A 62,143-nucleotide genomic window follows, 5' to 3' on the forward strand; every position below is an offset into this window, starting at 1 on the left:
CAGCAAAAGGTGCCATTGTGCTGTCTCTTCAGTTTTTTTTTTTTTTTTTGGGGACCTTGGACCCGAAGAGTGAGAATCCATCAGATTCTGAAAGAACATCTCGCAAACCCTCAAGCTGAGATCTTGAGTATTCGTTCTGAAGACTGAGTCCTGCAACCATCTGTACGAGCTGGTCATGAGTAGTATCAACATGCGGCTTGGCATCAAATATCTCATTCTCTTTGGCATGATTGTCATGTTCTGGGACCATGATTTTGCTTGAGCACCCTAAAATCACTAACATCATTAACTTTGCCTCTCATTTTCAGCTCTTATTAAGTTCTGGTGCGCCTTTGAGTAGGAATCAATAGCCTCGTATAAGCCATCATGAATTGATATTGCTGGCTCGGGAGTTGACTGTACACTATTGTTGGAAAGGCTATCTGAAGCATTTTGCGTGAGGAAGGCTCCATCCACTGAGTCGACAACTGACCCATTTTCATTTAGAAAAGTCAATGATTGTATCGACTGAAGGCATGTGTTCCGGTATTGGTTCCTAAGGATCTAATACAGTCAAAATAATGTCTATAAAGATTTCCAGGTCAGAAGGCTATATCTAAGGTAGTTCCCCATCCTTACCAAAATCCATATCTCGCATTACAGTTACAAGAACTTGGTAAGCCTTTTACGGATCAGGTTGTGTATTGGTAACGCCATTAAGAATGCTCACCACAGCAAAAGATAGTCAAGTATGAAGGCTGCCAATCCTGCAAATATACATGTATCTGGAATCATTCGCTACCTTTTCACGTGTATTAAATATCTAACTGCTCATGTTCCAACTAGAAGCAAAATATCTCATACAAGAGGACTTCATGAAACCATGTACAGTCAATAGTGATCGAAGATCCTGCTTTATTTCTGCTGAACCATACATAGGCATCACTTTGGACAAGTCTAATGCTTGTAACGGAGGGTATTCTCCTCTTTCTTGAGTGGTATATTGTTTGAAGAAATGGAGTAACAGAAACGATTAGAAGAAGAGAGAGAAAACAGAGTAAGAGAGAAACAGAGTAATGTTTCTTGCTCTTATTTCTCTATTATAAAATCATTACACTTCTGTAGTTTTTGATACCTATAACTAACTTGAGAGATTGGTTTTAACAGAAAAGATCAGTTGAAACTAACTGAATTTGGTAACAAACTCAACTGAGTTCACTAATAGCCCCCCTCAAACTCAAGGTGGACTTTGGTTGACACTGAGTTTGGCACGTATGGTGAGGAATCTGGAGCTGGGAATTGCCTTAGTGAAGACATCTGCTAGTTGATTAGAGGAAGGTAAATGATGGATTTGGATTCGTTTTTGAAGAACTTTTTCTCGAACAAAATAAAGATCAATTTCGATATGCTTAGTCCGAGCATGAAGAACGGGATTAGCCGAGAGGTACAGTGTGTTGAGGTTGTCACACTAGATGACCGGAGTTGTGGAGGAAGATATGTTTAATTCTTTGAGGAGATTGCAGCCAAGAAATTTCAGCAACTAAGGTAGCTACACTCCGATATTCTGCCTCGGTGGAAGACTTAGAGACTGTATGTCGAGAGTGCCAGGAAACCAAGTTTGGACCAAGAAAGAGGCAATATCCTGATGTGGAGTGGCGATCATCAACGTATGATGCCCAATCTACATCAAAGTACCCTATTAAGTTGAGGTGTGAGTTGGAGTTGTGCTGAAGATGGAGTCCATGGTGAAGAGTGCAATCCAGGTAGCATAGAATTCTCTTGACAGCCTTCCAATGAGCAGTAAGAGGAGCTTGCATGAATTGGCAAACTCTGTTGACACTATAGGTGATATCCAAACGTGTGATGGTGGCATATTGGAGGACACCAATAGTGCTTTTATAGAGTTGAGTGTTGCTGAATGGAGCACTTCCAGAGTTGGATAAGGACTGGTTAGATACCATAGGTGTGGGAACCGACTTGACATGAAACATCTTGGTTTTTTGAAGTAGATTGGAGATATACTTGGTCTGTGACAAGTGCATTCCAGCAGATGTATGCTTGACTTGGATACCTAGAAAGTAATCAATATCTCCAAGATCTTTGAGAGCAAATTGGTTGTTGAGCTAAGTGATCACATGTTGAACAAACTAATCATTGTTGCCTATGATAAGAATATTATCCACATATACTAGAATGTAAGTGGAGTGAGTAGGTGTGATGTTAATAAATAGGGAGTTATCTGATTTAGTGGATGAGAAACCAAGAGTGCTAAGTGCTTGATGTAGCTTTTTGAACCAAGCTCTAGGGGCTTATTTGAGGCTGTAGAGAGATTTATTTAGCTTGCAGACATAGTTCGGGTTGAGAGGGTCAATAAAGCCTTCAGGTTGATGCATGAATATTTTTTCATATAGGTCACCATTGAGAAAAGCGTTATTGACATCTAGTTGTCGAACTTTCTATTGTAGATTTAAGGTAATAGTGAGAACAATGAGAATGGTAGTCGATTTGACAACCAGGCTAAAGGTTTCATTAAAATCAAATCCAGCAATCTGGTGAAAACCCTTAGCAACTAAACTGGCCTTGTATTTGTTTATAGTTCCATCGGGATTCTCCTTGACTTTGAACACCCATTTGCAGCCAATCAATTTGCGATCAGTGGGATGAGGGACAAGATTCCAAGTGTTGTTTCGAAGGAGATCGAGATATTCATCAATCATGGCCTATTTCCAATGGCTAAGTTGGAGGGCTTTAAGGACTGAAGTGGGAATGGTGGAAATGAGATAGGCCTTTGGTTTAAAAATGCCATTTTTGGATCGAGTGATCATAGGATGGGTGGGAAGAAGAGAGACAGAGGATGATGGAGGATGTGATGCTACGTTGTGGTTAGAGGTGGTAGGAGATATTGGTGGCTTGGTTGGAGAAGAGGTTGAAGAAGGGAAAAACCATTAGTGGGAAAGAGGTTTGACAGGGAAGGAAAGTGGATGAAGAGCTGAAAGAAGAAGTTGCCTGTTTTTGGGACTACAGTTGGGCAAATGGGAAAGCATGTTTAGTAAAGATAATATCACGGGAAATCAATATGTTACCATTAGGGCTGAAACATTTATAGCCCTTGTGGTTGAGACTATATCCAAGGAATGTGCAGGGAATGGACCTGAATTGCAACTTGTGGTGGTTGAAGGGCCAGAGGTTGGGGTAACACATGCAGCCAAATACTTTGAGTTGAGAATAGGATGGCTTTTGGTGGAAGAGAACTTCTAAGGGAGATTTGTTTTTCAGGACTGGAGTAGGCAGTCGATTAATGAGATAAACACTGGTGCGAAATGCTTCATCCTAGTATTTAAAGGGAAGAGAGGCTTGAGCAAGAAGGGCAAGACCATGTTCGACAATGTGTTGGTGTTTACGTTTAGCAAGTCCATTTTGTTCGTGAGTATAAGGACATGAAATACAGTGGATAATTCCATTGGAAGTAAGGTATTGAGTGAATGAACAATATTCACTACCCTAATTAGATTGCACAACTTTGGTCTTGTGGCCTAGTTGAAGTTCAACTTGTGACTTGAAATGAAGAAAGACTTGAAATGCTTCAGATTTATGTTAAAGCATGTAAATCCAAGAAAATTGGGAGTAGGCATCAATGAAGTGAATATAGTATCGATGTCCATGTGAGGAGGGTGTTGAGGTTGGCCCCCATAGGTCAGTATGTATAAGTTCTAAGGGTTTGGTGTAGGAGGATGTTGAATGCAAGAATGGGGACTTATGAATTTTTCCCATGCAGTAAGCAAAACAGATAAGAGAGGGAATTTTATTAAGATGAGGAAGATTACATTTATTGAATACAAGAGAAACAATATGTGAGGAAGGGTGACCAGGTCTATTATGCCACAATACAAAGGGAGATGTAGATGAAACAGGTACTATTGGTTTCTTGGACGGGAGAGCTGTAAAAGCAAAACATGAGGAGTTGAAAGTTTCTACACTATGAAGGCAAGGAGTTGGATGTTGAAGTGGGAGTTTCAACTGTGTGTTGTCGAACACATATAATCCTCTCTTAAGCTAGCCATGCATGAGGACTGTCTAGGTGGAAAGATCCTTGACAAAACAAGAGGTAGGATGAAATTCAAAGAATGCATGATTATCAGCAGCAAACTTAGAAACACTAAGAAGACTTTTTGTAATTTTTGGTACATGGAGAAGTTGTTTTAAAGCAAGTGTTTTGGAGAGAATGAATGATGATGAAAACAAGGTGTGCCCAATGTGATGAATAGGAAGACCCTTACCATTTCCCACGAAGACTTCGTCTGATGAAAGAAACTGTTATTTGGTCAGGAGATTGTTGAGGTTTGGTGTAAGGTGATGAGTGGCTCCAGAAATGGGTACCAGTTTTTGTCTTGGATCATTTCTATTGTTATTGGTTTTACTGATGGAGATGAGGTTCCTGGGAAAAAAAATTTCAAATAGTTGTTGATGAAGATGAGCCATGTTTTGCTATGGACGATTTCCTTGAAGTTGTGAGGGCCTTGTAAAAGATTGATCAAATCGGTAGTAGCATTGCATGACAACATGACCAATTCTTCCACAAAGTTGACATTGAGGTTTGTTGTTGCCATTCCAGGAGCCTCGACCATGGTGTCATCTTCCTCGTTGAGTGAAGTTCCCACGGAAATGTTGCATTCCATTTCCAGAATGTGTAGGTAGATGGAAATTTGAGTTTTTGGTACCAGCTCTATAGTTGAAATGTGGAGAACCATTTTTAGTAAAGTGTGGAGAGCTATTGGTTGTGATGAGATGGGCCAAGCTAAGAGTGGAAATATCTGCAATCTTGATATTTTTCTCCATATGACTTTCTTAAGCAAGAAGAAGGGCTTCAATTTCCTCAACTGTGTATGGATCAAGTCTGGAATTCACAGAGATGATGAAGGTTTCATAATCTTGAGGAAGACCTTCAAAAATTGCATCTATGTGATCTTTGACAGAAACCTTGTGGCCAACCAGGGCAAGAAGATCAACTATATTTCCAATTTTAAAGAGGTAATCAGTTATAGACAAGTCTCCCTTCTTGGTGTTGTGAAATTGCGTCTTGAATTGAGTTACTTTGGCTCTCACTTGAGTAGCAAAGTATAGTGCAAGAGTTTTCCATACTTGGGCTGTAGTGTCACAATTTACCATACGAGTGAGAAGAGCATCATATATAGAGGCAAGAAGCCAATACATAATAAGCTGATCTTGTTGTTCCCAATCCTGGAACTTGGGATTTACATGATTTTGGGTTTCATCGTCAGAGGAGAGAAACTCGGAGGGTAGAACTAAAGTTTCAGAAAGGAAGTGTTGCAGCTTATGGCCTCTTAATGTGGTGAGTATCTGTTTTCACCAAAGCAGAAAGTTGTGATTGTCTAGTTTGGATGAGACTGGATGAGGAAAGGAAACGGGAAGAAAACTTATGGTTCTTAAGGTTTCTTCCATGGCGGATAACTAAGCTAAAACCTACTCTGATGCCATGTTTGAAGAAATGGAGTAACAGAAATGATTAGAAGAAGAGAGAGAAAATAGAGTAAGAGAAAAACGGAGTAATGTTTCTTGCTCTTATTTCTCTATTATAAAATCATTACACTTTTGTAGTTTTTATATACGTAATTGTTGATACCTATAACTAACTTGAGAGATTGGTTTTAACAGAAAATATCAGTTGAAACTAATTGAATTTGGTAACAAACTCAACTGAGTTCTCTAACACTTTGGACAACTCTACATGCTTGTAACGGAGGGCATTCTTCTCTTTCTTGAGTGGTATATTGACCATCTAGCTCTCATGGCCCAAATATACACATACGACAAGTTTCGGGAATTTTCTCTGTTCTATGAACCAAGACCATCACATGAAAGGCACAAAGTTGGATGAACTGCTCATTACCGATGCCTTCTAGAACTGAATCTATTGGACTAAGTGGGCAATTATGGCCATCAATTTCTTCGTCTTTAGGATCCATCACCATTGCAGTGGTCTTCTTCCTAGCATCACTGTGTGTAGACCTCGAAGAATCTAGAAATCAGCATGCTAGGTAAATACTGCACCACCCATTGTTTTATCTTTCTTCTTCCCACCAGTGGCCAGTGAGTTCTGAATGTGTTTTCTTAACAGCGAGTTTGAGTGATTGACTCTACTGGATGACAGTCACAAACATCCCACAAGCACAAGTGAGCTTCTACTTCCATAATTGTTGAAGACTCTTTCAATGGTTCTGGGTATCAGAAGTGGTGACGATCAAGGTTCAAAGTATCGACCGAGTCTAGTACGACTCGACCAAGTGGTATCCACTTTGACACTCGCGACGAGAACGATACCAAATACAGTATAATGTACGAACTCAGTTGGGAATCGGTAAGACTCGGCTGACTCATCTGAATTTTCGAGTTAACTCGGTTAGGTCACAGAGAATTTTGAAATTTTATTTCCAATCACAATAAAATATCATAACATTTTCATAAAATTAAAAAATAATAATAAAAAAATCAAAGATTGCCCTTTCAAAAGCAAACACCTATTTTGAAAATTTAAACCGTCAATGAGAAGATCAAAGAAGATGTAGAAGAAAAGACCCAACCCGTGACCTGTTCGGAAATAAGTGGAGAAACCACCAAAGGATGAGGGCATGATTTAAGATTTACTTACCTAATTTTCCTCAAAATCGAGCATTACCGAAGGATGAAGCTTTGGTGTCGATGGTGGTGACTAGTCAAGTGGACTGAATCTTTCATCGGCGACGTCGATAAGACAACTCCCTCATAGTCAAATTGTTCCCCCTTCCGTGTTGGGTTTTGCACGGTTGTAAATTTGCAATTGCAAGTGGTGTCGTCTGTTATGGGTTTTGACATAAATGCTGGTGTGCAAGGGTGGGAGATTGGGAGCTCAAATGAATAAAGTAAAAAACTACTTTTTATATGGATTTACATGGAGAATTGAGTCCCGTGTTACATGGAAAATATCTTTCATATAAACACTTTAATATGATTTAATAGTAGCATATTAGGAGAATTGAGTCCCTGATTTGCTAAAGTAAAATGATATGAAAGGTATGGATGAGGTTTAATGATAAATTAAAGTGTTTATATGGCAAAGTGAGAATTAAATCCTCAATTTTTAATATTATCACAAATGACTTTGAGCTAAATGTGAACAAAATTGTCTTATTAAAATTTTCAACTTATTTAATTATATCTATTTTTTTAATTTATATAATATTTTTATAATTTAAAAAAAAATTAATTATCTTATTTTACGTATCGCCCGATACCAAACTGAGACACCAAGACCAATATGCCTTGTGACCCTCCTAGTCAATGACCAATACCGCGACTTTGGACCATGGTAGTGATCTCTGAATGGATTCATCACAATTTTAAAAGGAAAAAGATGGTTTGCTTGGCAATGATAGTGTTTCCACTCATTTTTTTTATAAAACTATAAAGCCTCCCCACTGCAGCCATTTTGAGTGTGTGCTGAAATTGAATTCCAAATGTGCTTTGTTCCTTGTAGCATTGTTGATTGCATGAAAGACGATAGCATGTCTGCTCATATGCAGACCGTTGACCATTTTATGCATGGATTTTCACAAATAGCTCAGAGTAACAAGAGACATCAAACTACTAACGCTATAGGGTACAGTCCCATCAATTAAATTTCCTTAGAGGTATCTGAAAGTGTTAATGACCTGCATAAATGTACCATTTTTTTGTTCTTTTCACAACATACATGAACTCCACATCAATGAGTACACAATCTTTTGATCACCGATAGTCTACACAGATAACTTAGGCTTCTTATACTCCTCAGTGTGGGCATGCTATGCATGATGGAATCTCTGGTTTTAGATTGGAATTGGGGTGTTGTTCCTGTTCTCTTTCTAATAACAGTATCGCTTAGAGACCATGGCTGTGAAGTTGAGGTTAGTGATTGAGATGGGATAATGAAGAAAGCTGGCCATGCATGGCCATGAAAAAAGTGAGAGTCTAGCAATCACGTGTCACCCAATAAGAATTCTATGCTTGGAGGTCGGTACCATGTGGATGAACCTGAGGCTAGGACGCAATATACCTAGACCATTCTGACAAACATCATCGATATACCCCTCATTTGGATGTGATTAACCATCATCTCCAGGATTTCCTAAGCTCGGGTTATAGGTTCTCTTGGAAGATGCATGTAATGGGTATGAATGAAGAATGAGATCACCCCAAATGTTGACTAGTCCATTCACCAAGAAAAGCAGGTTCAACAAATAACTCAACTACCAACCAAGTGTTTGCAACAAAGGGTACAAGCAGTGAAGAATAGAGATCGAGAGATTTAAAGAAAAAACATCCACATGAGGATAGAATGCACTCAAGCATGATAAGGCTAATGAAACTGTAGCAGGATAACCACCCATAAACGAGGATGTGACCCATATCAAAACAGATTGCATTATCATAGAATTACAAAGTAAATTCCTAAAAAGCAGTCTCATGGCCAGCTTTCTCCTCCAAGCTTTCTCATGGTCAGCTTTCTCCTCAGCTTCCTAATGAATTTACATCTAAGCAACTTACAGCTATCCTTGGGTTCGGTTTAGCACTATCCGAAGAGCTTGGCACTTACCCACCAGGTTCCTCATCCAAGTTCCTGAAATCAAAAGATGGAAGTCAAAATTAAGGGACCCAAACCACGAGAGAGAGATAGGGTATCAAAATAGGGAGATGGTGATGATGTTGTTACCTTTTCGTGCTCTTTATCCATTATGTAAAGGTGGCCAATCTCTTCTAACAAACAAATGTGGTTCAGTAGGCTCTTTCCTTTGATACGTAGCAAAAACCTAGGTATGGAGAGTAAACAAAGTAAAAAAACCAAACAAAAGATCCAGAAAACAAAGAGAAGATCAAGGATATAATTAACAAAAAAAAAAAACCTTTCAGATCAAACGCCATTTCATGAGTAATCCATGTGCTTAAAGAGATGGTAGAGAGAAATAAAAAACAGATTTAAACAAAAGAACAAAAGTATGATCTCCAAGGCATAACGCAGTTAAAATGAAATCAGATCATCCTCATACTAAATCAGAGAATCAAGAGATGGATAATCAGCATTCAAACTCACCAATAACCCAACAAAGGACATCCAAACACAACAAAGAAGAGAAGGGAATAGTGTGAAAGGGAGAGAGCTCAAAGACCATGCCACAAGTAATCCACCTAAACCATAATAAGAGTAGAAAAAAATAATCTTTAGTATTAATACACAAATCTGGAAGGTTGAAAAGAGATGTACAGGTAGCCACGATGATCATACCTGAGAGTCATTTGCTTCTCCAAAGACCAATGAGCTCTCCTTCTATAAAATAAACTAAATTTACTATTTTACCCTCTTATTACATTTTTCAAGCCCAATGCTTATCTTCTTTGCAAAGCTAGAGACCACTAGAGACTATTCATCATCCACTTCTCTGCAACAAGTGATTCTCCCAAACTGAATCAATCAAACCTTCCACAACATTTAGAAAAAAAATTTCAATTTCTAATTTCTAGTGTTTTGGATGTTCAATTTCTAATTTCTAGGGTTTTGGATGTTCATTTAAATATTATAATAATTTTTTTTTTTTGGTAAAATATAATTTTATAACTACTTAAGCATGACAAATTATTCAAATTTTTAATTAAAAAAATAATTGAATATTTGTACATTAGGATTATATGATTTTTTATGGTTAATTTTTTATTTATTGAGTATATATATTTTTTTAGTCTTATTATTGAATAACAAAAAAACTCTAAAAATTTATTTATTTTAAAATAAAAATAAAAATAAAAAATTATTTTAAATTATATGTAAGGATATTATTGTAAATTTATTTTTTTTTCATTTCCATTCCTATTATTATCAAACATTGGAATGGAAACAAATAATCATTCCAATCTTGCATTCCTAAGTTCATCCAAATGCTAGAAATGGAATCATCAAATTCATTTCTATCCACTAAGAAATAAGAATGGAAACAAAATATTCATTTCCATTCCCTATTCTAATGTACCAAACACCCCTTAAAGGTGATCTCCAATAACGCTCAAAAGAGTTTCTTTCCTTCTCAAAGTCCTACAAATTTCAAACTCTTCCTCATCCATTGGTGGATTTCCCTATAAAAGCATCAAATAAGATAAATTAATAAATATTTTAGAGAATGATAAAAGAATAATAATAAATAAATGAGTAAATAGCAAATAAATAAACAATAGTAAATAAATGAGTAAATAAAAAATAGGTGATTGATAATAATATAAATAAATAAAAAATGAGCTATGCAAGCCATGCAACTATGTAAGTCATACAAGTCATGCTAAGAATGTCTAATGGGCCAAGTGTGTCTTAGTGGGCCTAAGTGACCTAGGTGGGCCTAAGGTGGTGCCTAATGGGTCAAGTGGACCTAAGTGGGCCTAAGTGACCTAGGTGAGCATAAGGTGGTGCCTAATGAGCCAAGTAAACCTAAATGGGCCTAACGTGAGTCTAGGTGGGCCCAATTGAGTCTAACCCAAAGTGCACCTAGGTGAAACCTAATCTAAACTCAAAGGGCAACCAAGGTCACAATGAGAAGTCGAATAAATCCCTCAACCAAAGTCTCTAAGGTGGCTCAAAAAAAGGTAAGTTGTATAAGTAGCAATGGGCCACCAATGAACTATTGTTGAGTACTGAAAGAGTACTTAAAGACATATGCTAAAAGGACAAAATGGAGGGTGTACAGGAAGTCCCTATGGTATGTTTTCTCCCTAATTTCTTTTTGTTCATGTTTTCTAGGGTGATGAATTCTCATCTCAATCATTGAGATATTTATATAAGTTTTTAAAGTGAAAAAACTTGAGAACTTAATTATTGTATCCTCATTTATTAAATTGGAAGAAATATTATTCATGATTTTTTAACTCCATTTGGAGGGTTTTTCCACGTTATATTTGGTGTCTCTTTTTTGGTTGAATGTACTTGATTGCCATTCTTGATTCTTGTTAGGTTATTATTCTTTAGAGAAGGCTATTATTGTTGAGTGGTTTGTTATTATTGTAGAGGAATCTTTTAACCTTGGTAGGTTAATACTTTAGATCTCTTCTTTTATCTTCACAATAAGTAGTATCGGAAACTGGTCATGGAAAATGGATGGAGATGGAAAGGAACTCAACCTCCATGATAAAACCTAACAATTCAAATTGAGCTATGTGGAAGTCCATGATGGAAGATTTTCTCACAATCAAAGATTTGTCAGATACTCTTAAAGGGGAAGAAGCTAGGCCAAAAGATATTTTTTATTTGGAATGGAATAAGATGAACAAAAAGACAATTGTCTATATTAGGCAATGGATTGACACATCCTCATGTCACCATATAGAAAATGAAACAAATGCCTATAATCTCTCAAAGAAATTGGAATCCATGTTTGAACAAAAAACTATTGGGAATAAAATTTTCTTGTTAAAGAAGTTGGTGAACATGAAGTTAAAGGAATGAACACTAATGATAGATCACTTGAATGTTTTTCCAAGTATTATTAATCAGTTGGCTGCTATAAAATGGTTATGGATGATGAGATGCAAGCATCTTTCTTGTTGTGTTCACTGCTAGACAGTTGGGAAACTTTTGTTGTGACTATTAGCAATTTTGTTCCAAATGGTGCAATATCTATAGAGCTTGTGAAGGGAAATTTGTTCAGTGAAGAGACAAGAAGGAAGGCTTATGAGATAGAAAATGCACAGGCCCTCATAATAGAAAGTAGAGAAAGAAATAGGAATAGAGAATGGATTGCAAGTTTGTAATGATGAGTTATATGTTGTATGATTCATGCCTAATTGGTGTCTCAACTGATTCGTGTCCAGCTGGTGCTCCTTGATTGAGGAAGTAATCAACAAAATTTATAACCTATTACACCATATACTAGGGTAGCAAAGACAAAGCTACTATAGCATAGTGGCTCTAGGATCGTTCACTGGGATGGGTTTTCACTTCACAAATGATATTAATTCAAAGCTGAATTGGTGCCTTTTCATTTCAAGGTTAGCTTTAAAAGAAAACATAAAGATGTTTGAATGAAAAAGGTTCGGTTTTAAACTAACCAAAAATAGTAACTGATTTTAATTACAAAGAAAAGTGTTTCTTGGAGTTTAGATCACTAGGCTCAGATTCCTCATACAAAAAGGGAGTTCCGGTCACTTGTTTCTTTTCCTCGCATTAGAGAATTAACATATAGTTCCTTCTCCAACCGGTGTTGTACAGATGCTTCCCATTAATGGGTTCAAACACTAAATCCCTCTCACTGATGCATTTTACAATGGCTCATACCTCTCACCTAGCACTTGCCATTCAAGGTGATCTTTAACCTTAGATTACCCGTCAAAAGCTCGCAAGAGATAACTAATGGATGTCTCCTTGGAGTCCAAAAGCTTACCAAGTGTTGGCTATTCAAGAAAATCCTACCTTCAAGTCACCTCCCAGAGGCTCGCAAGGGGTAAACTAGTGAATCTCCATGGACGGAGATCACTTGCCTTACCAAGTGTTGGCCCAGGTGATTTAAAGGTGTTTTAAGTTAACTAAAAAGATAAAAACCATTAACGGGTCACACTTTCTCTTCATTAAAAACTAAAACAACAAAACTTCCAATTTATGCATGTGGGAACTTACCCGGTTACCTTAGCTCCAAGAGACGAAGAGCCTAGCCTCTCATCCTCTAAGAAAAAATCCTCAGAGTTTGATTGGCTAGAAAGTAAAATAACAAGAAAACAAAAATATATAAATATGAAAAACAGAGCAAGTGCTCTGTATTTTACTTCCTTGCAAATTTGTACAAAGGCTGCGTCGGAACCACCTTCTTTTTCCGAGAATCCCCCTGAGAGTTTATATAGGAAGGTAATTTACCCTTCCTTGGATACTTCCTAGCTAAGGAATCACATGAGTGGCTGAATACAAGGAGAAAATGGAAATTTAGACACAAAAATATCAGAAGAAAAGATCTAAAAGAGTCGGTGCACAACTATCGGGAAGCTTCAGGACCGTTGCACTGTGCAAAATGAGGTCTGCGAGATTTCGCAGATGTACAAAAAGGACTGCGAAATTACTTCGCAGCAACCGGTTAATTTCGCACCGTTGTGAAGTGGTCTTTCATCTTGCGGAGTTTGGCTTCCATCGCATCGTGAAACTTCAGGAAGAATTCCATAGCACTGTGCAAAAAGGTTGCGAAATCATTCCGCAACAAAAGGGTGATTTCGAAACACTTTGCAAAATCCTTCCTTCAGGTTGGAGTGATCGGCTTCCAATGGATGTAACTCCTTTATTTCAACTCAGAATTGCACACCGTTTGAAGCATTGGATTATTAACTTCCTAAGCTTTGAAATGGTATATAGCATGTAGAAAATGGACTTCGGGAAGTTCTCCAAAAGTGTGAAGGAAGACTGCAGCTGTTGTCCTCTGTTTTCTTCACTCTGTTTTCCTCTTTGCTTCTCTCCTTGCATACTTTGAACGACTTTGGCAAAGGGCTATGGAGCTCCAAAGCTTGGTTCTTCATGAATTTGAGCTTTCCATTGCTTTGCCACGGATTCCAAAGAACTCTCCTCAATCTTGGATTGTTTTGGTGATCAAATTACTAACAAAAACACCAAAACTTACACAATTTGATTAGAAATGATTGCAAGGGTCCTTAACATGTTAATTGGGTTAAAAGGCAATAACTACTACTCAAAAGTGTTTAAAAGAGTTAATTACAAGCTATGAAATAACACTTTTTAAGTAGTAATCATTGTATAAGGTACTTCGTTGGAGTTGTGGCATATAAGTGAGAAAGGATTGCAAGTTTTGGCAAGGAAGTCTTTAATTCCCTTGGCCAAAAATGAATCCTTATTTTCTTGTGATCATTGTTTGATTGGAAAACAACATAGGGTTTCCTTTAGTAGCATATCTAAGGAGAAGTTAGAGAAGTTAGAGTTGGTATACTCTAACGTTTGTGGCCTCATGGATGTGAAAACTCCTAGAGGAAATAGGTACTTTGTCACTTTTATTGATGATGCTACAAAGAAGGTATGGATTTATTTACTCAGATCAAAGGATCAAGTCTTTTAGTATTTTCTAAAGTTTCATGTCATGGTTGAGAGAGAGATTGCAAGGAAATTGAAGTGTCCCGGGTCTGATAATAGAGGTGAGTACACCTCAAGGAAGTTTGAAACTTATTGCACTAAAAATGGTATAAGGCATGAGAAAACAGTTCCTGGCACTCCACAACATAATGGTGTGGTTGAAAGGATGAATCACACCATCATTGAGAGGGTTAGGTGTATGTTGAAGATTGCAAAGTTGTCTAAGGTGTTTTAAAGTGAAGTTGCTCAGACTACTTGCTATTTGATAAACAAATCTCCATTAGGTCCATTGAACTTTGAGGTTCTAGAGAAGGCATGTTCTCAAATAACAAAGATCCAAACTTGATGATAAAGCAGTTCCACATGTCTTTGTTAGGTATGTGATGAAAAGTTTAGATTCAGATTATGGGATCCAGCCAATAAGAAATTAGTAAGAAGTGGAGATGTGGTCTTCCAAGAATATCAAAACTTAGGAGATTTTGAGAAAGCCAACCAATCTAAAGGTACAAGTGAGGACTTTGTTGAGTTAGTACCTATTCCTCTATCATTAGAGCAACCTAGAAAAGAAAAAGAGGAAATTGATGAGCTACCAAGAGATGATAGTGCAAGTGATGTACCTGCACAAGAGCTAGTTAAGCATGAGAAGCATGAGGATTTGATACCTCAAGTTAGGAGGTCTACTAAAGAGCAACATCCTTCTGCTAGATATCTCTCTTCTGAGTACATGTTAGTAATTTATGAGGGGGAGCCATAGAGTTTTTAGGAAGTAATGTAAGATGAGATGGATTCCTTGCAGAAAAATGAAGACTATGAGTTGATACAACTTCTTAAAGGAAGAAAATCATTGAAAAACAAATGGGTGTTTAATTGGTTAAGGGATATAGTTGAAGAAAATGTAGTTAAGTTGAAAAAGATTCACATAAACAAGAATGCCTCAAACATGTTGACAAAGGTTGTTCCCAAGCAGAAGCTTCAATTATGCATTGAGACAACATGTTTGAACTCCATGTGATGGGGTTATAGATTGACATTCCTCCTTTATGTGCTAAAGGGGGAGATTGTTAGGCTATGTTTATCCAGCCCATGAGCCCATATATTAGGCTATTTTATATTTGGGTATTCCCTAAGCTCAAATATGGATACATAAATAGCATTAGGGCTTTGGTATTATAAGAAAAAAGGGCATTTGATTGAGAAAATGAAAGAAAACCAAGGTTGTTTTTTGGACATTGTTCTAGGGCTCAAGGTGAAGTTACAGGTTTTTTCATCAACATTTTTTGGGAAGTCCTTGTGTTATGTTTTCTCCCTAATTTCTTTTTGTTTATGTTTTCTAGGGTGATGGATTCACACCTTTGCATTGAGATATTTATATGTTTTCAAGATGAAGAAACCTGAGGACTTAATTATTGTGTCTCCATTTATTGAAGTGGAAGAAATATTCTCCATGGTTTTTTCGTCCATTTGGAGGGCTTTTCCATGTTATATTTGGTGTCTCTTTTTTGGTTGAATGTTCTTGATTACCATTCTTGATTCTTATTAGGTTGTTATTATTCTTGAGATGTGGTTATTATTGTTGAATGGTTTGTTATTATTGTAGAGAAATCTTTTAACCTTGACAAATTAATACTCTAGATCTCTTCCTTTATCTTCCCAACACCTTGTGCTATAAAAGGAGGCCTCCACCCCCCTATACTCTAAAAAAAGGCTTGCCTCATTTTGTAAGCTTTTATGTTCTTTCCTCTTAACTGAGAGAGAAGTTGTAATTTCATCTTCATATAGTGAATATTTTTTTGTCTTGCCCCATGAAGGTTTCCCTCATAATTAAGAAGGTTTTACCATGTAAGTACTTTTACCCATTATTTTATCTATTGTTTTATTTATTACTCTATTTTTCTTTTCATTCTTTTATTTTCAAATTATTGTTGCGGACAAGTAGAACACCGATAAAAAGATTGAGAACTATGTTGAAGACTACAATATTGGGAACCCTAGATTACTCCGTTCCCATGCCCTAGATCTTATAGGTGCATGTAAATCTATCCTATATTCTATATCTATTGCACTGGAAAAACATATATTCAAAAACTAATATTGGCACCATAGAAACCATAAATTTAGAGAATAATGTCATATATCTTTGATTAATAAATAGAAATGTTCAAATAGCTTCATTTATTTTTTTTCTATTTTATTTTTGCTATTTTTCATATTTTTCTTTTTCTACTTTATTATTGTTGTTGTTGTTATTGTTGTTGTTGTTGTTAATGTTATTACTTATAACAAAAAACTATCAGTATTAATTATAATTACTATTACTAATATTATTATTATTATTCAATGTTATATATTCAAAATTAATCTGAAAATTTTAATGCTTAATACTAAAGTTAATTTAATTTATGAACACTCATAGAAAGATATGATTTTATTGGGTGATAGTGTAAAGAAAACATATCCAAATTTCTAACCATTTATAGTACTAGCATATTTTAGATCTTTCTTTCATGAAGAATCGTGTCCTCACTTTAGGATCCCTATCTCTTGTCTCTATCATCTTTATCATATTTATTTTATGATGTGTTCTTCAAAAGTTTTGCAATTTTATAATAAATTTTTTTTACAATTTTATAATTTATGGAAAAAATCTAGTACAATGCTTATTATTTTACATTCTATTGCTAAAAATTTTGTTATCTTGAATTGCACCTGTCGAGTTTTGTGGAGCCTAGTTCTATTTGATCCGGTTTGGCCATCCAACTAGAATAATATTGCGTGATTTTTAATGGGAGATTTACTAAGGCTTGTCTATGGGCTTTGGGCCCGTTTAGCCCATTATGGAACCACCTTTTGTAATTAAGGTTTTTTAGTGTGGTGTGGTTGTCGTGTTATATATAAAGAGAAAATATTGTAGCCCAAAAATGTACTCTGTATTCTTCCCTGATAATAGTGATATCCCTGCAACTCCGTGGATGTAGGCAAATTGTCGAACCACGTAAATACTATCTTGTGCGTGTGATTGTTTTTCTTTGGCGTGTGTTTTCTCTCTATTTTTTTGTTTTTCACAAGTTGGGAATTCGGCTTAACTCCCTTCAATTGGTATCAAAGCCTAGGGTTAGGTTTGAGTGGGAGCAATGGCAGAGGAAGCAGGAAAGGTGTCTAGAATAGAAAAGTTTGATGGTACAGACTTTGCGTATTAGATGATGCAAATTGAAGATTATCTCTATGGGAGGAAATTGCATCTGCCTTTTTTTATGACAAAACCTGAGAGTATGAAAGCTGAGGAATGGGCGCTTCTTGACAGACAAGTTCTAGGAGTTATTAGGTTAACTCTGTCTAGATCTATTGCACACAATGTTGTAAAGGAGAATACCACAACAAATCTGATAAAGGCTTTATCCGGTATGTATGAAAAGTCGTTTGCAAACAATAAGGTGCATCTAATGAAGAAATTGTTCAATTTGAAGATGGCAGAGAATGCTCAGTAGCACAACATCTGAATGAATTTAATACAATCACAAATCAATTGTTGTCTGTAGAAATTGATTTTGATGATGAGATTCGTGCTTTGATCGTCCTGGCTTATTTGCCAAACAGTTGGGAGGCAATGAGGATGGCAGTAAGCAATTCTATGGGAAAGGAAAAGCTCAAGTACAATGATATACGAGATTTAATTCTGGCTGAGGAGATTCACTGAAGAGATGCAGGCGAAACCTTAGGATCTGGTTCTGCCCTAAACCTTGAGACAAAAGGCAGAGGTAATGACAGAAATTCAAATGGGGGTAGATCAAAATCTAGAAATTCTAATTGGAACAGAAGCAAATCTAGATTAGGCCAACAAGTACAATGCTGGAACTGTGGGAAAACAGGTCACTTTATAAGACAATGCAAAAGTCCTAAGAAGGAGAATGAAGATGATTCTGCTAATGCTGTAACAGAAGAGGTACATGATGCATTACTTCTTACAGTAGATAGTCCACTTGATGATTGGGTTTTGGATTCAGGAGTTTCGTATCATACCACTCCACACTAAGAAATCATACAGAATTATGTTGCAGGTGATTTTGGTAAGGTGTATTTGTCTAATAGTTCAGCCTTGGATGTTGTGGGTCTGGGAGACGTCCGGATATTGTTGCCTAATGGGTCTGTTTGATTATTGGAGAAGGTTCGACATATTCCTGACCTGAGGAAGGATTTGATTTATGTTGTACAACTTGATGATGAAGGACATGCAATACTATTTGTTGGTGGTACTTGGAAGGTTACAAAGGGAGCTAAGGTATTGGCTTTTGGAACGAAAACTGGTACTCTGTATATGACCTCATGTCCAAGAGACACAATTGCAGTTGCTGATGCAACTACTGATACAAGCTTATGGCACCGCAGATTTGGTCACATGAATGAGAAAGTGATGAAGATGTTGTTGTCAAAAGGAAAATTACCAGAATTGAAGTCCATTGATTTTGACATGTGTGAAAGTTGCATCTTAGGAAAGCAAAAAAATGTGAGCATCTTGAAAACTGATAGGACACCGAAGGTTGAAAAATTGGAACTAGTACAGACTGATTTGTAGGGGCCTTCTCCGGTTGCATCCCTTGGAGGTTCAAGGTACTACATCACTTTTATTGATGACTCAAGTAGAAAGGTATGAGTTTATTTTCTGAAAAATAAATCTGATGTATTTGAAACTTTTAAGAAATGGAAGGCCATGGTTGAGACAGAAACAGGTTTGAAAGTAAAATGTTTGAGGTCAGATAACTGAGGAGAATACATGATGGAGGGTTCAGTGAGTATTGTGCTGCACAGGGAATTAGGATGGAGAAGACCATTCCTAGGACACCACAGCAGAATGGTGTGGCTGAGTGCATGAACAGAACTCTCAATGAGCGTGCTAGAAGTATGAGGTTGCATGCTGGACTACCAAAAACTTTTTGGGTTGAGGTTGTTAGCACTACAACTTACCTGATAAACCGAGGACCATTAGTTCCCATGGAGTTCAAACTTCCTGAGAAGGTTTAGAGCGGTAAAGAGGTGAAGTTTTCACATTTAAAAGTTTTTGGTTGTGTTTCTTATGTTCATATTGATTCTGATGCTCGTAGTAAAATCGATGCAAAGTCTAAATATGTTTTTTCATTGGCTATGGTGATGAGAAATTTGGCTATAGGTTTTGGGATGAACAAAATAGGAAAATTATTAGAAGTAGAAATATGATATTTAATGAACAGGTTATGTACAAGGACAGGTCAACTGTAGTGTCAGATGTTACAAAGATAAATCAAAAGAAATCTGAGTTTGTCAACTTAGATGAATTGACTGAAAGTACTGTCCAAAAAAGGGGTGAAGAAGATAAGGAGAATGTAAATTCACACGTAGATTTGAGTACACCTGTAGCTGAAGTTCGCAGATCTTCCAGGAACATTAGGCCTCCACAACGTTATTCACCTGTTTTAAATTATCTCCTGTTGACTGATGGTGGTGAGCCAAAGTGTTATGATGAAGCCTTGTAAGATGAGAATTCAAGCAAGTGGGAGTTAGCCATGAAGGATGAGATGGATTCCTTATTGGAGAATCAGACATGGAAACTGACTGAATTGCCAATAGGAAAGAAGGCTTTGCACAACAAGTGGGTATACAGAATAAAGAATGAGCATGATGGTAGCAAACGTTACAAGGCCATATTAGTTGTTAAAGGGTTCCAGCAGAAGGAGGGCATTGACTACACAGAGATATTTTCTTCAGTTGTGAAGATGTCAACAATCAGACTTTTACTTGGAATGGTGGCTGCAGAAAACTTACATCTTGAGCAGTTAGATGTGAAGACAGCATTCCTTCATGGTGACTTGGAGAAAGACCTTTACATGATTCAGCCAGAAAGGTTCATTGTTCAAGGACAAGAGAATCTAGTCTACAAACTGAGAAAGAGCTTGTATGGCCTTAAACAAGCTCCTAAACAGTGGTACAAGAAGTTTGACAGTTTTATGCATAGAATTGGGTTCAAGAGATGTGAAGCTGATCACTGTTGCTATGTTAAGTCTTTTGACAATTCTTACATCATATTACTGTTGTATGTGAATGATATGCTTATTGTAGGGCCTGACATTGAGAAAATTAATAATCTGAAGAAGCAATTGTCCAAACAGTTTGCAATGAAGGATTTGGGAGCTGCAAAGCAAATCCTTGGTATGAGAATCATTAGAGACAAGGCTAATGGTACTTTGAAGCTTTCATAGTCAGAGTATGTGAAGAAAGTTCTCAGCAGGTTCAACATGAATGAAGTTAAACCAGTGAGCACACCCTTAGGTAGTCATTTCAAACTAAGCAAAGAACGTCACCAAAGATAGAAGAAAAAATGGACCATATGAGCAAGGTGCCTTATGCCTCGGCTATTGGTAGCTTGATGTATGCTATGGTGTGTACAAGGCCAGACATTGCACATGCAGTGGGAATTGTGAGCAAATTCATGAGTAGGCCTGGAAAGTAGCATTGGGAGGTAGTCAAGTGGATTCTAAGATATTTGAAGGGTTCATTAGATACATGTCTTTGCTTCACAAGTGCAAGTTTGAAATTGCAGAGTTATGTAGATGCTGATTTTGCTGGTGACATTGATAGTAGAAAGAGTACTATTGGGTTTTTTTTTTACTATAGGTGGTACAACCATATCATGGGCTTCAAATTTACAAAAGATTATTACTTTGTCTACTACAGAAACTGAGTATGTTGTAACAACTGAAGCTGGAAAGGAGATGATTTGGCTACATTGTTTCTTAGATGAATTGGGAAGAAGCAGTAGATGGGCATTCTACACAGTGACAGTCATAGTGTAATTTTTCTTGCCAAAAATTCAGTTTTTCATTCAAAGTCGAAGCATATACAAACAAAATACCACTTTATCCGTTACCTTGTAGAAGATAAACTGGTGATACTTGAGAAGATTTGTGGATTTAAGAACCCAACAGACATGTTGACTAAGGGTGTCACTATTGAGAAGTTGAAGTTGTGCGCAGCTTCAATTGGTCTTCTAATTTGAGGACAGGAGGATGAGTTGCAAGGATGAGGGATTGTTTCTTGGAGGATAGCGGTTTGATATTGGTGATTGAACTAGTCTCCAAGTGGGAGATTTGTCGGGTTTTATGGAGCCTGGTTCTGTTTGATCCGGTTTGGCCACCCAACCCGAATAATATTGCGTGATTTTTAATGGGAGATTTACTGAGGCTTGTCCATGGGCTTTGGGCCCGTTTAGCCCATTGTGGAACCACCTTTTGTAATTAAGGTTTTTTAATGTGGTGTGGTTGTCGTGTTATATATAAAGAGAAAATATTGTAGCCTAAAGATGTACTCTGTATTCTTCCTTGATAATAGTGATATCCCTGCAACTCTGTGGTCTTAGGCAAATTGCCAAACCATGTAAATACTATCTTGTGCGTGTGATTGTTTTTCTTTGGCGTGTGTTTTCTCTCTATTTTTTTGTTTTTCACAGGTTAGGAATTCGGCTTAATTCCCTTCAGCACCAACATCACCAAACTTCCTTTATTTCATACATATTTGTGACTCATTCTAATTCTATGTACTTTATTTTATGATTGGTAGATATGAGGCAGAGGTTATTTAAAAGATTCATGAAGACATCATTACAAGATTGAAGTGTAAACCTTTACATGTGGGTGACAACATAATTGGAATGGACTTTCATTTGAAGCAGTTAAAATCCTTGATAAAAACTTAATCGAATGAGGTTTACATGGTTGGTATCTATGGAATTGGTGGAATTGGTAAAACTACCATCGCTATGGCTATATATAATGATATTTCATTTCAATTTGTGGTAGTAGCTTTGTTAGAGGTATTAGAAAGAAATCCAAAGGTGGTCTACTTGAATTACAAACAACACTTTTTCAAGATATCATAAAGGGTAAAAGGCCAAAATTTAGTGATACTAGTGTAGGAATCAATTTGATAAAGGATAGACTTCATACAAAAATAGTTCTTATTTTTCTTGATCATGTGAACGAATTAGACCAATTAGAACACTTGGTTGGAAAAAATGGTTGGTATGGTGCAAAAAATAGAATCTTTATAACAACTAAAGATACAAGTTTGTTAAAACAACATGGAGTGGATACAATTTATGAGGTAAATGTATTGAATCATAAAAAGCCATTGAGTTTTTTAACTGGTGGGACTTTAAATAGAATATTCCTAGACCCAAAGAAGATTTTGAAATCCTTTCACATTGTGTTGTAAATATGCTTAAGACCTTCCAATAGAGCTTAAAGTTATGGGTGGCTTTCTTTTTGGCTGGAAAATAGATGAATGGAAAGGTGTATTGCATAAACTAAAAAAAAAATCCCCACATAAAAGTCCAAAATGTTCTTAGAGTAAGTTATGATAGATTGGACAATATAGAACAGGAGATATTCTTGGATTTTTTATGTTTTTTCAAAGGGAAAGACAAAGACTTTGTTTCAAAGATATTAGAAATATGTAGAGAATAGAATAGAAGTTAAAAAAACAAGGTAGAACATGATTTTATTACAACAAATGGGTCAAGAAATTATTTGACAAAAATGTCTTAAAGAGCTTGAGAAGCACAATGATGTTAATAGTGTGTTAACAATTTTTTAAAAATGGATTGTTAATAATGCACGATTTATGGCTCCTATTATTAATAACGCATTCATGTCATCAAGGACATCTTCATGTTATTAAATAATTTTTTATCAAATAACCAAAATGATTTCTGCAATTTATTTTCTATCATTATATATTTGTATACGTGTAAACTATTACATATCCTTTGTAAACAAAATAAAATAAAATATTTGGTCCTTCTATTGAGCAATTAGAGTTAAGGTTTTGAAGAGATTGTGCTCAAGATTGAAGGAGTTCATCAACCATTTCCTACAAAGAAAAGAAACTCAGAATTTTCTTTTATTCTTACTTAATTAAGGCCTTATCATGCATATTTACACAATCAAATTTCTTGACGTACATGTTAGGAAAGACTAAATTTTCAAAGGTGAAAATCACTTTATGATTGATAGGACATAGAATGCATAAGATAGGTACTTGTCAACATGACAAGACTTGGATTGGTGGATACGCCAATCACCATTGTTAATAAACTTGACCCTCTGTAAACCCCCTTTGAAGAGCCAAGGGGTATTTAGTTTTTTTTATATATATTAGAGGAGCTGGCAGCACCCAAGAGGTGTGGGGGGGACCCCTCTCCATGCGTGGGACCAGCTGCAAGAGACGCCATGCTGCTGATGAAGGAAGCCATGCTGCTGATTGCAGAAACAGGGAAGCAGGTGCGGCTTTTCAGGGGAGAGCAAATTTTAGGAGGCAGTGGATATCTTTTGAGAGGGGGAATGTCGGTAAGCAAGAAAAGGATCAAGGAAGGAAAAGAGAGCTGGAGTGAGCGGAAGGGAGAAGTAGGTTTTTTTTTAGAAAAAAAAATCTGGAGGAAAGAGAGAAACAGAGAGCAGGCTGAGGTAGGTGGTGAAGGGTCCATTTACCACCATTTTCTGAGTCCAGGTATTTTTTTGAATCCGCTTTACGCTTTCCGTTATGAGCGGTTCTCCCTTGTTTCCCTCTGTTCATGGGTTTCCTCTTGACTTTTGAAGTTTATTTATGCATTTCTCTATTCTGGAATATTTTGGGCAAAGATCCATAACTGCTTTGATTTTTGGAGATGATGTTTCTTTTATTTTTATTTTTATTTTTCTCTCTCTTATATACATGTTCTGTTTTTGTTCTCTCTACTGTCCTTGATTTTTACTCTTGTAAATGGCTCGGTTCCTTCTTCATTTCTGTGAGTCTAATGGCTTATCTTCCAACTGCTCAGTTCTTCTTTCTATTCGTGATTGCATACTTCATGCTCAGACAGGTTTTGGAAAGGCTTTTATGTACCTACTATTGATATTTTCAGTGGTGAACACTAAAAAAAAAATAATAATAATAAAATAAAATAATCTGCAAGCACTGATTGTGGTGTCTACTAGGGAGCTCGGAACACAAGTCACCAAAGTGCTTGTATGCAAGCTGCAAAGCCTATATAACCTGAACTGGAGCAAAAGTCATGTACTGTTGTGGCCCTTTTAAATGGATGAATGCTGAAAAGACACAAAAGTTGGCTTAAGACACGTGCCCACCTTTATTCCCGTGCAACCCAAAAAGCCATGCTCTTAATCCATCATTTTTTGGTCAAAGGGTACATTGTCTTGGTAAAACCATTCAACCACCCCGTTTTTATTTATTTATTTATTTTATTATCATTGTTATTCTTCATGTTTTGATATCAATTAACTTTCATATTGTTAATTTTCTAAAGTTTTATTTCCTAAATTTAATCTTTATAACTTTCATTCCCAAATAATTTTCTAAGGTTTCAATTCCCAAATTTAAGTTTTTTTTAAAAAAAAAAGATTTTAATTCTTAAGTTTAATTTTCAAAGTTCCAAACTCTCAAATAATTTTCAACATTCCAATTTCTTTTTAATTTAATTCCTAAATTCCAATTCCTAAAGTTAATTCCTAAATTCCAATTTTCAAATAATTCTCGAGACTCCAATTTTCAAATAAATTTCAAAAATCTAGTTTTTCTTTCGAACGTTTTTAATTTCACTCTGGTTTTCAAATAACTTTATGTTTCTCTTAATTTTTAATAAGCACGGAGACAATTTTCATAATTCCAAAATAATGGAATTTGTGAGATTAATTCATGCAAGATCGATATGGGCTTTGGTGGGGACCCTACATAAGTGATTTTATGATTGATTGATTGATTGATTTGATTATCACACATGATTAATTGATTCTGCACTATGACATGCATGAGATTATTCTTTTAATTGTGTACTAACCCTCTTTCTTGATAGCGCATTGATCGATTGATGCCAAGGTATGCCCCGTTCTCACTTCGGTCGATTCTTTATTGAGTGTCTCGATTCTCACATGTGCATGATCACTCTGAGTATTCATTGATTCCCTCATCAATTGCCATGATTGCTTCATTTTATTAGTAGAGACCCGACTTTAGGGACTTAGAAGGGTGTTACGGTCTTTACCGTACCTTCCCGATAAGTAACCTGACCCCCGAACCCAATCCGGTTTTTCACAGACCACCTTTTCCAAAGTAAGGAGTCACACTTAGGGTTTTTCTTTCTTATTTTGTTTACCCTTTAAAAATAAAACAAAAATAAGTGACGACTCCAAGTCATTTTTCTTAATCAAATAAAATCAAATTTTCAAATTAAAATCGAGCTCCCCATCGAGTGGGAAACGCATGAGCCGAAATGCGGGGTCCACACCCTCACATTTCTAGGAAACCATCTTCGACTTCGACCCATATTGCAAGATGAAGACCAAGTCATTGATGCTCTGACTTGGCAATGAATCAATGAGTTCCAATGTCATGTAAATTAAACTTATTTTAGCTTTATTTAATTCGGTTTTAGACTTAATTATCTATAAAAATCATATACTTCTCTTCTCTTAAGTCTTACCTTTACTTAATTAATAACTTTATAGACTTAATTCAAGTTGAAAAATCATGTTTTTCATCTTTGTGTCTCTCTCTTAGGAATGATTAACCTTTATTTTACTTAGGTTTTTAGGTTTAATTTAAATCTTAAAAACTATATTTGTCTTTCTCTCATCATTCAAAAACTATTTTACTCTCATTTAATTTAGATGTGATTTATTTCCCCATCTTTCCTCCATCTTTTAGCCCTATTATGAGACAAAACTAGAGATTTTTACCATTATAATTTTAAATCTAACTCAAAATAATTATGTATTTGTTTATTTATTACTTTATTTATTACCTTATTTTAATTTTAAATTTAACTCAAAATAATTATGTTTTTATTTATTACTTTATGTCATACAAATGAGAGAATCTAAATTTGGTATGATATCATATAAGTTACTATAGAAATAATTTTCTTCTCAAAAGACCAAGTCATTCCATAGGAAAAACCAAAGTCTTTCACGTTGGAGACAGTTTAAAAGTTAGCGTGGGACTTTAAGATCATTAATATTATGAGTTGACGAGGTGCAAGTTCATTCATGGTAGATTGTTGACTCATTGGTCCTCGGCAGTGAGTCAATACAAAGGAAGACAATTTGATACTAACCATTTTTTAATCCAAAGAAAATAGTTCAAAGAAAACTTGAAAATAAATAAATAAATAAATAACTCATTTTTTAATAATACTTATATTTTTATTAAAAATATTGTCAAACTGATTCATGTTAAAAACGATTAAAAGTTAAGGTGAGACTTAATATTATTAAATATTAATGGATTAAAAGGTGAAATGATGTAAATTCAACATATTTAAACTTGATTGATGTAAACACCCTCGACACTTGTTTATTCATAAGTTTACAAAATTATTATTTTTATAAAAATAAATAAAGATAATTTTTATTGAAAATATGTATTTTTTGAAAGAAAAAAAAAATAAAGGGTTAGATTTACAACTATTCCGATTAATTGAATCATTCTAGATGGATTGTTGACTGATGGGTCGTGCGCGAGCCGATGCGTGGCAAAGTCATTTGGTAAGGTCTTTTTCTATCATTAGTTGATGGCATTGAATGTGACCAATTCATTACATACCTTTACATAGAACATGTGGGTAGTTGGAATTTCCTCCATTTCCAATCTTAGGTTGGAATTTCTTCCATTTCCTATCTTTAAAAATAATCTCCCCCGCTCAGATATTTCTAAAATTATGCGCCAATTCACCATTCAAAATACTTTTTCTTTCTTATTTTTTTTATATTTTTTCCTTCCTTAAAAATTTATCTAATTCTCAAAATTTTAATATGGATGTTTAAATTATATTAAACATTTTAACTTTTTAATAAAGGATTATAATATTTGAAAATTTTACATACATTTCAATTTATTTTAAATTAAATGTTAAATTATAATAAGTATATATAAAGTGACTGATCCAATGTCAACTTCAATAAATAACACAATTAATTATAAAAATACAAATCATGCATTTTTTTTTATTGAAAAAGAATAATAATATGTAATTAGATTATAAGGTATGGATGTTGATATTTTAATGAAGTCAAAAATTGTATCTCATTTATTAAAAATTGTGAAATAAGACTAATTAAATTAAGAGAATCACCTAAAAGATTGGTGAATTAGGTGATTAAAAACTTTTTGAAAATAATTAGCTAAAACCATAAAACACACAAATAAGAGAGTACAAATAAGTAAAAAGTAGAGAGCAGATAAATGCAAACTCTTTTATAATGGTTTGGTAACCCGTCTATGTCCACTCTTTTCAATCTCTTAATCGAGTGAAGATTTCATCATCCAAGGCTTCCAAAACAAGTCTTTAAGTTTTACAATTGTACTTATCAATTCCAATTGACACTGCAATCTCTTTAAGTTTTCCGCTTAAAGTCTAATTCACTCAAAAAGAGTAGATATGAGTTTTAATGCGCTTAATCCTAGTATATATATATATATATATATATATATAGCTCATAATATATAGGAACATGACTAGGATAGATTTCAAAGGTATGCTAAAGGAATCTTTAAGTTGGGATTCAATATATTTAAATGAAAAGCTTTGAAAAAGAGAATGTAGATGTTTATCTAACCAATGCAAGTGTTCTCTTATTAATAAATGCAATGAAACTCTTCAATTTATAGAAAACAATCTTAGACACCTAAAACAACATAAAAAGACCTCGATCAATTAAGCTTGAGTTCGACTAATTGACCAGTTGTTGATGTATTTAATGTTCTGCAAGTGACTATTAGTACTTTTGAAGTTTGATTAACCCTCCATTGGTCTTCATTAACTGAACCTTGATCAAGTGAGCTGAAACCTCAACTAACCACTAGAAAAGAAATAATAAGAATGTACACTCGAGGATCAGGCAAGCCCAATCTATTGAGTTGGCTCTAACAAACTTAGGGCACCCTTGATTGGTTGCACTTAAAAGTGGAAAAATGCTCCCGATTTCAGGTTTGAACCTTCTAATAACTTGTATAACCCTTCTTAAAACCTTTATATAAGGCATTTTTAAAAGAATTAGATCTAAGGTTTTAAGATAAAACCAATGTTTTCAGAACTGAACCGGTCATTGAATCAGAAAAGTTATCAGTTCACGATTCATTGGTCAGACCAGTGGTCGAACCGTAATCGAACACAATCGAACCATGGTTGAACTGCAGTCGAACCACAGTTGAACCGCAGTCGAACCACGGTTGAACCGCAGTCGAACCACGATCGAACCGGTGACGTCATAAATATATAATTTATAAATTATTAAATTTTAAAATAATTATAAAAATAAAAATAATAATTTATATATTATTTAAAAATTAAAATTTTATTTGAAAATCATTAAATTATTCTCAATAGTCATGATTCTTCTTTAATCATGGAAAAAAAACTCACATGCCTATTTAAAAAGAAAAAAATGGCAAAAACATGGAATTTTTTTTAATTATTTATTTGTAAAAAAAAAAAAAGAATATTTAGAAATTCTTAAATTTATTCTAACAAACTACAATTTTATTTTTATTTTATTTTTAGTAAATGCATATTGCCAAACGCGTTCTAGGGTAAAAGAGGAAAGGGCAAATCCTCTTAAAAGCAATGGCTTCTCACTCTCCACTACTCTCTCGTCTTCTTCCTCCTCCCCATTTCTTCTTCAATGGCTTCTCATTTCTCTCCCAAACCCTGTCCTCTCTCAGTGCCACCACACTCCCATTATCTTCTCTTTTGGTGATTCCAACTCTAACATTGCAGACTCATCGTCGGGCTTAACTTCCCAATCAACTTCCCCAATGGCCATACCTTTTTTTGTAGATCAACTAGTCATCTCTCCGATGGACCCCTCATCATCAATCTTCTCTGTAAGTCACCGTACCCGACCACTACTCTGGATTCTCATTTCTTCTTCTAGTGTGGGGGATGGGAGGGTGGCTTTACAAGAAGAAGGGTGGGGTCCTACTGGCGGGAGACAGCGAGAAGGGGGGGCTTTTCCAGCAGTGGGAGACAACGATAGTGGGAAAAAAAAATTTGAACCGGACGGTTTGGGAGGAACCGTCCAGTTTATCCGATTCATCGATCGAACCACCAATTTAACTGGCCTAATTCCAATTTGAACACTTTTCGACCTAAATGATCGGATCAGACTGGAACCATGATCGGTTGGTCCGGTCTGGTTTTTAAAACCACTGATAAAACACATATTCACTCACTTTAATGATAAAATGTCATTTTTAAGCTTAGGTAAAGATGAATGAAAAATAGTTTTGATGTGTATAAAATTATTTAGACCTAAGTGTGCCAATGGAACCCATCTTACAATGTTTCCTAGACACCTTAAGTCTTCAAGTGATCCATTTCTTCATGTCATTTGAATTTGTCATAGGGGTGCTTAAGCTTTCTTTGGAAATTATCATTGAAACTTGAAAGCTTCACTTGATTTAAAATTATTAATGTATGTAACCTTGTTTTATAATCATTAAAACATAATTAGAAGAACTTTTGGGTTAACAATCTGTCCTTTTTTTATGATGACAAAACTAGGTTATCTAGGAAAAAGAAAAAAATTAAATAAATAAGGACTCCCACTCAAACTATGCATAAAGGAAGTCAAGTGAATAAAACTCAACAAGTATGGATGGATGAAATATATACTCAAAACAAGGTAATCAACATTATCAATCAAAATATCAATATGACTAAGGGCATGAACATCTATAAATAGATCATAATATTCATAAAAGAGTAATTAACATATCCAAGATACCAAAATAATCAGGATAAGCATATGATCAATATGCCTAGAATGAGCAATGAAAACATATTCAAAAGACATAGGTAAAGCATACCCAACATAAGTGTAAGATGTATCAACAAAATGAAACCTATGCATCAACATATCCAAAAATAAATGTTTCCTAGCTCCTAAATATGCCTATATTAGTATGTCTCCGCCTTTGGCAACACCAAAAGAAGGGGGAAAACCGGTAAGTCTCAAGGCTAGGGAGGAAGAGGTGGAAACACTGAGCAAAGATATGTCATCATCTCCTTGTGTTGTATAGTACTTGTGGCCTAGTACTAGTCAAGTTTGGTGGCAAGACTCTCATATTGAGTAGTAAAGTCAGTTTGATACTGATCCATGCAATCTTTAATCAAATCGAGACTATCACTGACTATAGCTAACACCTCAATCCTAGTCCCAAGAGAGCTAATCTACACTGAAAGATCCATCCATGGTGGATACTCTGTTCTAGGTGTCTTATGAGGAGTAGTGAACTCAACAACCGAAACCAGTAACCTTAATGAAAGCAAGCTCAGTATAGAAGGTCTCCTCAATAGGATTGGTTTGCTTAGGTTGAGATGACAAAAAGTGCATATCTGGATACTCAGTTTGGAGGGGCTCCTCTGTCTGCATGGTCATGAGCCAATTGTAGTTTTAATTTACTAAAATATTAAAACTACAATTGATTCCTTATACTTGGGAATACCTCACTTTCATATACGAATTTGGGAGTATCCATTACTCTTATTAGTTTAAAAAAAAAAAAAAAACACTTATTAATCCTAAAAATTTTCAAAGCCCAAACTAAGCACACTTTAATAAGCTTAGAAGATAACACTAATTCTAGTCATACTTTAATATTAAAAAGGTACCTAAAGTTTATAGTCAGGTTATTAATTACAAGATTAATGGACAAAAATTAATTTTTTGTATATGTCCAAAATATTAAGTTTAAATTAAGAAGTAATCTTGTAATAAGTTGTTTCATTGATATGACATGTTTAAGATGTATAATGTACCAGGGAAAATTGGCAAATTGTTCCACTTGAGGTGAAATGTTGATTCAATTGTAATAATTATTTTAAATTGTCTACATATAAAATATTAAACCATATATAGTATACCATCACATAAACATGACAAACAATAAGAACTTATGACCAACTTGTAATAAAGATCATACATCCTTATTCAAAATAAAGACAAAAATAAAAGTAAAAATACATACTTAACGACCACTATCAATATTCAATTTAACTTCACTCTTCAAACTATCATACCCTGTTGTGTTGCTACTGTCACAACCATACGCAGCCTTTAAAGATTCATTCATTAGGGCCTCAGTCTCTTCTAAATTCCAATCATGACCTTGTACCCATGGGTGTTTCTCTATCAGTTTTAGTACTCTCTCTAATTCCATTGCAACTTCCTTCATAGTAGGCCTTTCTTGTCCCTTCACTTCTAAACACCTTTTTGCTAACATTGCAACCTCCATAAAATATTGAACATGTTCCTCATTCAGAACTTTATTGTCAAGAACTTCCAGTAAACGATCCTCTTTCACTGCAGAATGAAATAACCTTACTAAATGTCTCTCTTTCTCAGGCCTATCAAAGCAAATTACCTTTTTTCCAGTCAGCAACTCCGCCAAAAGAACCCCAAAACTGTAAACGTCACTTTTGTCAGTCAATTGGCCTGAATGAAAATACTCGGGGTCTAGGTATCCAAATGTCCCTTGCACCAACGTGGCTACTTGGGTTTGATCTAGAGGGACTAGCCTCGATGCTCCAAAATCAGATACTTTGGCCGTGAAATTATCATCTAAGAGAACATTAGTAGATTTAACATCCCTATGAATAATTGGAGTTGAAGCAGAAGAGTGCAAATATGAAAGGGCCCCCGCGGTTTCAGATGCAATCCGCAAACAAGTTTCCCATGAAAGAGAAGATGTGCACTTAGTGTCATGTATATGGCTAGAGAGGGTGCCATTGGTCACAAATTCATAGACTAGTAAAGGAACTTCAGTTTCTAAACAGCATCCCAATAATTTTACCACATTTCTATGGTTGATTTGGGAGAGAATATGGACTTCATTAACGAATTGTTCAACTTGGCTCTGATCCATCACCTTAGACTTCTTAACGGCAACAACTCTATTGTCGGGTAAAATTCCTTTATAAACTGTTCCTTGTCCTCCTTGGCCTAAGATTCTGCTTTCATGATAGTCGTCTGTTGCTTTCTGAAGGTCTTTGGCAGTGAATATTTTAGTCGTTTCTGTGCATCCATCATATTTGGAAAGAAGTTGTTGCAGCATAATCCCACCATTTTGCTGGAAGAATTCTTCTTTGCGTTTGATCAGCTTTCTTTCCCTTAGTCCCAGATATATCCAAGAACTGGTCAATAGTATAACTAAAAGAGTTATACTGGTACCTATAGTACCAAAAAACTTTTAGTTGAAATGCTAATCTTACTACAATCTTCTGAAAAGAAAATAGAAAGAGCTTAAGATTATGCTTACCTAGTATGATAATCAAGGGAAACCTCTGGGATTGACTAGCAACGAGAGTACAGCCAGTTCCATTTTTTCTTCCATCGCCTTCATACCCCTTTGGACAAGAGCAATTAAAAGTACCAGGTAGATTCAGGCATGTTCCATTACAAGGGCTTAATGTCAAACACTCATCTACATCTGAAAATACAAAATGAAAAAGATAAATACTCTTATCATTATTAAAGTTGAAGTCAACAGATAGATACGAGGACAATATTCAACGATCTTAAAACTCTCTTATAAATAGTAGGAATTGCAGGATTTTGATTCAGTTCTAACTTCCCAAGTTTTTGGTTTCTAGAAGTGATCTTGGTAAAAAAATTTAATATAAAATCTTTTCGGTACTGCAAATTAATTTCTTTAAAAAAAAATAAAAATGACATGAATCTTTGGAAGCATGTGTGAGAAAAATTTATTTTCTTAGTCCGAAGTTTGCTTTCAAATTTTATAAGAATCAGACCAAGTAAAAAGAAAAAAGAAAGGGTTTAAAATTTGTTACCTTGGCAGCCGAGGTAGGGATTGCCTCGGTAGCCGTCAGAGCAACTGCAGCCATAGCCTGGGCCACTGGTGGAGTCATGACATTGTGTGTTCTCCTTGCACGCATAGTTTGCTGCGTCCATTTCTGCTTCATGGCAAGTTTTGTTTCCGATAGCCCAATCAAGCACCAGAGGAAACTGATTTCTACCCCTCAGGCCAAGAAGGTCAAGGGATGAGAAGTTGAAGACACCATCCTCAGCCACAAAGGCGTAACTGCAAGGATTGAAGTCTAGAACCTGTTTGTGTCTGTCATAGCTTCTAAGTGTGATGTTGTAAGCCCTTACCCCCCTGGGAATGGAGGTCTGACAGCAACCGATTCCGGAGCAAGACCCATTGATGACATCGTCGATGCTATCGCACAGTGAGAGGCAGCCAGTGGTGTAATTTCTCCCACGAGAACCCTCAACCACGGCATAGGTGTCGCAGCCAACAGCGGTGAACTTGTTTTGAGTAGTGGAAATGGTGAATTTAGAGAGTCTAAGCCAGCTATTAAAGTAATCATTGGGGTTGTAGCAATCATAGCCGGCCGAACCCGAGATTCGGAGCTGCCCCTGGAACGATATTTCTAGCACCTGGATATTACTTGTGGTTAAGAATGCTTGTGGAGGACTGTAATTGGTAGCGTTGCAGGTGATGAGAAACTCTTCAGCAATGTAGCAACCAGGACTAGTACCAAAAGGGTATGGGATGCTGATGTTGCCACAGCTCTCTTGGCAGCGAGGCTTGGCTTCTTGAGCAGTTGCTGCAACAAACATCAACCCAACAGTAAGGCTCAATTTCAAAACCCTCCAAAAATAGTCCATTTGGGTGGTGGGATTTAAGTGTTCTACTGCAACTCACTCGTGAATATCCTACCTTAGTTAACCATGTTATATATGCATTTTATAGGGATATATATTCTAAAGCGTTTAATGGGTCAACTGGATTCCTCTTAATGAACGTGGAGTATGGTATACGGAATAATAGCAAGTAGCTATTAAGACCCAGTCTTGTTCTGAGACTTCACCATTTCATGGAAGCAGATGTCATTAGTGAACAGGGGACATGGCCTGTCCCACTGTACCTATAACTACGAACTGCCAAAATAGTTCAATGGAAGGCTATGGCTTGCCTTTCCTAGTTCCTCTTCACACCCCAAGGTATTTCTTTCCATGTGTTTGGAGCTTCGTGGATGGAGGTGTGAAGGAACAATCGTTCTATAGCGAGTCAAGCACGCCAATTTATTTCCAAGTGGCTGGGTTTTGGGTAATGAATATGCCACAAGGCATTGGATGATACAAAATGGCTCAGAACAAAGTCACCAGAATCAGTGTCGATCGTCACAATCAGCTTACTTTTCTTGAGAGAAATATCCACTACATAACCAGCTCTAGAGACAGTTACTGACAACTGCCGTTCATGATTTCATGAATTGAAATTTCTCTGGAGGTAATTTGTGTGTTCAGTGAAAAATCTTATTGGCACTTCACATATTACTTGACATTTAATGTTCTTTGTTTCCTGCAATTCTTGGTATCTCTGGATTTCCTATGGATTCTAATACGAAACTTCATTCTTTCCATTAATATAGGCTTGTTTTGCAATATTATTCAAAGTGCTTTCAGAGAATTTTCAACTTTTTAAAACTACTTCCTAAATTTTGTCAAACGTTTGATTTTTCTTCAAAAATCCTTTTTAGACTACAAATACTTTTTAAAAGCACTACCAAACTGACTCTATATCTCTTCAGGAATTATATTTATCTTACATGAAACAATGATGATAACAAATAGTTAGACCACCTCTAATTTTTAAAGCCTAATTTTGATTTTATTGATTTCTTTTAATCTCTAGGAAAGGTTAGTCATGTACATGCAAATCAAGGAGACTGAGTCTTGTGTGAAGACATTATCATTTGATTGATTATTAATGAACTGAGCATGACATGTCCCACGGTATCTGTAGCCTTTGTTGCCCATGCATAAGTTGACGTCAACCATAATAATTATAGGCTATTTCCATACTGAGATATCATTGGATTCGTGATGCACTAGAGATGAAATTGTTTTGTCTTGAAAAAATCCATACTGATGAAAATGGATCAGACATGATGACAAAACTAATACCTACAGAAAAGCTACAATTTTGTAGAAAGCAAGTGGGTTTGATAGAGCCCCTCACATAGTCGAGAGCGGGAGATTTGTTGGGCTCCCTCGTATATGAGGGAGTGGGCCCCATATGCTTGGGGACCAAGTTAGTTACATTAATAAAAAATATATATATATCGAGAAAAGAAAAAAACAGAGAGAAGAGGAGAGAGAGGAAAAACGCATCTGCCCAGATTTCATCAACAAGTCGATGTTGCTTCATCTGTGGTCCGATCGAGTTAAAATTTGGAGGAGGGGTTTGAAACTCGAGTAGTTACAATATGAACGGTGGAGATTAGATTTTGAGCTCATGAACTAGTGTTATTGCCCGTGAACAGTAACAAAGTTTTTTTTTTTTGTATACTTTCTCCAATTTTCTTTGTTTTTTTGCCGAGAGAGATTGTATCATCCAAGGCTATATGTGCTCTTAATGTATTTGACAACCTCTAGAAATTATTTTAGAAAAGACCGATGTAACCCATTATTGTTGATAGTGGAAGTTTGAACTGAACTAGGTCTCGTGGTTTTTCTCTTCGCATTGGGGCGTTTTCGACATAAAAATTTTGGTGTCTAATTTATTTTTATGTTACATAAGTTTATTTATTGATTACTGCTAGTTGTTATTGCCTAATTAATTTTGCACAAAGAAAGGTAGAAAAATTCTAATGTTTGTTGGAATATTGTGAATTCACCGTAACAATTAGTTAACCATGTTATATATGCATTTTATAGGGATATATACTCTAAAATGTTTACTAGGTCAATTGGATTCCTATTAATGAACGTGGAGTATGGTATACGCGAAAGAATAATAGGCGAGTAGCTATTAAGACCAAGTCTTGTTATGAGACTCCACCGTTTCATTGAAGCAATATTAGAGTTTTGGGGCAAAACAACTGTTGTATCAAAAAAAAAAATATATAATGTTTAACCCTTTTACCAAACTTATATTGAAACTAGTCTCTTTATTATCACATAGAAGCTATATCACAAAAATAATATAATTTATTAATTTAAAATATTTAATTTATTATATTTTTAAGATATAAAATTATATAATTTATTAATTTAAATTATATTACATGTAGTACCAGCTAACAATTAGAGAGAAGGGTTTTTTTTTTCTTCCACTATATAAATGTTTAGTGGTTTAGTGAGTAATTTTTTGTGACTTTGATAAAACTACTAAAAATTACATTTTGTAATAGACTTTTTTTAATTAATTTCATTAACTAATTTCAAAATATATCTTCAAAGCATATATGTTGTGAGTGTACAAATAATAGTCTTTTTTATATAAAATTATAAACATGTGCTTTAAAATAATAAAAAAATCTATATATGAAACTTAAAAGTAAACTATTATTTTAATAAAGATAAACTTTTCAAAATAAAAATAAATTAATATCTTTAAAATACAACAAAATCAAATATCTTAAATTTATCAATTATATAATTTTATATCATTAGTGAACAAGGGGCATGGCCTGTCCCACTTTACCTATAACTACGAACTGCCAAAAGAGTTTAATGCAAGGCTATGGCTTCCCTTTCCTAGTTCCTCTTCACACCCCAAGGTATTTCTTTCTGTATGTTTGGAGCTTCGTTCTATAGCGAGTTAAGCACGCCAAGTTATTACCAAGTGGCTGGTTTTTGAGTAATGAATACGCCACAAGGCATTGGATGATACAAAATGGCTCAGAACATGGTCCCCGTGGTCAGAGTGTTCACAATCAGATTGTTGTTCTTGAGAGAAATATCCACCACACAACCAGCTCAAGAGATCGTTACTGATAACGGTCGTTCATGATTTCATGAATTGAAATTTCTTTGGAGTCAATTTGCAATGACGAAAAATTCTCGCTATACATCAACGACGAGGAGAACTCGAACCCGAACAGAAGGCTCACGCTGCACCAACAGTAGCCATCATGATTGCAAAGATTATGTTATTACTATTTTAAATATTTTTTTGAAACTAAGGAAATTTAATTGAAAGTTGGTTCTTGATTAATGGAAACTACCTTTATGGATAGGTAGTCCTCTAATTTTTAAAGCCTAATTTTGATTTTATTGATTTTTTTTTTTGCCGGGAAAATATGAGAAAGAATGTGAGGAAAAAATTAATAATAAAATATATTTAAATTCAATAAATTATTTTATATGTTACTTCAAATTCATTTTACTTATTTTTCTTTTTTTATATAAAAATTAAAATAATTTAAAAATATGTAAATTTTTATTTAATTTTAATTATATTTTTTCCCTATTTTTTTTTTAAAACTAAATATGAAATTTTTTTTTTTTTTATTTTTTACATTATTTTTCTTCCATTAACTTTTTCCGGTTTAGGAAAGGTTAGCCATGTAAATGCAAATCAAGAAGACTGAAGTCTTGTGTGAAGACACTATCATTCAATTGAAACAGACACTATCTAGGATATTTTCAAATATCAGCGAAAAATCAGGAAATTCAAAAGAATATAATAAAGGACGTGAATTTGTTGAAAAAATCGGATGCATTGGTGAAAAATGGCGATTAATCGGTTAAAAAATCGGAGATTATTTTAATGAAAATTTTCCATTTTTTATTTTTTATTTTAAATTTATATTATCTTTGTATTGTATATAATCCTTTCATTTTTTTTTATTACTTTTCATATTTATCACATTCATTATATTTTGAAAAATTGTCTATCACTTCACTTTTACTTTTTTTTTTTTATATTTATCCTTTTAATATTAATATTGTTTGATTTTTAATGTTTTTATTTTAAGAATAGTAAAAGGATGAATTTATTAAAAAATAACTAAAATATCAAAACAATTAATAAAGTTATAATATTTTATAAAATATAATTTTAATTAAAATTATTTTGATACAATAAATTATTAACATCAATGATATACATGAAAACTTTAAGATGACCCCACATACAAGTCCCTCTTAGAATAACATAGCATATGATAATAATGCATGCTTTCAGATCTGAAAGAAGCTTATTTCAATTGTTTCAGTAAGAGATTCCTACTGCAAGAAATATCTACTGCAAAATCTGTGTTATTAAGAAATATCTACTGCAAGCTCACATGGAAAGAGTTAATAGTGTTCATGGTTCAAATCTTTAGACCAACACATTACAATCAATCTATTGCTTCATCAAACTTCACAAGAAAAAAAGAGACAGTTTATATCCTGCAAAAGGCACTTGAATTCAAAATGGAAGGCATAAAGAAGCACAAATGTCTTGAACAAAAGTATCATTCAATCAAAAAGGAAAAAAAAAAAATTCAATTCTAGTATTTGCTAAATAGCTTCATAAAGTTAATTCAAATGAAAATTTTTGAAGAGAAAATAAAAGTGAGAACCAAACATGGCTAAACAATTCTAAAAGGGTATGGTGCTATATCAAAACTAACAAACTAAACATTTACAATCTGTCTAGAGTAAAACTTGAACCTAGTAGTGCTCCAAGGCTATCAAGTTTGCTTTCCAAAACTATGCTTTAGTAAAGATTTGGAAGAGACAAGAGCAAATTTTTCACAGTGAGGTCTTTGAAATTATTATGAGTTCCTGGAAATTGCCTATTTATAAACCCCTAAAATCTAATGATAATTAGAAGAAGAAGAAGACGATGTGAAGTCAATTTCATAAATATTATGACCATTATATAATCTACGTACAAGTCATGATATAAAGTGTGATTAAGGAGTGTGTCAATGATGGCCAAGCCTAAAAGGTATATAATATGCATATATAAGAAGATACATACACTAACATCATCCCCTTAACATCAGAAAATTAGTACCTAGACATCAAAGGAAATGAATTGATACACTTGAGAACATCTTGCACTCTAGTAGATTCAATATTTTGAGTTATACCATGGTACATTTCAAAGCCTTATTTGCAATGATAAGCCCAAGTATAGATGCATCTCAAAATAATCCAACTCAAAAACCCATTGAAATAACATTTGGTATACCGTATCAAAAATATACATACAATTTTTATGGCCATTGTCATTTGAAATGGGCTCTAATTAACATTCAGATAAAAATATATATTAAACATAAGCATGGATGCATAATTTCTAAAAATGTTTGATAAATCATACTGCTAACCAAGATATTTAGCCTATAAACTATCAAGACAACTTGTAATAGTTGAGCTTCCTACATCCAAAATCCTTTAGTAGAAATAAGGAAAAAAAGGAAACTTTTTAGGAGCTATAAGTATGTGTACAATTACATACTAAAGATTTCCTTGGGATATTATTCTTAGAATAGGAATCCTTTGAACCAAGTCTAAGTATCTTAACACATGACATTACATAGGTTCACATTGAAACAAGCCTCATAATGCCACAAAACCTAATACTACACCCTAGAAAGCAACCAAACTGCATCCCACAAAAACTGAACAAGACAAGAGGTGCTCAATCAATTATCATGAAGCTTGATAGGTAAGCCCTCTCCATTGATTGCTTTCAATGCTTATTCAATTGAGTTATAGTAAAGGGTGCTTTTCTATCATTGACATCATTTTCTTCTATTTTGCCATAGCCCAAATACACTAAAAAAAGAAGGAACTTATTCAAAATACCTAAAGACTAATCATTCTTCTGAATGAACATTTAGACTCCACCAATGCATTAACCTCTTACCAAAGTGCAAGAAAACAATTCCAATGTTTCAACAATTTTCCTAAAATGTTGACATTTAAGAACTCTCCTCAGATCTCCATTAGTAACTTTGTCAAAAGTTTCTAAATTTAACATTCATTCCCAAACACATAATTGTCTCACTCAAATAAGTGATATAGAAAAGATATTTTAAACATATTCAGCGTCCAATTGAGATCTAACAAGCCAAACCAAAAAATTATATCTTTCTACCCTTCCTTATTAGCTAAATGTAGGGACCCTTTTATTTATGTTCTCAATATTTCTCTTAATTTCTGAACTCCCATCAAGCTAAACAACATTTAATAGTTCTCTCGCATGAAGGTCTTGAACCAGCTCTTAACTATACTCTTGTAAAGTAAAATTAAATCAAGTAAGTTTCAAAAGAGAAGAATTTCATTTGGTTTCTCCAAGTCAATTTGAATAGTTATAATTTAAGTAGTTGACTTAGCTTCTATATTCCAGTCAATGAATCTTAAAAGGTTTCTATATTGTTTGATCAATCAATTTTCTCGAGGTACAAGTTTTTGTAAATAAGGGTTCACTACAAAAATAAAAAAATAATAATAAAAGCCAAATGAAATTTGATGAGTTATAATATCTCTACCCTGTGTTTTTTTGTTTTACTATAAAGGGGTCTAGCTAATCTACTAAGGTTTTTAATATATGGTCTAGCATAGTTTAATAATCCTAAAAAACTTTGAAGGGTTTTTAAATCTTCGAGTTTATCTGAAAAATTATTTATTTTTTGTACTATATGATCTTGCAGTTTTATTTGTCCATCTTCTAATTCTAATCCTAAGAATTCTATTTGGTTTTTAAATAATTTCAGTTTCTTTTTAGTTACTATTAATCCATGACTAATTAGCTTTTTAAAAATAAGTTCCAAATGATTTATATGTTCTTGAAGAGTATAAGAAAAAACAAGAATATCATCAATATATACAAGAACAAAAAAAATATTTACCAAAAATATTATCCATCATTCGTTGGAATATCTGAGGAGCATTTTTTAGTCCAAATGGCATTACATTCCATTCATATAATCCACATGGACATGAAAACATTGTCCATGGTTTACTATCTTCTTCTAATCTAATTTGCCAAAATCCACTTTTATAATCTAGCTGAGAAAAGTATTTACATCATTGAATAGAATTAATTATTTGGAATTTTATATGCATCATCATATGTATTATCATTCAATTTTTTATAATTAATGACCATCCTAGTTTTTCCTCGTTTTTCTTCATTATGGTTTCTAACTAAAAAGGCTAAGGATCTATGGGGACTGAAACTTGGTTTTATGAGTTTATTCTGCAATAGTTCTTCTATTTGAATTTTAAACTCTTTTGTATCTATTAGGTTACATGCTATATATACCGTTTTTATTGTTAAATATGGGTTTTTAATTGGTATTTTACAGGTTGTCTTATTTTTATTCCAATGTTTTAGTGGATCTTCTCCTCTAATTCATATTTTTTTTCTGCTTCTAATATAAGGTTTTTTAATCTATCTTCATTTCTTAATTGTTTAGAATAATCATTAATTATACTATCCTTTTGTTCTTCTACTTTGTTAATTTGATGAGAGGTTATATTATGATTTTTATTTAATACATTTTCCATGTTTGTATAAACAATTGTTGCAGTTTTAGGATGAAAACTAAATTGGTTATTTTGTATTGTTATCCCTCCTTGTCAAGAATGTACAAATTTTAAACCTAAAATGAAATGATATAAACTTATAGTAGATACAAGATAAGTTTGGGGTAATACTAAGATTATGTTATTAATTATTATTGGTATATTTGAAATATACTTGGTTAGTATTAGTTTTTGTTGATTATATTGAACTAACTCTACCGGTTGAACTAATGTTTGTTGGTCTTCCTGAGGCATTAAGGTTTCAAATAAAAGGTTTTTACTGGCTCCAGTATCTAACATTGCATCTACTTTTAATTCTATGGTTTTTTAACTTAATTATTGTTGGAAAAATAATATATTTAACTTTATTTACCATATTCACCTGTTCTATTGTTTGCACTGCTGTATTTTTAGGATTTATTGGTTTTTTAATTTCTTTTACAAGACTTATTGGTTCTTTTATTTCTTTAGTGTTTGAACAAGTACCTTCCTCTTCCTTCAAGATTTTTCCTTTAATTATTATTTGTAGGTCTTTCCACATATTATAAGGTTTTACTTTACTTTCTAAAGGTTGTACAAGGTTTTCTAAATTTAAAGGGGTTTTCTTAGGTTGATTTTCCTCTTTTTCAATGATCATACAAATTTCTTCTTTCTCAGTTTCACTATCATCTATACTATATACACTTGAATTTTCACTTTCAAAATTTAATTCACTGATAAGTTCTTCTTCTTCACTATCTACCTGATACTCATTTATTAGGTTTATTTTTACTTGGGTTTTTCTACTTCGTTTACTTAATGATTTTTTAAGCTCAGGACATTCAAGTCTTATATGGCCTTCCTGACCACACAAATAACATTTACATTGTCTTTTTCTTTCTATGGTTCTATTTATTTTTATCCAAAACTTTCCAGGTTTTTTATATCTTGTTTGATATGGTCATTTTTTATAAAATGTTCTTAACTTTCTTCTTAAAAATTTATTATAGCTCTTAAGTTTTCTAAACTTATATTCTCTACATCCTATATCTAGGTTTTCTCCTATATGTAATTTTCTACAAAGTTGTTGATTTATATCTTGTTTCTTTATTTGGCTTCTTTCTCCTATACTTACACATTCTCTTTCTAACCAATTTATTTACAAATTCTATTCTAGCACCTATATAAGGAGAGTTTTTACATTCGGAGGTTAAAAATTCATTCCATAGTCTAAGTGCTACATGTCCTTGTATTTTCAATATGTATTTATTTAAATATTTATTGAAAAACTAATTAGTCATGGATTAATAGTTAGTAAAAAGAAACTGAAATTATTTAAAACCCAAATAGAATTTTTAGGATTAGAATTAGAAGATGGACAAATAAAACTGCAAGATCATATAGTACAAAAAATAAATAATTTTCCAGATAAACTCGAAGATTTAAAAACCCTTCAAAGTTTTTTAGGATTGTTAAACTATGTTAGACCATATATTAAAAACCTTAGTAAATTAGCTGGACCCCTTTATAGTAAAACAAAAAACACCGGGCAGAGATATTTTAACCAAGAAGACATTAAACTTGTACAGAAAATAAAAGAACTTATAAAGCATCTCTCAACCTTACATTTACGCTTAGAAAGTGAATATAAAATAGTTCAAACTGATGCTAGCCAAACAAGATGGGGAAGCATACTTTTAGCAGTCACTAATATAGGAGAATAAAAAATTTGTAGATATTGCAATGGAACTTTTAATAATTATCAAAAGAACCTTAGTTCTACAAATTTAGAAATAGAAGTAATAATATTAGTCATAGAAAAATTACAATTAATTTTAAACTAAGAACAATTTACTTTAAGAACTGACTGTGAAAATATTAAAAAATTCTTTGAAAATAAAATCTTCTAAATTGTCCACCAAAAGATGGATGAAGTTTCAAAATGCTTTAATTGGTTTTAAACCTAAATTTGAACATATTAAATGAAAAGATAATATATTAGCATATTGGTTAAGTAGACAAATAATTAATAATGTTAATAATACTAATGATTGATTTTATGTTACAGGAACATGGCTTAAAGAAAAGCCACTAAAGCTAGAACCTTTCAATATGGAACCATGTTTGAACGAAGTGTTGAATCCAAATTTGAGGTTTAACTCTTTATTTTATCAAAACCTTTTTGAAGAATATAAGGTTATTGTAGATAACTTTTGGTCTCTAAAACCACAAAGCTTTCCAAACCAAAATTTAGAATATGCTTATGGAAAAACCGTGTCAGCTTTGGCCCAACATTTACAAAACCTTCAAAACCAAATGACTGCTTTAGAAACCCAAAAATTTCAAAACCTCAAAATTCAAGAAAATTAGGAAAACCTAATAAATGATTTGAAAGCCAATACAGTGTCAACCAGTCAAATCAGTAGTTCAAATAGTCAAGTTAAAATGCTTAGTTTAATTAAGAAATCAGCTCTTTTGTCTGAACAATATGAAAAACTTGTTATTAAAAACCTAATTGGAGCTGATAACTATTCTTTAGTCGAAACCTTCTTCCTACAAACCCAATATAATAAAGTGTTTAAAAATCAATAACTTTTGTCTAAACATTTTAAAACCTAAAATGTCGGGATAAAAACAGGGTATATGGCATACCATGACCCTGAATTTTTCTTTATGATATATTTAGCTTATGCGAATATGTCTACTGTAAATAAAGAAATCTTTGATTTAGTACCCCAACTCATGGATCAGGGAATTTTAAAAATGTTTTTATGACTCATGTATCTCAAATCCCTAAAAATTTCCCAGAAAATTTGAAGGATATTTTAACTTATCTTTTTAAAACTAAAACACAAATAGACATTTCTTTTGAAACCATTCCACCTTTATTTCATACCGATGGATTAGTAGTACCAATTTATCACCATGTATATACAAAACACAATAAAGAACCACTCATCCCTCAACAAGAACTAGAATGGGAAATGACTCGTTCAAATGAATTTTCAGAATTTTTTACTCGTTTTAGAGCTTTTCAAATTTATGATCTTAGACCAACCTGGAACAAATTATTTCATCTCATTGGTGAAACAAAAACTAAGTCCATATGGAGAAACAAACCTTTAGAACAGATCATTATTCCAAAACCTTTTATTACTTTTGAAGAACAGGATTTTATAACTGAACTCAATATAGAAATACCATAACCATCTTCTTACCTCAGTGATGACACATTATTTTGCAACAACCCTGATGGTGAAAGTTATTTCAATATGCAAAATGCAATGGAAGGATGATGTCAACAATGATGACATTGAAGCAGTAAATGTGTCTCCAACTACAAAAATTTAATGCAGCAGTAGAAGTTCAGAACGAATAAAGATGTACAGGCCTATATTCTACATGGGATAGAAAAGAAAGAAAAAGAAAAGAAGGATTTAACCAAATGGATGGTAAAGAGAAACAAAAGTCAAAACTCATAAATACTTTACCATCTTTGTATCTATTTTGTATTTATTGTTAACCAAACCTCTGAACACTTTGTAAATATTTATCCTGCCATCCATCAACTTCTCCAACTACTCAAATTAAAATTCATCCGTCGTTTGTATATAAATAAGCCATAGAGATAGGAAGAAAGTGTGTGGAAGAAAGAGTGTGAAAAGTAAGAGTGAAGTAGCAAGTGAGCGATTAGTTGTATCTTCAACCTTGTAAATTTATACCATCAGCAATAAGAAAGTAAGAATTTTATTTTAAAATTCTACTCTCATTTTATTTAGAATTTATTTTATTTTGTGTATTTTTCTTACCCTTAAAGGGTAAAAAAATAAAGTAGAGAAATGAAAATCATTTGAATTATATTTCAATTTTATTTACTAGTTAATATATGCAATATATATGAATCCTTTATATATATAATGTTCCCATCAAGTTTAAAAAAAAAAAAAAAGATCGGGTTATTTATAAAGATGGGAGTGTAAGATCAGGTTTTAAAACCAGAGTGTTTAGTCTTAACCCTTGACCTTTAACCCGTTTTTGCTAGAAAATTGGTGTGTTAAGGAGACTCTATCTGGTTAGAAGGAGGGTATCACCTTGACATGAAGTGATGTTTTAAAATCAGGTTTTCCATTGTTTCAATGATCATACAAAGTCTTGGACATGAAGAATTTGAATCCATCGAAGATAATAAGCTAAACCTTGATAGAATTTCACTTGTTGACGCTAAGATCAATAATAATAGGTCTTGTGCAATTGAGAAGCTAACCTCTAGTGGGGAATTTACGGATGCTAATGTTTTGGCACCTGATGCAAAAGGAAAAGATGATATTGTTGAGCCTCTAGATTCGCCATCAATAGTTCCGTCCAAATCTCTTCAGCCCACATGCATGATTCCAGTTTGCATGGCCACTATCCTGTGTCCTTTTTCAAAGCCCATGTGTCTCATCCTCTATAGCTTCATGCATGCCTTCAAAACTTGTTTTCAAAATAATTTTAGTTCTACAATTTCTCATTCTTCCTTAGAGTTTTTAGGTCACTAAAAATACGACTTTAATAAAAGTCAAATTTTAATAAATTTTGTTCCCATTTTCTTTCCAGCAAACAACATTTCACATTTTCCTTGATTTTTAAATGTTTTTAAAATAAGCATAAATCAAATTCTAGAATTCCAAATAATAGATTTTATAGAATTAATTCATATAAAAATAAATCAGGCTTTGGTGGAACCCAACACATGGAATTTTCTCATTGATTGATTGATTGCTATGCTTGACTAACTTCCTTTAATTTGTGACACATGTGATTATTCTATATTTATTTACTAACTTTTGTTTTCCATTAAACAATTAGCTCACCACGTACACACCTTGCCTTTCTTGTTCATCTGAGTATTTCTATATTAATATTATTTTGGTATCCATGTTTAATTTATCAATTGCCACATTTACTTTAACTTAATTAGTAAAGACCTAATTCTTAGGACTTAAAAGAGTGCTACAATCTATCATCGTATCTTCCCAATAGGTAACCTAATCCCCAAACCCAAACTCAATTTTTCAAACTCAAACTCAATTTTTCACAGCTCTACTTTTCTTATGGGAGTCATATTTAGGATTTTTCTTTCCTATTTTGTTTTTCCCTTTAAAGATAAAACAAACAAAAAGTGGCAAAGTCCACATATAGGCTTACTAATTATATCAATAATAGGCCTTCCCATCTTTGTTGCCACCTAAACCCTATTATTCCATCACACTCATTTGCACTATCATGAAAAATTGCAAGATTTCGAGTCTTGCTATCTCTTGACACAAGTTGGTATGCTCTATATGTTTGTAATTAGCTCATGATTTGTTGTGAGCCACGGTGGTGGAAAGAAAGCTTCTAGGCATCACAAAGTTCCCACTTCCTTCAAATTCTAGGGTTAAGAGATTGCATATGCGATTTAGAAATTTCAAGCTACACAAATGTTCCCCAAGTTTAAACATGACATTAGAAAAAACAATAATATACATGAAAACTTTAACATGACCCAACAAACAAGTCCCCCCTAAAATAATATAAACATAGGATATTCCATCTTTACAAATCTGAATGAAGCTCATTTCAATTAGTTCAAGAAGAGATTTCTACACCTCAAACCTTTATACTTATTACTAAGAAATATATAATGCAAACACACATGAGAGGAGAGATAATAGTGTTAATGGGTTCAAATCTTTAGACCAACACATCACGATCAATATTGCTTCATCAAACTTTCACCGGAGCAAGAGACGATGAGAATCCTGACAAAGACAAAGGCCAAACAAACATAAGAAAATCAACATTACTTTATCATTTGCATTCAAAATGGAATGCACAAACAAGCTCATGTCTTTAAAAAAGCATAATTCAACCTAGAAAGGAAAAATTGTATTCAATGTTGGCTAAATTAATTATAAATTAATCATAGAATAATAGTGAGAGGGAGGAATGAAAGGGAGAGAGAAAGGGATAACCTTAATAGTAGCAACCTCAACCCTTAAATTGATCTTTTATCGAGATTAGCAAAAGTTAAAAGCAAGAGCAAACTAATTGTAGTGACCTCAACCTTTAAATTTGTCTTTTGTTGAGATTAGCAAAAGTAAAAAACAAGAGCAAACTGATTGTAAGGAGATTCGCAAAAGTTAACAAAGAAACTGACAAAAATCCGACAATGTTCACCATTCAAAACCAATTCAAATGAAAGTTTTTGAAGAAACAATAAACGAAAGAAAGAGCAAACATGGCCTAAGCAATTCCATGAGTATGGTGCAATATCAAAACTAACAAACTAAACAATTTCAATCTATGAGAGTAGCAATGCTCCAAGCTAATCAAGCTTGTTTTTCAAACCTATACCCTAGAAAGAGTAAAGATTCTAAATACTTTTTTCACAATGATGTCATTTTAATTGTTGAGTCCATGGAAATTACTTATTCGAACACATCTAAACAAGATATGCAACTATAACTCAAAACAATGTTGTGGAAACCCCTAAAAATCTAATGACAACTAGAAGAAAGGAAAAATGTGCCATCAATTTCATAAATATTATGACCAATATACAATCTACAAACAAGTCATCATATAAAATGTGATTGAAGAGTGTGCTGGTGCAACCAAAAAGGCATATAACATGCATTATGAAACACCAACATTATATAATAACCCACATACACCGGCATCAACTTAACATCAGAAAATTAGTATCTAACAGTCTTAGGAAATGAATTCCAACACTTTGGATCATCTCGCAGTTCAGCAGAAATCAACATTTAGAGTTAAACCATAGAACATTTCACAGCCATATTTATGTTAATAAACCCAAGTATCAATACATGTCAAAACAATCTAACTCAATAACCCATTGAACTAAGATTTGGTGCACCCTACCAAATATATATATATAATTTTTTAAGCCACTTATCATTTGAAATCTTTAATCAACATTCAGATGAAAAATTCTAATAAAAGATGTTTATCTATCTATCTATCTATCTATCTATATATATATATATATATATATATATATATATATATATATACCATGCATGGATGCATAATTTCTAAAAATGTTAGATAAAACATACCCCAAAACAACATACTTCGCTTTTGATCTATCAAGACAACTTGTAATAGTTGAGCTTCCTAAATCCAAAACCCCGTGGTAGAGATAAGAAAAAAGAGAAACCTTCTCGGAACCAAGTATGTGAACAATTACATTTTAAACATTCACTTGGAAATCATTCTTTGACTAGGAATCCTTTGAACCAAGTACTCAAGGATCTTAACAATTGACATTACATAGGTTCACATTGAAACAAGCCTCATAATGCCACAAAACCTAAAACAACACCCTAGCATGCAACCAAACTGCATCCCAAAAATCAAGTCTAACACAAGAGGTACTCAGTCATGTCTAACACTTCATTATCACACTAAAAAAAGTGATATAGAAAAGATAATTTAAACATATTTCCCATTCAAATGAGGTCTAACAAGCCAAACTCAAAACACATTTCTTTCTGTACCCTTCTGTATCAGCTGAATGTTAGGACCCCTCTATTTGTTCTCAAAATTTCTCTTAATTTCAAAAATCCCACAAAACTAATATGGCATTTCATTGTTCTTGCCCAGGAATGTCTTTAAACAGCTCTTACCTATACTCTGGGAAAGTAAAATTAAACTGAGGTAGTCTCAAAAAAATAGAATTTGATTTAATTTCTAAAAGTCAAATAGAATAGTTATAACTCAAGTAGTTCATTTATTTTCTATATTCAGGTAAACGATTCTTAAAAGATTTCTATATTGTTTGCTATTAGGAGTATATTTTCTCTAGGTATGAGCTTTTATAAACGAGGGTTACCATAAAAATTGAACAAGAACAACAAAAGCCAATAAATTTTAAAAAATTTGGAATTAGATGTCACAAGAATGAAAATATTATTGTATTAGAAACATTTTACTTTTTCAATCGACCAAAGCTACATTTTATTTCATATAAAAAGAATCATTATAAAAAATGACATTTTTGTTAGATTGAAGGGCTTTTTTTGGTTTTTAGTTAACAGATGTATGGTTATGTGCGACAATTAATTTTTTTTTCCATTTTCCTTCAAAAACTAACAAAATTAATATTTGAATGTTGAGAACATTGTAATCAACATAGATTTGAATGTGTACAACATTGTAATCAACATAGATAAAGAATATTCAAATAATCAAACATTAAAAACTATGTTAATAGAATTTGAGATTGATATGGTATGCCATAACTACTGTATTTTTTTCTTAATTACAGAACATCTTACCCTAGTATTTTTTTTTCTTGATTTTTCATTTCCATTAATCAACTTTTTATGTATCGTTTGTGTTTTTCATCGTACCATGCCAACATACTCCATCGAATAAAACAAACTTTATTCAAGCTTAAACTAATTCTTTGATTTCATTCTATTTGTTTAATTAGCTCATACTAAAAAGGCAAACATTACAACACAAAAATATAGTTCAATGCAGATTCAATCACATAAAATACTTGGAAAGCGATAAATCTCCCATTATCACCACAATGAAATGAAATGAAACTTATATAAAAAGAGAGACATAAAACGGTACTAACAACGGTAAAGGGTGACAATTAAAAGGAAGTCGTTACCTTAATGGAAATTTCATAAATCTCGGACAGCCTTCCTTAAGGAGAACCACCTTCACTTGCAATAATATCCTACATTAACAACAAACAAATATTAAATAAATTTTCAATACACTAAAATGAAATGATTCAACTTAAAATAATCTCAACAAAAAGTTTTTTCTGTAAACACTTTAATACACACTAAAGAAGCGTTGCAATCTAAAAAAAGGTTTTTTTTTTGTTTTCCAGATTTTTAAGAAATTAAATCAAACTCATTTCCATTAAAATAACTATTTAAATAAAGCTAATTAAAAACACATTATTTAACATTAGTTTCCCAAATTAATCAACTAATTATGAACAGTTGAATTATTAACCAAGGAGAGATCTGTAATTGAAGAACTTAGGTATAGAACTCTATCAATAACAGGAAAAACTGTCCTAAAATTATTATAATGAAATAATCTAAAAATTAAGAATCAGGTTACTTAGAGTGCGTTTAGGAGTGATTTTAGAAAGTGTTTTTATCATTTTTAACAATTGAATGATAAAATTTTTCAAGTATTATAAATATTAAAAGCGTTTCCTAAAATCATTATCAAACGGGCTCTTAATGGATCGATAAAAAACATTGCAAGAAGCATACCTTACCCACTTCCTCATGGATGGGGTTCCTGTGTCAGTCAAAAATGTCAGGAACCATGGCATCAGAAATGTAGTCTCCATCAACCCCATCACAAAATTCTACCCCCTTCCACATGTACGAGACGAAACCCACACTTTTTCACCACACCCACCAAAGACGAACTGCAGTGACCGAGAGAAAATGAGACCGTCACAGGAAGAGAGAAATCTGAGTAGGGCCAGCCACTTTCCTTCAGTCGAGCAAGTGATTGATACACAAACCACACAAGGCCACCTTCCATTTGAACCAGTGTGGAAAACACGTTATCAGAAAACCGGTACGTTCCAAAACATACAGAAATTTGTAAATAACACAAGTCTAAGCTGGCATCGACATTAAAAACAACACAAGCAGCCAGTCCCATCAACGCCATATTGTGCCAATCATGCATGGGCAGCTGTCCTGTTACTGAAGACCCCACGCTCTGACAGACAAACCACTCTGGAATGCTATTCCCAGGAACAATAGCTTGAAAGGAATTACGTGGACGACTGTAATCCTGCATCATGAAAACATAAAAAAGCAATCTACCATTTAGAATTCTAATATTTTGTAAAATTCACTCAAATGATTAACATGATATAAATTATATTTTAAGACCACTTAGCATATGCAAACAAATAATCACACAGACGGAAAGGGAAACCAACATGTCCATCCATGAATTTCCGTACCAATGCAGCAGCCTTGATCGCTTGTACGATATCTCCCACCACAGCATCACTACGCTCATTTTTCACTAGTTTGAAGCAACCAGAAAATGTGAAAATGAAATGGCCCATATTGTTGAATTCAAATGCACTTAATGGAAATGAAAAGGTTTCCAAGGAAGAGCAATGATCCGCCCATACTCCTTCAATACTTAATGGAAGCTCCCCCTCCCCCACTGATTGCAGCTTACTGCAGTGCATAAGGAAGAGACGCTTGAGCTGAGAAAGTCCACGTAAGCAAGTAGGTACAGTACTGAAGTCGTTTTTGCTCAGATCTAATCTTTCCAATGAAGATAGCAAGCTAAGATCTTCCGGTAGTCCATCTTCCAATAGGTTACAGTCACTTAACATCAATGTTTTCAGGCAGGATAAATTTGACAAAAAATTTAGGGCCACACATCTTGTTGGTGATGACCATAAGGAGAACACCACATTGAACAAAGAATGCAGTTGCAAACATTCTGCCAATGGTAATACCTGAAGTTTTGTCAAAAGTGCACAGGATGGTGGTGCCACTTGTATACCACTTCCATCTGCATTTAGTTCTTCTAAACTTCGCAGGCATCCCAACTCATCAGGCAATTTCTTCAATTTTGAACAACCAGCAACAGTAAGAATTTTAAGAGACATCAGTCCGCAAATGCGCTGTGGAAGACACAAAAGCTTTTTGCAATTGGTCAAATTTAACAATACAAGCCCATTGAAATTTCCAATTGATGAGGGTAGTTCGCTTAGAGCAGTCTCATCAAGAAAAAGATATCTCAACCTCTCGCATTTTTCTGGAATCTCTGGAAAATGCTTTAGCTTCGAGCAGCCAGAGAGAATAAAGATTTCAAGAGATTTCATATTGGAGATGCTTGAAATATACTTGAGGTTCTCAAAGCCTTCAAAATTTAAGAAAATAAGCTCCTTGAGAGCTCCAATGGATGGGTGAACCTCAACCAAACTTGTACAACCTTCCAGAATTAACCTCCTGATATTTGGGGCTCCAGAAAAATCTGGGGTCCTAGTTAGATATTTGGAGTGGCTAAGTTTGACGATCCTCAAATTCTCCAATGGCTGTCAATAAAAAAGGGAACGAAAGGCACTTTAATGAATTTACATTTCATTGACTTAACAAAAATAAAATGCATGTATAGAACAAAATTACCTGGTTTCCCTCCCATAGTTGTTCAAGCAGACTAGAACACAAGTTTAGCTCAATAAGAACCGTTGAATAAAAGTTTTTTGGAAGAGACTTTATCGGGCATCCATGCCAACAGAGAGATCTTAATTTCACGGATGGAAATATGAAATCTCCTTCTAAATGCAATGTGCAATTGGACATCACTTTATCAGCTGTTAGCATCTGATCCACTCTCCATTTCCAACCATCATAAGAAGAACCAATTAACTCTGCCTTGGATGAATACTCCAAGCATCCATCCATTTTCGCATTACAGAATCTGAGCACTTTTAATAGGGACATATTTTCAAAAGCATTGGCCTCCAAGCGTAGCTCGTTTAACGCAGACAAATCAAGTACCATGCCTTCAACATTTCTAGACCCCTAAAATTAATCAAGAGAATAGCATAAGATGTTGGTAAAATGTAAAAATGAAAGAGAGAACAAAACTAAAAAGAAAAAACAGTTGCAAGAAAGAAAAAGGAACAACCTCACAAAATAAAACTATTTTTCTTGGGACAACAGATGTTTGAACACAAGACAACGTATCTTTTATGGTCATAACAGTTGTAATGCAAGTAAAATGGTTGTTAGGTCTCACCCCATGTGTTGTAAGCACATCATTGACTTCCTCATGAAACCACAATCTGCTCCGTTCACCAGGAAATTTAACACTTTCAAGACGCACAATTTCCCAGCCCATTTCTTGTAGTAAATTATGCATGCAAAGCTTCGAATTTGATTCAAAAATCAGACAGAGGTCAATAAGATCTCGTATAATGATAGCATCATCGAATTCACGACCTTCTAATATTCTTGCAACTAAATTTTTGTCCTGCCCTTCGTAGAAGCATGCTATATCTAAAAACAATTGCTGATGACGAAAATCTAGCCCATCATAACTTGTTCTTAGCACTTTCATAATCTCTTGGTGTGGAGTTCTTTTCAGATTTTCCAATGCCACCTTCCAAAGATTTAAAGGCTTGCCATTTAGATAAGAACCCAGCACTCTAACGGTTAAAGGAAGCCCATTCATATATTCAAAAAAAAACCCATCAATAGAATTCTGTAATGATCTGGCGGAGGGCCACCCTTAAAGGCATGCCAACAAAAGAGATCAAAATTTTCTGCATCATCTAATCTCTCATGTTCAACCATGAAATCCACACTACCATTCAATAGCAAAGCCCCTGTTTCTGGTTGTTATGATAATTCGACTTCCTGTGGCATAACTGCCACGATCTCCTAATCCCTGTATCTGATCAACGTGATCAACATCGTCCAGAACATTTTACGAATGTAATGATTTTATGGAGTGTTTGGTATATGGGAATGGAGAGTAGAAATAGACATCTTCTTCCTTTTCTCTCTTATTCATATGTTTGGATAAATGTTAAAAAAATAACATTTTATGAATATAATGATTTTAAAGTAAAGGAAATAAGCATTAGGATTAGTGCACAATCATATTGAAAATTAGATTTTCATTTCGACAGATAATTTATTATAATTTTTAAAATGTATTTTTTCCTATGATTTAAATATTATTATCAACTAATTGTTACATAAGTGGTAATCTACGGCTGAGCTTAATATGTAGTCTAAATCTACGTTCCTTGATTACTCTATACCCCCTACTTAAACTGAAAAGAAAAAATTATGAGAAGGCTAGGCTGAATACTAGCTAAATTTTCTGTTCAACAAACTAAATAAAGAGATTGATCCAAGAAAATGGATCCAGATATATAAACCAGTGACCGACATTTTGTCGGCACATTGTTCATTTTCCAGAAATCGATTTACGCAGTCAAGAATCTTTGTCAGTTCATCCAAACACCAACTTGAAGAAGCATACGTTCTGGAGAAAATGATGATGGAAAACCTTGAATCTACGATTTCCTGGAGGAGGGCTGAAGATATTTGGTCGCTTTTACGGAGTTGTATATAGATCCATGAAAGAATTGATCCCTCTATCACAAAGCCCCCGGTGAAGAAAGTTAGTAAAGCCATAGCGGGTGTCGGCACCTCTAAAACTAAGGAAGACATCACGTGTCCATTGATGGGTGGAAGAAGAAGAAGATGTTGAGAGACTGGTAGAAGACCCTGCCATAGCAAAATTGGAAGAAGAAAGGTTGCAAGATTGGCAGCTAGACTGCAGCTATACATCAAGGCTAAACTAGACAAAATTAATTCCAACTCTAAAAATTAATTCCAAAGTTTCATTATCATGGAGGAAATGCAAGTGCAATCGGAAAAGGTGAGAAGATATTCACTTTTTTAGTTTTTCCACAGCATGAAGTTCTTAATCTTAGACAAAAGCAAAAGTCCTAAAGCATAAAAGGGACATCGAGGAACACGAGAGGGTAATAGAATCGGTCCACATGGACACACTCAAAGCATCACTGCACCTTCGCAGATCATGACAATAGTAGCCATGGGCCCAAATAATAGTAGCTGACCCGTGATTTAAGCATTTTTGTTACGGGATTTTTTGATAACTATACGGTGAATTTAAAATTAAAATTTTAAAGTCATTTTTAAAAGTGTCTCTTAAAAAGACATTTTACATCATTTTTATATAGATAATACACGTTCAAAAAAATTAAATTTATATTAAAGATGTCTCTTCAAAAGACACCTTCCACAATTTTTATATCAATAACACACGAGTTAAAAAAAAATTGAATTTACATTAAAAATGTCTCTTCAAGGGACACCTTTTATAATTCTACAAAATTGAATTTATATAAAAAGTGTCTTTTAAATAAACATTTTTCACAGTTTTGATATCAGTTTCATAATAAAAAAAAAAATTGAATTTATACTAAAGATGTCTTCTTAAGACACACTTTTTACAATTTTACAAAAATTAAATTTATAAAGGTGTCTCTTGAAGAGACACTTTCAACAATTCTTGTATCAGTCATCCATTGAAATAATTGAATTTATACTAAAAGTGTATTTTTAAAAGACACATTCCACAATTTATATAAAATTAAATTTATATTGAAAGGTTTTCCTTCAAGAGATACTTTTAGTATAAATTTAATTTTTTTTTATAAGTTACTAGTATAAAAATTATGAAAAGTGTTTCTTCAAAAGACATATTTAGTATAAATTCAATTTTATGGAATTGTATAGACTGTTTTAATGTAAATTCAAATTTTTTCATTGTGTGACTGATATAAAAATGATAAAAAAATGTCACTTAAAGAGACACCTTTAGTATTAATTTGGTTTTATAGTATTTTAGAAATGATATTTCTTTAATATAAATTCAATTTTTTAAAACTATATGATCAATAAAAAAATTATGAAAAAGTGTTTTTTGAAGAGATATTTTTAACATAAACTTAATTTTATGAAATTATGGAATGTATCTTTTGAAAAAATACCTTTAATTTAAATTTAATTTTTTTAATATTTATGATTGATATAAAAAACATAAAAGGCGTCAAACACAGAAGTCTATCGTGCTTTCAATCATTTTTTTCCCACTTTTCTTTAAATTTTCCTCTAACTCTCCTATCATTAAAGAAAAATAGGCATGAATACTTTTACATTCTTTTGTAACAAGTTTTACTTTTACGTCAAAAAAGAATTTTTATGGAAAAAAATTGAATTTTTATGATTGAAGTTTGTATTCATAGTTTAAAAATTATTTTTGTGTTGGTAATAACCATAAAGAGAAAACCACATTCCTTTTCTTACATCCTGAAAATGATAATACTGTGAAATATCCACCCTTCAGCTGTCCCACCCTCTGATACAGCCCCTCTTTTGGCTGCCAAAGACATTCACGATACCTCAACACAGCCACTCGTAATGACCCTAGTCTTTGTAGCTGCCACCAGCCGTCCCTACCAGCCAATAAATTAGCAATTAAACAGCTCATCTAAAGCTGCCAGGACCCATGCCCTATCGCTGTCAAGGCCCCACCAAAACATCAAAACCCCGCAACTTCCTCATCGTTCTTTGTCCTTTCTGTTTCCCTGCATATTCACACTTCCCTCTTTTCGGAGCATGGATGAAAGGCCGAGTTTTGGGTCAAAATGGCCCATCTATTAAAATAAAAAAAAAAAAAAAAAAAAAGTAAGATGTAGCCACTTTTTAAAATTTATATTTAAAATGGCTTCTTTGGTGCCCCAGGTGATATATTATTAAAAAATATTTTTAAAAATCATTTTAGTTAAAATCTTTATTTTTAAACTAAAATTTTAATTGTGAACTAAAACTACATTTTTTAAGTAAAATCACAGTTAATAATTAAGGGTTCATTTTTTAATTAAAGTCGTAGTTGTCAAATAAGGGTTTAGTTAATTTTTTTTAAATTAAAAATTATTAAATTATAATTTATAAAAAATAATTAAAGAATATATTTAAATACTTTTAATTTATGAAAATTAATTTGAACAAATGAATTAAAGTATGTATTTGATATGGTACTATTCAATATATAAATATACTTAATTTAAAAAAATTTGATAATTAAATAAGTTATTATATAAATTTAAAATTAATTTCAATCTATTGGCCTGCCTTGCCCTGGCCCATGGAAATACGCCCAATGAAACTGAAGTTTTTAAGCCTACCATTTTTTGGGTCTGACTGGCCTTAAATTCTACTCAAATGGTGAAGTGTTAAAAACCTTATGGATTCTCCGAAATGATGAGAAAAATATTCTTAATTTCTGGATTTCCGTATATAAAGACACATTATAGTATCTTTTCTAGTTTTTACACACAATGATATATATATTCTTAATTTCTGGATTTCCGTATATAAAGACACATTATATTATCGTTTCTAGTTTTTACACACAATGATATATATATATATATATATATATATATATACCCACGCACTTGTAAGTTGAGCGTAAGAGATGGGCAAGTAAAGCACTATACATCAACAACACAATGGGGTGCAGCTCCTTCCTCCATATCATCGAGGGTCGGTTTGAGAAGGGCCTTGGCTGCAGTTTTGAGTTGGGAGAGAGCATCTCTGGAGCTGATGCGTCTATCTGAAGAGTCCATGGTGCAAGATAGCGCAACCCCAATGACAGCAATCAGACATTCGTGCTGCACTTCCTCGCTTATTGGGTGTCCTTCATGTTGAAGATCTCCGGTGGGAAGCAGCAGCTCAGGGTCCACCACTTGCCTTACGTTTGTTGGGAAAGCTGATTGAACCCACTGGGCTAAGGTCAGTCCCCCAAGGAAACTCTCATGGGTTGGGCTTTTCCCTGTAAACATCTCTAACAACATAACTCCATAGCTGTACACATCTCCGGATGTTGTTGGTTTCCCTCCCAGTCCGTACTCTGCATTGACCAATTTTGTGGAGAGTGTTAAACTCAGGCGACATGACTATTAGTGTAAAATAAAAAGATCAGGTGTGTTAGTTGTTACTGCTAACCTGGAGGTATGTATCCTATGGAACCCCTGAGACCGTGAGTGGAGGCTATTGACTGTTGATCGGCCGCTCTGTCCATCAGTAACCTGGCCAACCCGAAGTCCCCTACCTTGGCGGTCATGTCTTTGTCCAACAGCACGTTGCTTGGCTTCAGATCACAGTGGGCGATGGGAGTTTCAGAGTCATGGTGCAGGTAATCCAAGGCGCAAGCAACGTCAATGGCTATCTTCAATCTCTCTACGAGATTCAGCGCACATCCACTTGCGTGCCTTCTCGTTCCCTTGATCCAGTCTTCCAAGCTCCCATTGTGCATGAAATCATAAATCAGAGCCAGAAATTCTACATTCTTAAAGTCCAAACTGGAGCATGAGGTGATCAGCTTCACAAGATTCCGGTGCCTTACGTTCCGCAAAGCCTCACACTCGGCGAAGAAACTCTTCCATGATCCATTTCTTTCGATGTCAAGCACCTTGATTGCGACTGCAGTACCTTCTGTAAGATACCCTTTGTAAACTGACCCGAAGCTCCCTTTCCCGATCAGATTTTGCTGGTTGAAATTCCCAGTTGCCATGCGTAGCTCATCATAAGAGACCACTTGGTGCAGCACTTTATACGACTCCGACGCGATCGGCAATTTCTTTGCTTTGCTTTTCTTTAGATAGGTAAACAAACCGATTGCCAAGCATATTGCTATCGCTGAAGCGATTATAAGTATAATATGAAAGACAGCAAATCTTCTTCCATGGCCTTTCGTACAGGCCAAATTCAAGCAAAGCTTTGAGTTTCCTTCGATATGAACACGGGAGAGATTTTTAAAGATTCCCTCGCTGGGAACAACTCCTTCCAGGTTGTTGAAAGAGAGGTTTAGCAAATGAAGGGCCTGAAGTTCTTGGAGACTGCTGGGTATTGAGCCAGTGAGTTGGTTTGTAGAGAGGTCAAGTATTTCCAAGCCCCTCACTTCCCCCAGAGTATCTGGAATAGAACCTGAGAAATTGTTGTTTGCCATGAACAATTCCTCTAAGCTCTTACATTTGCTAATGGATTCGGGAATGCTTCCAGATAAATGGTTGTGAGAGAGGTCAATTGTGACAACACTTTCGAGTGCTTCAACTTCTCGAGGCAAAGGTCCAGTCAGAGAGTTCTTGGATAGATTCAGCAGAGTGCTCAAATCGGGAAGGCCGAGAATCTCCTTGGGTATGCTTTCATTGAGCCTGTTATTGGATAGATCCATTGAGAGTAATCTCTGGAAGTTAGAAAAAGTTGTGGGTATTCCTCCCACCAATCTATTGCTAGATAAATCAAGCTGACTCAATTGTCGGAGATTGCCAAGGGAGCTTGGAATTCTGCCGGAGATATTATTGGAAGCCAAATACAATTCCTGCATCTCCCCAAGTTCACCGATTTCTGGTGGGATTTCACCAGAAATAAGATTATGGCTCAAATTAAGCAAAGCCAAGCTGCTAAGATGACTGATTGAGGGTGGTATACTACCGTAGATCTTGTTCTGACCCATATGTAAACTTGTGAGAGAAGTAGAAAGATTACCAATAGATTCTGGAATCACACCCTCCAGAAAATTGCCATCAATGGCAAGGAAGTTAAGATGGGTACTGTTTGTCAAAGAAGTAATGAAATCGAGACCCTGATCACCTGAGCTTTTAATCCGATTGTACCCAATATTGTACATACGCAGCTGCGGAAGATTCCCCAGACCTGGTGGCACTGATCCTTCCAAAAGGTTGTGTGCCATCCGAATGACAGTAATGTTGGTGAGATTGTGCAAAGATCCAGGAATTCCACCAGTGAATTTATTGATGCAGAAATTGAAGATGAGAAGGTTTGGAAGCCTATCTCCAACATCACTAGGAATTTCGCCCCAGAGGTTGTTGGACGCCACAGCCAAATTAACCAGCGAAGTAATGTTGTATATGGATGAAGGGACAGTGCCCTCCAGCTGATTAATGGTTAGATCGAGTACTTTCAAATTCTGAAGGCGATCCAAATCATCAGGAATCCTGCCACCCAAATTGTTGGTGCCCAAGCTTAGCGTGTCCAGTGAGGAAAGGTTGCTGATAGAAGGAGGAATATCACCAACAAGCTGATTGCTACCCAGTTTGAGGATTTCCAAATTTCTGAGACGGCCGAGCTCTGCAGGAATTGTACCCGAGATTTTATTTTCCTTCAAGTCCAGGATCTCGAGCTCTAAACACATAGTTATGTTGAGTGGTATCGCACCTGTGATGTGGTTAGAGCTCATGTTCAAGACGCTCAAGCGGGAAAGGTCACCAACCTGATCAGGAATGGTTCCTGTCAATTGGTTATCTTGTAGCTCAAGAGAGCTAAGGAAGGAGAGATTCCCAATATGCGGGCTTATGGTGCCTGTTAGCCCAAAGCCTGAGAGATCAAGGCCAATGACCCTATCCCTGGACTCGTTGCATAAAACACCAGTCCAGTTACATGGGCTGGAGTTGTTAACATTCCATGAAGAAAGAGTATCCGAGGATTCGCTGCTCAAATGATATTTAAATGAAAGCAATGCCTCCTTGTCGGTGTTAACGCTCAAGGAAGCTGAACACACAGTACGAAACGAGCTTAGGGAGGACAGAAGAATGGCAAAAAGAGCATAGTGAAGAGTTAAAATGAAACCCATGTATGCTGGTTTCATTTAGTTTGGAAGAGGAGAAGATGCAGGGGTGGAGCCGTGGAGGGGAGGAAAAGATGTGATTTTGATGAAGCACTACATATTCCCCTACTCATATATATATATATAAAAGCGATCACATATATGTAATAAATCTGAAAAGCGAACAGATTTTCCATGGCACACAATAGAAATTTTCAACGACTTCAGCCTCATCTTATGCTGAAGGCTTTCCAAATCAGGACTGGGTCACAGCATGGAAGACTTTGCCTCCACAACTGGAAGTCGTCTACCTGTCAAGTCCATAATTTGAGCGCCAACGGCACTTGGATGAATTGACAGCAAATTGAACCTTTTTCACATGCAATCTCTCGCCACGGCTCCAGCTCTAGAAATAACTAGTTCTTCTCGCATACAATTTTGGTTGAGCTTGCCCTCCATCTAAACGGAATACAAATATCAAAATTATAAACATTAGTTCCATCCACAACAACAAATTAAAAGTGAGAAGAAGTTGGTTCTCTATATCAATATTGCATCTGCCCAAATCACAGTCAGTGACGAAGGCCACGTAGTGGGATCATACTCAGGGGTCTAAGGAACGGACCCGATTCTCAGACTTGCTCCACTCACCAAGTTCCATCCAGAAGGAGTGAAAATTTGTCAAACACGGAACAGTAACATAGGTAGACTTTAAGGACCTACCTCCCCACCAAGGAACTGAGTTTTTCCACAAATGAACTTTGGTTGATCACGTTTCTGTCAGACCTCATACCCGGTCTGTGATGTCCCACATTGGACAGGGGAGAATGTTCCTGACGCTTTATATGTAGAGACTCCTCTTAACCAAGTAGACGCGTTTTAAAGCCGTGAGGACCCTCTTGGGCCCAAAGTGGACAATATCTACATGGTTGGGTGCAGGTCGTTACAAATGGTATCAGAACCGATCCCCGACCTCGGTGTGGGGGTTTGTTTGGCTCGGTAAGTGGTGTTTATCTGTTTGGCCCCGCAATCCCATGGGACACAACAAGGACATTGTGTCTGCATGGGGGGGTGTTTGTGATATCCCACATCAGATAGGGGAGAATGTTCCTAGCGCTATATATGCAGAGATTCTTCTTAACCAAGTAGACGCTTTTTTAAAGCCGTGAGGGCCCTCTTGGGCCCAAAGCAGACAATATTTACATGGTTGGGTGCGGGGGGCCCAAAGCGGACAATATCTACATGGTTGGGTGCGGGTCGTTACACAGTCTCACTTTCATGAATGCGATGTCATTGCTGTTATCGTAGAAAGAGCACACAAATGATGATTATGAGCCACACGACAAGTCCCTCCACAAATAGCTTGGGTACATTTAAGATTTAACTTATATAATTGATCAAAGATACTAAGAGAACAATATACCATTAAATTTTCATATATTAT

At 34.3% G+C, this 62,143-nt stretch overlaps 4 protein-coding genes across 4 annotated transcripts; all 4 read right to left on the reverse strand.

The window, feature by feature from the left end:
• Positions 1 to 285: 285 nt before the first annotated feature.
• LOC117909959 (uncharacterized mitochondrial protein AtMg00810-like) lies at positions 286 to 1,940 on the reverse strand. Its single transcript, XM_034824005.1, has 2 exons — positions 1,533 to 1,940; positions 286 to 543 (listed from the first exon to the last, which is right to left on the reverse strand). The coding sequence occupies exons 1-2, from the start codon at positions 1,938 to 1,940 to the stop codon at positions 286 to 288; spliced, it is 666 nt and encodes a 221-aa protein (XP_034679896.1).
• A 29,104-nt stretch (positions 1,941 to 31,044) lies between these two features.
• Positions 31,045 to 33,806, reverse strand: LOC117909957 (putative wall-associated receptor kinase-like 16). The gene is made up of 3 exons (XM_034824002.1): positions 32,976 to 33,806; positions 32,444 to 32,614; positions 31,045 to 32,355 (listed from the first exon to the last, which is right to left on the reverse strand). The coding sequence occupies exons 1-3, from the start codon at positions 33,766 to 33,768 to the stop codon at positions 31,154 to 31,156; spliced, it is 2,166 nt and encodes a 721-aa protein (XP_034679893.1). The 5' UTR covers positions 33,769 to 33,806; the 3' UTR covers positions 31,045 to 31,153.
• Positions 33,807 to 50,838: 17,032 nt separating this feature from the next.
• On the reverse strand, positions 50,839 to 53,700 carry LOC117909960 (disease resistance protein RPP2B-like). Its single transcript, XM_034824006.1, has 5 exons — positions 53,266 to 53,700; positions 52,825 to 53,048; positions 52,650 to 52,680; positions 51,440 to 52,558; positions 50,839 to 51,288 (listed from the first exon to the last, which is right to left on the reverse strand). The coding sequence occupies exons 1-5, from the start codon at positions 53,698 to 53,700 to the stop codon at positions 50,839 to 50,841; spliced, it is 2,259 nt and encodes a 752-aa protein (XP_034679897.1).
• A 3,679-nt stretch (positions 53,701 to 57,379) lies between these two features.
• Positions 57,380 to 60,745, reverse strand: LOC117909954 (probable LRR receptor-like serine/threonine-protein kinase At3g47570). Its single transcript, XM_034823998.1, has 2 exons — positions 58,080 to 60,745; positions 57,380 to 57,984 (listed from the first exon to the last, which is right to left on the reverse strand). Exons 1-2 carry the CDS (start codon positions 60,739 to 60,741, stop codon positions 57,566 to 57,568), a joined length of 3,081 nt encoding a protein of 1,026 aa, XP_034679889.1. The 5' UTR covers positions 60,742 to 60,745; the 3' UTR covers positions 57,380 to 57,565.
• Between the last annotated feature and the right edge of the window lie 1,398 nt (positions 60,746 to 62,143).

Source organism: Vitis riparia, unplaced genomic scaffold (genome assembly GCF_004353265.1).
Source record: "Vitis riparia cultivar Riparia Gloire de Montpellier isolate 1030 unplaced genomic scaffold, EGFV_Vit.rip_1.0 scaffold504_pilon_pilon, whole genome shotgun sequence".
NCBI classification, from domain to species: domain Eukaryota; kingdom Viridiplantae; phylum Streptophyta; class Magnoliopsida; order Vitales; family Vitaceae; genus Vitis; species Vitis riparia.

Coding starts and splice junctions, on each gene's coding strand:
- LOC117909959 (XM_034824005.1), bottom strand. CDS start 1,940: ATGGTATCTAACCAGTCCTTATCCAACTCTGGAAGTGCTCCATTCAGC. Junction 544..1,532: donor CCGAGGCAGAATATCGGAGT/GTAGCTACCTTA, acceptor TGACTGTATTAG/ATCCTTAGGAACCAATACCG.
- LOC117909957 (XM_034824002.1), bottom strand. CDS start 33,768: ATGTTTGTTGCAGCAACTGCTCAAGAAGCCAAGCCTCGCTGCCAAGAG. Junction 32,615..32,975: donor TCCCTACCTCGGCTGCCAAG/GTAACAAATTTT, acceptor TTGTATTTTCAG/ATGTAGATGAGTGTTTGACA. Junction 32,356..32,443: donor TCCCTTGATTATCATACTAG/GTAAGCATAATC, acceptor TTGGTACTATAG/GTACCAGTATAACTCTTTTA.
- LOC117909960 (XM_034824006.1), bottom strand. CDS start 53,700: ATGAATGGGCTTCCTTTAACCGTTAGAGTGCTGGGTTCTTATCTAAAT. Junction 53,049..53,265: donor ATGTGCTTACAACACATGGG/GTGAGACCTAAC, acceptor GATTAATTTTAG/GGGTCTAGAAATGTTGAAGG. Junction 52,681..52,824: donor CTAACAGCTGATAAAGTGAT/GTCCAATTGCAC, acceptor CTTGTGTTCTAG/TCTGCTTGAACAACTATGGG.
- LOC117909954 (XM_034823998.1), bottom strand. CDS start 60,741: ATGAAACCAGCATACATGGGTTTCATTTTAACTCTTCACTATGCTCTT. Junction 57,985..58,079: donor CATAGGATACATACCTCCAG/GTTAGCAGTAAC, acceptor TGGTCAATGCAG/AGTACGGACTGGGAGGGAAA.